The sequence below is a fragment of the Calidris pugnax genome, unplaced genomic scaffold, assembly GCF_001431845.1.
Source record: "Calidris pugnax isolate Ruff unplaced genomic scaffold, ASM143184v1 scaffold341, whole genome shotgun sequence".
Classification (NCBI taxonomy): domain Eukaryota; kingdom Metazoa; phylum Chordata; class Aves; order Charadriiformes; family Scolopacidae; genus Calidris; species Calidris pugnax.
In genome coordinates, this window is record NW_015091149.1 from 1104041 (window position 1) to 1173274 (window position 69234).

Consider the following 69234-nt stretch of genomic DNA (forward strand, 5'->3'; position numbering starts at 1 on the left):
AAAGGAAGCTACTTCTGTGATACTTCCCACCTTTCCCAGCCCACCATAACCCTGAAAAATAGCAGCAGTGAAGTTAAGCAAGTACAAAAATCCCTGCAGGAAAATCCCATATTTCTGTTAAGTTGCCTGTAGCACACAACATTTTGGAAGGGTAATCTCAACAAACTTTGGAATTTCTTCAAATACTTTCACACCAGGACAGGCATTAGGGGGCCAACGCTCTCTGATGGTTGATACAGTGAAGATGCAAACAGCAGTGAAGTTAAGCAAGTACTAAAATCCCTGTAGGAAAATCCTTTCTTTCTGCACTCCAGGCAACATATTTCTGTTAAGTTCCCTGTAGCACATAACATTTTGGAGGGGTAATCCCAACAAACTTTGGAATTTCTTCAAATACTTTCCCACCAGGACAGGCATTAGGGGCACACTCTCTCTGATGGTTGATACAGTGAAGATGCAATTTCAGGAGCACCAGAGTTGACTTTCGTAACTCTTTTAGTACTGCCTGGAGAGAAGGTTATGTGTGCTGCAATTACTCCTAATAACCCACTACTTAGGAGCCCACGCTCGGCGAGGCCGTGCAAAGGCTGGCTGGAGGGAGCACTTTCCCTGGGCTCCTGCACCAACTCGCCCCAGCAGCTGGAGCTCTGTGCCATCAGAGGCTCCCACAGCCTCAGCCACCAACATTTTCTTACAACACCTCTAATCTGAGCTCAATTCTCTCCCGCAACCCCATGTCAGTCTGTCAAAAATTAATGGCGGTACCAAAAAGTTCAGAGCAATTTCACACACGCAAAGATTTTAAACAAACGCTGACGACTCCTTTCTGTTGAAAATGCTGCTCATCTTGTCACCAGAATCTTACAGTTTTTATCAGTTATTAAGGGCGGATCCATTAGAAAAGAGTGAAAAGGCACTCGGCAGTGTTTTCAGTTCAGCTTGATGTGGGGGTTGTGCGCTGCCCAAAATAGCTAAACAGTCAGCACAGACCTTAGTGTTTCATTGAAAGAAGATTTAAAGCTGAATACAAGTGTCAGAGGCTGGTGGAAAACCATGGTTCTCAGCTACAGTCAACAGCCAGGACTGCTCAGGAAGGTAACCTACCTGATACACACAAACACTGTGAAATTTGCCAATAAACCACTATTTTGAAAATGGAGCAAACTGTTAGAGAAATTAGAAATGAAATACCCTTTTCCTTTCCTAAAGGTACACAGTGATCCTGGGCAGCCAGAGCCAGGGCTGCAGAAGGTGTTTCCTGGAGCTGATAGTTGCCATGAGAACACGCTGTTCTCAAAACACCCCACACCAGTGCCCACAGGGCTGTCCCTCCGAGAGCAACAGCTTCATTTTCTCCCTGAGTCTGACAGAGATCTGGAGACTCTCAGAATTTATCTCAAGCAAAAAACAATATGAAACCCAACCGTCGGACCAGGAAAGCCCAAACCCAGTTGACAGGATCCATCAGCAGGGTACAAAGAGAGCTCTTTGTTTTCTAATTTGATAAAGAACACGAGATTAATGCTTGCACAGTAAAACCTCTACCCTTACTGGAAGCCATGGCTTGTCACTACGATCAGAATATATTCTTGTAAAACTAGCAAAAGAAATAATAACATGTAAGTATGTAAATATAAATATATAAACATATGCATGTAAATATATGAGTGTATAAATAGCACAAATGCAAATAAGGTCTCCAAATGTTTTACAGACGTGAACAGAATAAAGTAGCCCATCTCTCTGTGCTTTGAAACCCATCTCCTCTGTTCCTACCGGGAATGGGGGGGGATTGAGTAGGAATTTTCCATGTGGCCTATGGGAAAATGCCCTCTGAAGGGCCCTGGGGCCTCCTCCTGCAGATGAATCACTGCAGCCCACAGTGACCTGGCAAACCTTCCCCGCGCACCCTCTCCCTCCGGAGCCTGGCACAGGATAAGGCTCTTGGCTTTTGGCAGTGCCTCAAAGTTGCTTATTGCTGCTGCCTGCAGCAACCTGACTTTTGGAAGGCATCCTGTCGGCAGTTAGACGTTTGATTCTTAATAATAGTTTCCAGCCCCATCATACCTTGCTGAGATTTACCAGCCAGATAACAGGTTAAAGGAAGTGTAAAAATATCTCCAGTGACTTGTCTTTCACTCATCAGGGCTTGGTGTCTGAACTGATCCGTTCTTCCCACACAATTTTTAACCATGCTACAAGAAAATCTATTTTATTTTCCAATCTTGGGTACTTTACTCCCTGACGAGCCTTATCATTATAGTTCTGGACTGATAGAGAAGTCAAGAGTTCTAGGGAAACAGAGTCAATAACGAGGTACTTCCAAAAGTACCCTCCACATCCAGTTTCAAGTATTTGCTGAGTGTTTACACTGCTGCCAGTTATTTAAGTGCTTGAGTTTATGATCTTTCATCTATTTTCCTCATACTAGCCTATTCAAATATCACACAATGACGAACTTTGAGAAATTAAATTCTATGTCCCGACATCACTGAAGAAGCCTGTAGCTGGACAGGAATCCGTGTCTTTCAAGTTCATCTCAAATCATTGAATCATCGTTTCTTTTCTGCCATGAAAGAACTAGACCCCTGGATAAAAATGAGTTGTTCTGCATCTACTCCCGTAATTTCTTTTAAAACTGAACCCTTACATGAGCTTATTTCTCATCTCCTTCAATGCAGAAATGGGGGCAGCCACGTCCATTTGTTGCCACCAAATCCCATTCCTTCTACGTTGGAAAAGCAGTAATTTTGTGAAAGTGAGGGGGGAGCAGCGCTGTGCTGGGATCTCCCCCTCGCAGTGGGACCAGCTGGGAGTGCATGTGCTGGGACCTGCCTCTCCTGCACGGAAACATTCTTGTCTCTCAATCTGCTGGCACATTCAGTAAGTATGTGTCAATGCAAGGTTTGTGAGAATAAAAAAAGAAAGATTAATGATGGGATATAGAGGCAAGAAAGCTAAGAATTGTCTCTTGGGCAGCTATTCAACAGGCATTTCAGAACCAGATCGGCTCCTGTTGTCATTGGTTCCTCCCACAAGGAAGTTTAAAGAAAAAATAGAAAATTTTGTGCTTGACTTAAAGAGCTTCTAATGTTTCACGCCTGTGACCTTCAATTGGAGAGGAAAACACACCAAGTTGTGATTTCAAAGGGCATATGTGATTTTCAAAGGGCATATGTCATGATCAGTAGAGTGGGGTGGCCAAGGTTTTAATGAGCAAGAGAAGAAGTGAAGACCGAAAATTGTGGTGCAAAAGAGTCAAGAAGCACATTTTCACTGCTTGAGGTGAAGACTGAAAATGTGGTACAAAAGAGTCAAGAAGCACATTTTCACTGCTGGAAGCAGAAGTAGGAAGGAAGACTTATCAAAAGGGACAAACCCTCAAAGGTTTGCAAGGTAAATTCAGAAAAATAACCTGACGTTCCTCATTTGTCCATAGAAGCATCTGTGGAATTGCAGACACCAATGATGTAAGTTAAAATGTTCACAGAGTTCACTTAATTGCAACTGCATTAACAATCCCTGGAGCAAACACAGCAGGGTGTGAAAAGAGTGAGGTACGTGTCGGTGGCACTCAGGGGCAGAAAACAATGGTTTACAGGACCATTAATAAAAATACTATGAAACAATCTGAACAATTTTACAAAGCAGCAGTGACCAGTAAAGCAGAGCAGGTACAGGTGAAGCAGAACAAGGTCCCAGGCAGGAGCTCGGGCGCTTTTCCACGTCTCCTGGACGACTTCACTTTAACAAACGTGTCTCCCTCACCCTCAGATAAGCTGCAGATAAAGGAAATTCCCTTTGCTGACCATTCCTTGCATTTGCTTTAGGGAAAAGCTGACCCTACAATAAATGAAGTTTATTGTGGTGGGAGTAGAAAAGAGCTATGCAGAGTGATAAAAGCACATTCTTTCTTGAGCAAATACCTGGGCACACTAAAGGCTTTTCCGAGCATTTAAGTACATGTTATCACCTGAGGGGAGTCCCAACAAAACCAAACTCATGCAGCCATTGAGGTAAAAGAGAGATGCAAAGGTAAAAGCAAATCCAAACCTTTCTGGAAACTTAGAATGCAGTTTTAATAGAAATGCTGCAGGAGGGACTGGTTTGCTACTAGAAGCTTATGATATATTCAGTGGTATAAATCAGAGTAAATAGTTACTTCATTTGACAGTGTTTCCCAAGCTTTTCCTCTCCTGACACTTTCAGACATGCTCCCGAGCTGCCACGAGGAGCTGCAGCTCGTTCTTGGGGCAAACCCAACCTGCTGCCACTGCATTATCAATATTCTTACAGTGTAACAGATGACGTTTGCTGCTTTTACTCCAGGGGGTTCAGAGGGAATGCAGAGGCTTTCCAGACCCCAATTTTCATGAACTGCATCATAAAATATTATGCAGCATCATAAATGTGTGCTTTATTTTGCAAAACCCCAAAATACACTGCTTTTGAGGACGTGACATGGGAGTCCAGGGGATGACAAAGGGGTACCCAGAGGGAAGGATGTTCCTTGCAGCCAGAGAGCTTTTGAGGACCTGACATGGGACTCCAGGGGATGACAAAGGGGTACTCAGAGGGAAGGATGTTCCTTGCAGCCAGAGACAAATCAGAATACGCTGGTATTTGCTCTCCTTTAAGCTTCTTGCATTTCTGATCTTGCATTTCTTGCTTCTTGCATTTCTGATCAGTGAAGAAAAGCACATTGATTTGTTCTTTATGCTCAAACTATGGACTTTAAGAACTGTTCTTCTGTAGCTTTCTTTTTCTCTGCTGGCAGCCTGTCACTCCCTGTGCTCGGTTCCCCTATTGATAGGGCCTGGAGCAGTAACCGGCCAGGCAGGTTTCTCCTGCCCAGACCTGAATGGGACATTTCAGGTGTGGGGAAGGAATGACCAGCGTCCCTGGCAGCCAGCAGTGTCCTCCCTGTCTCTGAAGGGCTGTGCAGTTTTACTGGGCCAACTGGGGAGCTGTGTGTGCGCAGCATAGAATCAGAGAATCATAGAATCATTGAGGTTGGAAGAGACCCTTGGGATCATCGAGTCCAACCATCTCCCCTACTCTACAAAGTCCTCCCCTACACCATGTCCCTCAGCACTGCATCTAAACGGCCCTTAAACACAGCCAGGGATGGGGACTCCACCCCCTCCCTGGGCAGCCTGTTCCAATGCCCGACCACTCTTTGGGTGAAAAATTCCTTCCTAATGTTCAATCTAAACCTCCCCTGTTGGAGCTTGAAGCCGTTCCCTCTCGTTCTGTCACTAATTACCTGTGAGAAGAGACCAGCACCAACCTCTCTACAGTGTCCTTTCAAGTAGTTGTAGAGAATGATGAGGTCTCCCCTCAGCCTCCTCTTCCTCACACTAAACAGTCCCAGCTCCTTCAGCCGCTCTTCATATGATTTGTCTTCCAGGCCCTTCACCAGTTTCGTTGCCCTCCTCTGCACTCGCTCCAGCACCTCGAGATCTCTCTTGGATTGAGGTGCCCAAAACTGGACACAACACTCGAGGTGTGGCCTCCCCAGTGCTGAGTACAGGGGCACAATCACCTCCCTACTTCTGCTGGTCACACTATTTCTAATACAAGCCAGGATGCCGTCTACAGACAGCAAAGAACTCAGCGGTGCTGCCCCTGGGCTACAGCATCCCGGGCAGGGAGGGCACGTACCCACCTGGTGTGTATGAAGTGATACCTTCTGTGCCTGACTCACTGCAGAATCCCTCTTTCTGATCCAGTCCCATCCCCAGACACGGCCCAACGGGGCTGGTAATGCGGGTGTCCTGGCCAGCTCCCAGCTTGTGTGTTTGTTCTTTCACCCTCCCCGTATTTGCCCTGCAGTTTGACATTTCCTTCTGCTCACAGCAAGTACAGCACTAATCCGTGGTCTAAATTACCCAACGCATTTTTATGGGTATAGAAAGACTAGACAGGCCCTCACACAGAGCACACGGTTCATTTAGCTTATCTGAAATTGTTGATGTTGGTTTTAGAGAAATTTCTGATTGAAACATCCCAGAGTGCATCTTGTGCTCCGCAGGTTCAGCTCAGTGGAAGCCCTTGTGGGTGGCAGAACTTCTGCCCAGGCCTGGTTGCCCCCAAAGGCTGCCAAGGTTGGGAGGGCAGCTTCATCCCCCCCCGTCTTTGAAACAGCTCTGCTGGGGAGTCCCGGGGTTTGGAGGGAGCGAGGGGCAAGGGGAAGGAAGAGAATGGAGAAATAAGATGTGAGTACCCATGGGTATGTGAGGGATGCTCACGGAGGAGCTTGAGGCAACATTGCTTTTGAAAATGCATCTTGGATAACAGAGGACTTAACAGAAATAACATTTTCATGAATCTCAGAGCCCAGAAGAGTGAGTGACTGTTTCCAGTGTTTACTCCCCTCCTTCAGAAGCACCAAAAGGACTAAATGTACAACCAGGCACTTGGTCCTGTTGTTGCTTCACTCCCCAGGTGCTCAGGGCAGTTTCATGCTTCTCTGTGCTACAAATGCAGCTACTGTTCCTTGAAAAGGTTTCTCGTTTCTTTAGAAAACCAGACTCTTTCAGACAAGGCACGTTTGGTCATACCCTCTCTTCTGCTGTCAGTCCCAAAGGAACTGGGAGCAAAGAAAGAAGCGGTGAAAGTGATACTTCTGAAAGAAGAATTTTTTTTCATGGGAAATAAGGAAAACAGAGGGGTGGGAACCTGTTGTGTCCAGCTCCACACACACCGTTCACCATTTGGGCTCCTTTCAAGCTCTGCTATCAGTCTACCAGTTACTACCTTAGTGACTATTATTAAAATTCTCTCCCGAGATGACATGAAGAAAGTCATCGTGTGACTTGGCTGCAGCAGGGCCGTGTGCTCCCAGCCCTTTGTTTCCACACAGGGAACTATAACTGGGATTGTGAGGGCTCCCCTTGGCAGGGTGAAACCTCCTCTGAATCCCACCTTTTGCTTCAGGAGACAGCGGTCGGGGGGGAGGGAAGGAGGGAAGGAAGAATACTTTCTCCTGTGCGTGAAGGTGTTTGGGGCAGAAACACAGCCCGTTTCACAGCAACTGACCAATAAGAGGAATCGCTGTGTTGGCAGAAGGCTTAGGGCTGATAAATTCCATGGGTCTCAGATAACACATTCTGGAGACAACTCCCATTGTCAGAGGCATAAAAGAGCTGGGCTGGGGGAATGAAACACACTCTCACCCGGGGAGCACACACCGTGGGAGCTGGGCTAAGGTTCTTGGCACTCCTTACCATGGCCACTTACAGCTTCAGGCAAACGGCCTCCTCAGTGGTGGGGGGACCCGGGGGCTCCTCCCTCCATTTCGGTGGGGGCTACCTGAGGGCTCCGAGCATCCACGGGGGCTCTGGTGGCAGGGGGGTGTCAGTCTCTTCTGCCAGATTCGTCTCTTCTGGCCTGGGCTGCGGCCTGGGGGGGGGATATGGAGGCAGCTTCAGCAGCAGCTTCAGTGGTGGTTATGGAGGTGGTTTGGGGAGCGGCGACGGCCTCCTCTCGGGCAATGAGAAGGCAACGATGCAAAGCCTGAACGAACGCCTCGCCTCCTACCTGGAGAAAGTGCGCGCGCTGGAAGAGGCAAACTCTGACCTTGAAACCAAAATCCGAGACTGGTATCAAAAACAAGGGCCAAGCCCAGCTCGGGACTACAGTCCTTACTACAAGACTATTGAAGACCTTCGAGAAAAGGTAAGTGTTCATATTTAATTAAAAATCATCTCAAATGGGCACTTAAGAAGGAAGCTTGAACACCCAGAGACGCTTCCCTAGGAAAGCACCCAGAAGGCATCGCGGGTTGTGGAAAGGAGGGGAGGATGAGATGAATATCTAAGGATAGGGCAGGCTAGATACATAACTTATCAGTATGGAATTATCTACTTTTTCAAATGTTAGCGAAGAGACTGTACAAAACAATACGTCTGAGATGCCTTAGAACTTAATTCACTGATAATGTTTGCTTTAATTGGTTAAGTACAACTTTCTAAATGGGAAGATAGCAGCTCGAGATTTCATCACCAGACAGTGATTCCTCTTTCACATTTCTCTTACTTAAGTTGGAACTGATAGCAGAGTGCTGAGGCATTTGGCTTATGGAAAAAGGAAGTAGCAGACATGAAGTAATCAATCCCATCTATAAATGCAGGATTTGCCCCAATAGCCCATGGGTACCTGATAACAGATTACTCTGGGATGATACACACCCCGGATAACAGAGGTAGCAGCTGATTAAACTATGTAAATAAATGAAAGAAAACTTGAGGTTTCATTTTCACGGTTCAGCTTGGAGTTCATGACCGCTCCCACACAGTTCACTTTCCCCTTGCTCCAACCCATTCACATTCTCTATTCATTTCAAACACTGAGCTCCAGTAAAGGCCATTTGATATTCTCCTTTTAGGATTCTCTTCCCTCCTGTCTTTTACTCCCCTTAGGGGAGAGATAACGTTGCTCCAACTGTTTTTGTGGATGACCTTTTGAGTTTTAAAAGTGGCAGGCAAGAGACATGCTTTCTAGGTAAAAATTAACAGGCATTACTTCTAAATAAACAAAATTTCCTTTAGGGGTTTTCATGACGCATGAAAAGAATCAATAAACACTATCCTGGATATTCTAGGAAGGTCTGTACAAATGCAGTAGGTTATGTTTACAAAAAACAAACACATCATTTATTTTAAAATCATCCAGCCCTTGTACCCCCTTCCCCCTAAGAACAAATTCTGGCAGGAGGGCTCTGCAGATTTAGGAAATACAAATGTGTCAAGATCTGTACAAATGCAGTATGTTATGTTTACGAAACACAAACACATGATTTATTTTAAAATCATTCAGCCCTTGTACCCACTTCCCCCCGAGAACAAATTCTGGCAGGAGGGCTCTGCAGACTTTGCTTCCTTTGCATCTCCAGGAAACAGGTTTCTTGCCTCAGTCCTAAAACACCACCTCCCCCCAGCTCACCAAAGCCCTCCCCTCCGAGACAGCACTGAGTTTCCTCTCACTGTGGGTCTCCCCCCTAAAAGCCTCTCCACATGCCAGGCAAGAGGAGAAGGACCTGTCCATAACGGGCAGTCACGGCAAAAGCACGGTGACATATTTGCTATAGATCACTGGTACTTTCCTACTGAGACCAAATAAAATACACTTTTATTTGGTGTAGCTACAGATGAAATAGAATCTGAACTCTTTTAATCTTCAGATCAGGAAAGAAGATAACTTTTGTTTCAGCCTCAGCCATGAACTCTCATTGTTTGTAGATCCTCGAGGCCACTATCGACAACTCGAAGATCGTCTTGCAGATCGACAATGCCAGGCTGGCTGCTGATGACTTCAAAACCAAGTGAGTAATTCCTGAAAGGAGAAAGGTCTCTGGAGCAGGCAAAAACCCTTGTTGAGCCAAAGGGCAGTGGCTGTGAATGAAGAAGGGAATGGCTATAAATCTCTGCCTGAACACGAGTTTGATCCTGTCACTGCAGTTGAGCCCCTTATGTATTTGCTGAAAGCCCCTTCTGCGCCACTGAAAACTTTATAGCATGTAAACAGGTGGAGAAAAGTTTAATGCTGGACATTTGCTATGTCATAATTCCTATAAAACCATATACTTTCATAGCACATGATGTGTTTGACGGTGGGCTGGCTTGATCAGCTACACTGAATAGTTTTGGGTTGGTTTTTTAAGGTTTGAGACGGAGCAGGCTCTGCGCATGAGCGTGGAGGCCGACACCACCGGCCTGCGCAGGGTCCTGGACGAGCTCACCCTGGCCAGGACCGACCTGGAGCTGCAGATCGAAGGCTTGAAGGAGGAGCTGGCTTATCTGAAGAAAAACCATGAAGAGGTAAAAAATCATGTTCGAAAGTGGCATTGGAAAAACTGTGTGGGAACATGGAGTCTCTCAGCATCGCCCTGAGCTCTCCAACAGGGAAGAAAGATTTCTGTAGACTGGGAAACTAAAGACACCCCCTGCAAGTATTTAAGGGGCGTTGGTCAGACCTTAGCCCTGGGAGAAAGAACAGAAGGTTCATAATGTTTTCAGTTTATGACTGTACCCTCTTTTGTCTTCCTCTGCCACAGGAAATGAGTGCCCTGGGAGGGCAAGTAGCCGGCCAAGTCAGTGTTGAGCTGGACTCTGCTCCAGGCATTGACCTCACCAAGATCCTGGCTGAAATGAGAGACCAATACGAACACATGGCTGAGAAGAACAGGAAGGATGCTGAGGCCTGGTTCCACAGCAAGGTGGGAAAAACTCCACACTATATAAATACTAACCAAACAAAAAAAAAATCCATGAAAGAAACAAAATTATTAAACCACAGAGAAAAGTGCTGTGAAAGCCGTATGAGCTCTACTTAGAGGTCCCACATTTCTCACGTAGTTTTCCCTGTTTCAGACTGAAGAGCTGAACCGTGAAGTAGCCGTCAATTCTGAGCAACTGCAGAGCAGCAAGTCCGAAGTCACTGACCTGAGACGCACCTTACAAGGGCTGGAGATAGAACTTCAGTCCCAGCTCAGCATGGTACGGTGAAATTTGCCCTGAAATGGGTAGATATTCCCCTCCCTGCAAGGTGTTCTGCATCCAGCAGTGACCTGTCTGTGGTTCCCCCCTCTGCTCGCAGAGAGCCGCGCTGGAGGGCACCCTGGCAGACACGGAGGCACGTTTCAGTGCCCAACTGGCCCAGATGCAGGGCCTGATCAGCAGCCTCGAGGCACAGCTGGCTGAGCTCCGAGCCGACATGGAGCGCCAGAACAGCGAATACAAGACCCTCATGGATATCAAGAGTCGACTGGAGCAAGAGATCTCCACTTACCGACAGCTCCTGGAGGGCCAGGAGTCCCAGTGAGTAACTGCTCCCTCCAGAAAACCTTGTTGCTGAGCCTCAGAGAGTCTGACCGTGCCATTTCCCACAGCATCACAGCAAACACAACTTCTGATGCTCCATGGGTTCTAAGATTTTTAACAAATCTAGAAAGCTAGAAATGTTACAAATCCCACGTACGTTATGTGAGCACCTCAAAGAGTTTCTAAACAAAAAGGCAAACTCAGCAGCAGTACAAGAGATGAAATGCAACCAGCAGTCAGCGATAACTAATCTTTAGCTGGTTGGCATTAAGAAACCCAGTGCAGTTAGTAAGGTTTTATAGCATAAAAGGATTAACACCAAATTCCCATAAACTTCCTGTTACCAGCTAAATAGCTCTCACCTGGTAGGACTCAGTGTAGAAGAGAATACCCAGAAGAGAAGGGAAGGCAGACAAGCTGTTTGCAGAGGGGCCATAAGGGGACCTCCCAGATGGGAGTATTTCACAAAATTCAACAATTCCCTCTCCTGAGCTGAGAGGGAGAGGAGGAGGGGACCGTCTCTTCCCTCACCGGACACACAATGCACCTGGTAGAGGATTTGTTCTCATACATCCTCATCTCACACAGCATTTGATGTGATACCTCTCCTTTCAACTGTTATCTCTTTGTTCTACAGGATATTTGGATCCCTCTCTGGAACCACCGGTAAGAATTCTTTCTCTTCAGGAAACCTTTAGGAGTCAAAGAAGTTTTATTTTCTAAAAGGAAATTCACACACATGATGGGAGCTGTGTCTGTTGTAGAGCCTGGGCTGCTGCCCTGGGTTGTGTTGCTAATAAGCAACAAATGGTGACTCTGGCTAGATTTTAACAAATTTCAGTCATTAAAAGATGTTAAAATCAGAAAAAATCCCAGACTACGCTACAGTAAAGGCTAAGTAAAGCACAAAACGCTTAATCATTCCCCCAAATGATACAAGCCATTCAAGGCTGGCCAGCTCAGGGGAACTGTATGTACATGCAAGAAAAACTTGCCTTGAGCTTTTAAAGGTCAGCTGTCTTGTAAAAGTGAGGTATGATTCAAATCAATGCTATGAAGAAGAAAACTTGTGAGAGAAGAGAGCGAGGGACGAGAGATAAGCCCAGCTCAGTGCCCACTGCAGAGTGGTCTCGTGTGTGTTACGCTTCAGTAACTGCTGTTCTTTCTCCCCACACTATTGCAGACAAAAGAGAGAAGCTGACAGATGGAAAATAGCGCTGAGAGTCCTCCGAACATCACCTTCACAGCCAGAAAATGCAGACAACACACAGGAACTGAAAGATGAATCACTCTAAACTGCTGGAAATTACTCTCTTAAAGCACAGAAAATTCTTGGCCATACAAAGTTTAGGTAGATTAATCCTTTTAGGGGTAATTAATTTGCAAATTAGCTTAGTTTTTCAATTATTTCTAGTTCTTTTATGTACTGAATTGCTGTATCTACTCTAATAAAGATGATCTTCTGCTTGCAATCTTGACTTCTTTTCATTTGTTACTGAAGTCTGGCTTTAAGGCAGGGAACAGCCAGCCTCCCCGAGAGGTTAATGCTGGCAGCGTCTGGGGGTGGCTCGAGCTCCATCTCCCACTGCTCCCACCTTCTCTGGCTGCAGGAGCTCTGAATGTGGGGGCAAGAGCATCCTCAGCCCTCAGAGCGGGGAACGCAGGTGACTCAGGTTTCTAACTCCAGCTGAGCACTCTGGAGAGCAGGAGCACTGAGATGTTACGGGATTCTGGGAACGAGTGAGAGCAGGGAGATGTTTTGTGAGGGCACAACATGGAGCTGCTAAAATGGCTTGGAAATACCTCCTGCAGAAACAAAGGGGAGTGAGAAACACTGGTGAGATTGCTTCACTCGCTCTCCCAGACCATACAGAGATAACGAACCTTTAGCACCAATTTCAGCCACCTTCATTCTCATGCCATTGAAACGACGTTATCCTAGCTGAAATCCTAAACGTGATCACTTTTAGTTGGGTACCCCAAAGGTGTGGGACCTCCCGGATCGAGGCTGGGCAATCCTCTTCCATTCAAGAGGCGCTGGTGCTCACCTTGGGCTCGGCAGTGACTCAGGAGAGCTGTCACCAGCAGCCCTCACCTACTGACACACACAATCCCAGCTGAACCTCTGGGAATCCAGCCCGGCAGCGCGCTGGTGCCTGCCTTGGGCTCAGCAGTGACTCAGGAGAGCTGTCACCAGCAGCCCTCACCTACTGACACACACAATCCCAGCTGAACCTCTGGGAATCCAGCCCGGCAGCGTTGGGCAGTGCCTTCACTCTGACGGGGAAAGACTCTGACAGGAAAGACAAACAGTCACGGAAAGTAAGAATCAGCAAAGAGACACAGAGAAGAGCACAGGATGGGAAGAACAGAGGGACTAAGGTGCTCGACAGGATGGATGGGAAGAACAGAGGGACTAAGGTGCTCTGGTGGAAACAAGTTCAGATTGGAAAGGGAGCAGTGGCCTGGAAAGCCCTGGTGTGTGGGAGATGGAAGGGGGTCTTCAGCCCCTGGTCTGTTAGATGCTGTCTGCTTGGGGGAGAAGGAGGAGGAGAAAGCTCTTGTGCATGAAATGCTTCAGCACAGGCTGTTCCCCAGCGCTGACACACTGACGTTCTCATAAAGGCTTTGTACCAGATTTATTCCCTACAACAGTTAGGCTTGGAATCCCTCCAGGCGAAAGAAACAAACAACTCCAGGTCTGGTTTTTAACCTTAACAAATCCCATTCCCTGAGAGCGAGCTCCTGTGACAAAACCAGTCCCAGGGATGGGATTACTGGTGCAGGTTTCTTGTGCTGGGGAGCTGCAAATGGGAGTCTGACAAGAAATACTCGTGCTCCAAGAATGCAAACTAGAAGTTCTAAGAACACTTTGCAAATGTGTATTTTGACCATTTTTTCTTTTCAAAGACTGAATTAAATGCATGTTTACAAAAGAAGTGGTTTAAAAGGAAAACAGTTTAAAAGTCTTTAAGAGGTTAAAAGTTCCAAGAATGGAATGAAACCAGGCTAAAGAAACCAGGGGCATCAGAGACTTCAAATGGCTAGAATTCTTGCTTTTATAGCCTAATTTGAATTTGAGTTTATAACTTACCGATATTTGTAGGGTAATGAAGGATTTCTGGTGAAATGTCAAATATAAAATCACTCAGAGAGTATAATTTTAGAGTTTGGTTCAGAAGTGTTTTCTACAGGTATGTCATGTCTGAGTGATGGTTTTATCAGCAAAGAGTGAGATGAAAAACAAGCTGCTTCTTGAATGGAACTCTCTGTCCTCCCGAGAGGAGAGGCTGAAGTGTGTCAACTGCATTAATCCCGTAACAGAAGTAATAATAGAGTTTGCACAGCACAGACATGTCAGGGAATGTCTTCCAGGAAAGCTCTGGGGAAGTGTGACAAAGCCTGAGGTTCTGCAGCACCAGGACAGTGCTGAGAACCCCCAAACTTCCCAGTGCTTCACTGAGCACCTTCCCTGGGATTCTCCTGCTGACAATTTCTAGTAAAATATTAGGAGCTATTTAGAAGCAGTTGTTTAATATGGAAAAGCAAATAATTAAGATGAAGGCAGGGACAAGCCCCAGGTCAGCAAAGGCTGCACTGGGTGTTCACAAGCTTTTGGTCACGGCAACACACCTTCAGGATCTGAGTTGGCTGGTTTAACAGAAAATGGAAAAAGCCTCAGAATGTCCACCCTTACGGTATTCTGAATTATGTTATAGGACATAATCTGTCTTGGCTGCTTGATTTATTTTTATTTTTCCAATTGGTAAGTATTCTACGGGAAAGGAACAGCTTTGTATCTGCTGCCTGGTCGTTACAAGTGTTGATCTGATAACAGTCTGGAGTAACACACTGAGCACCTGAAAAAACAGCAAAAGTATATTTCACCAACGAGCTCCCAGAGATGTTAGAAACACAGAGTGAAAGGAGACTGAATGAAAAATCCCCAAACTTTCCTGCTAAAGTTTATGGTGTTTTCTACAAGTGTTTTTTTTTGTTTTAAATGGAATTTGATCTTGCTTTTTGTGGGCTCACTCGGAGTTAAACAGACGCTGGCAGCACACACACCTCAGCAGATTGACATTACAGGGGTCTTTAAGAAAGTTCTTTATCTTTAGGAGAGTTTGTTTAAACTTGTTTCCTGAGATACTAACTCTGGGAGACACGCAGGTTTGGCAAGCAGTGCACAGCATTAATCTGCCTGAAGCAGAACCACGGCACAGGGCCAGGGTCAGCTCCAAACAAGTTTCCAGAGCTGGAAAACGCCGTCTGTGACAATCCCCTGGAGAGTGAGGGGACATTCTCCAAACAGGCTGCTCAGCCGTGTATCACAACTAGAGTATTGGTGGTTTTTTCATCCCAAGTACCCAGCTGAGTAAAAAGGCTGCCCATTTCCCTGAGGCTGCATTGAAGTTTCAGTTGTAAATGTCAGAAAACCCCTCAGTTTATTCCAACAACTGCTCGGAGCCTCGGTCTGTCTGCAGTCACCCAGCCTGAATTCTAAGGTCATTTTCTGTCAATAGCAACTGCCAAAAACTGTGCTAAAAACACCACTCTCTTTATCATGTTGTTAGCAAACATAGCATTTTTCTTCTTTGATAGCAACTGTCAAAACCAACACTCTCCTTATCACGTTGTTAGCAAACATAGCATTTTTCTTCTTTATTTCAAAGTGTTATTTCGAAATAATTCCGGTGGTTCTGAACTAGAGACCCAAGAAAGTTCCTCCCAAGTTCACTGTGTCCCTGCTTTTCTCCCTGCTCTCAGCCCCCAGTTCCTAAGCCAGGACGTGCCCCCGTGCCCCGTTATTGCTGTCCCATTCCCCTTTGTCAGGGGCACCTCGGGGCTCTCCCCTGCAGAACGTCCCCCCAGTGTGCAGGGAACGGGGGTCTCCCTTCAAACGCCCCACTCTCCACACCCCCCTTATCCCAGCGACACACCCCAGCAGAGTAAACAAGCAGTTAATACTCCCTTAGAAATCTCCCAAATCTGGTTTCCCATCATTACGCTGTATTGGAGAGAGCTGTGTTACTGAATTACTGCCTTTTGAAATTCACTTACAAATCATTAGATTTGAAAGACAGTGGTGTTTCAGCCTCCCACTTTAAATGAGAGATTGAGATGACTCTTCTTAGTGCTTCTCAGGTCTTATTTTCAATAATTACTTCATTTCATAGTGCATATTGGCATTAAACACATCAGTTGCTATCTGAACTGTTTCATCTTAAAAATGGAACTTAAAAGTTACATTTTCCAAAAGAAACAGGAACTTAGTCCTCCCACATTTCTTCTTTTAATTGAATTATTCCAATCTTGTATTATCTTTCTTTACTATTTCACAAGCACCAGTAAATTAGCTGTGCCCGCTCCTCCTTGTACATTGATGGTTGCTACGTGCTCCTCATGCAATGCCATGATGATACACTTTTTGTACTGAAAATTCAGACCCTAAAATCTATATATTAGTTCCAAGCAAAGAATGGGAATAAGGACATATCAAATTCAATTACGAATTTTAAATGGGAAAAAATATGGATAGAAAAGAAGAAATAATGGTGAGATGATTGCACATTTTTCAATGAAAGGAGAATTTTACTTAAACTTCATTTGTAGAAAAAGTTGATATTCTTAAAATCCCCTGGTGATTGCTGCAAATGGGTAAGTGGGTGCGGTTGAACTCACTTTGTTTTTCCATTCTTAAATGTCAGAGAAGTAAACTCCAAGTTTCAGAACTATAGCCTGAAGAAAAAACACTCATCTGAATCATCCCTTTTGTTTAATTAGAAAAGAAAACCCCAGCCCTAGCCCCTGAGATGCAGAGCCAGCTCCCTTTGTGAGGAATGTCATCATGATTGGCCTCACCTCTAGGGAGGAGGATTTTTGGAGGGAGGGCTGCAGGTTGGGTTTGTCTCCTGCCACCCTGTCTTGAGGATATAAAAGAAGCACCAGGGCAGTGAAGGCACACGCTTTCCTCTTCCACACCGAGCTGAGTAACTGACCTTGGCACCTTCTTGTGCTGCAACTATGACTACTTCCTTCATGCGCACCTCTTCTTCTACCTACGGTGGTGGCTTTGGGGGTGGTGGAAGCAGCAGCTCTCGCCTCTCTTCAATCCGCACAGGAGGAGCCTGCCGAGCTCCAAGCATCCATGGAGGCTCTGGTGGCAGGGGTGTCTCCATCTCTTCAGCCAGGTTTGGCTCCTCTGTAGGAGGTGGGTATGGTGGTGGCTTGTGTTCTGGATTTGGTAGCGGTTATGGAGGAGGCTACGGTGGCTTTGGTGGTGGTGCAGCCTGTGGCATTGGTGGAGGAGCTGGCTTTGGTGGAGGAGCTGGCTTTGGTGGTGGTGCTGCCTGTGGCTTCGGTGGAGGCTCTGGTTTTGGTGGAGGTTTTGAAGTTGGTGGTGGCTTTGGTGGCGGCGATGGCCTCCTCTCTGGAAATGAAAAGATAACTATGCAGAATCTGAACGACCGTCTGGCTTCGTACCTGGACAAGGTGCGAGCCCTGGAAGAGGCAAATTCCGATTTAGAAGTTAAAATCCGAGACTGGTATCAGAAACAAGCTCCCACCAGCCCAGCCCGGGACTACAGTAATTACTACAAGATAATTGAAGATCTCCGAGACAAGGTATGACATTCCTACATAAAGGAGTTGCAAGAATGCATTAGAACTGTGGAAATGCATGTTCCACTTTAAAATAAGCTAAAATGATTATAAAATAAATATGATATGCCATAACCCCAAAGATATTGTGGTTATGAGCATTGTAGCAGAAGAGTAGCTTTTTCTCAATTTAAAAACCAAAAATGTTATTCTGAAAATGTGATGTTTGTTGAAATTAAAATGATTGCACTCAAAGTTACCAAAACCTGGCAAAACGTGTTTAGAATTATCAATATATTTAGTCAGTAATCCAATGGTAAAGAATGTGACAGGTAGGCCTCAAAGGCTGAAAAATGGTTCTCCCAGCTAGAGATAAGATCAGGTGTTGTACAAACGTATTTTTTCACTGTTTCTAATTTGGGTTACACAAAGGCATCTCAGCTCTCTGGTTTGTGTATGGCATGTGGGAAAAAACTTAGTGTTTTTGGATTTTCTCTATAAAAGCTGTAAGAACTACAGTGTGACCAAAGAGCAACTTAATACATGGAACTGGCTATTGCCATCCAAAGGCAGGTTTCACCAGGGACATCACAACTGAGGTCCATTTCTTTCTACCTTCTTTGCTGGTTTACAGCCTCAGTCACTGCCTGCTGTGAATTGAGGACCCTGATATTTCACCCTGAGTCACAGGAGCCTTTTTCTGTGTCTTTTCATTGCCAGATCCTCGCAGCGACTATTGACAACTCCCGAGTCATCCTGGAGATCGACAACGCCCGCCTGGCTGCTGATGACTTCAGGATGAAGTGAGTTTACCCAGAGTCCATTTGTCTTCTCTCTCCTTGTCTCTCCTTCTCAAAACAGTTTTCTGAAGTTTAGTGGTACTTTTTATCTAGAAAATAAAGTTCTTCAGTCACTGAAGGACACATTTCAAAAACATGGATAGGTATTTTCCGTGATAACTTCTGATGAAAACCCCCTGGCAAACGGAATCCGTGTGATGAAGGATCAGTTTGGAACATACCCCTGACAGAACACAGTCTCCAGATCACTGAACTGTTTGCATAAAAAGCTATAGTTCGTGTCTTAGTTTTTTAGGGAAGCTTTTAACTATTTTTACTAGCCTAAAATCACAGGGGGAAAGAAGACAGGAATAGGTTGAGATTTCCACTGAAATGGAACAGAGAGGCGGGAAGTCACATGGGAAAAGAAGACAGGAATAGGTTGGGATTTCCACTGAAATGGAACAGAGAGGCGGGAAGAGATGGCTGTTGGGTCGCAGCAGTTCTCCCTCAAAGAGTCTGACATTTGGAAAGGAAAGACAAAGAGTAATTTGGGGCTTATCCAGCAGCAGAACTGCTGAAAAGATGATAAAGACACTTGCGCAACCGATTTATCTTGCAGTGATGTACCCACAGGTTTATAGTGTCCTGGGCAGAACCGGGCGATCTCTGCTTTCCTTCACACCTGATCTGAGAGGTCACTGCAAACTGTCTGTCCTTTTCGGTCAACAGCTTTTCTATTCATGCTGATAATCATTATTAGGTTCTGCAAAGTGAAATGTCACATGCTCCTCAAGAATAAAATCAGATGGCAATGCATGTACTCCATATGCCATAGTTGGATGTGGGAAAAAAACCATCTTTACTCCTTTACGCTTCTTTTCAATGTATATGTTTGCATTTATAGCCCGAAGTTCCTCCTCCATTCAATATAAAATGTCATCGTTTTATAGCTCTACTGAATACAAACTTGTACATCAGATTCCAGTGCTTCTTTCATTTTTTAAACTGCAGGTATGAGAACGAGTTGTTCCTGCGCCAGAGCGTGGAGTCTGACATCAACGGCCTGCGCCGGGTCCTGGACGAGCTGACCCTGGCCAGAGCCGACCTGGAGATGCAGATCGAGAACCTGAAGGAGGAGCTGGCTTATCTGAAGAAGAACCACGAGGAGGTGAGAGCCCATAACCATGCAGGGAGGAAAGCACCTTCCTTTGGAATTTATGCCTCTCAGGTGGGGAGGGAGAAATCCAAACAGAAAGAACAGAATGGCAACATTACAGCTTAATAAGAAGGAAACTGTAATATTAAAAGAAACCTAAGTGTGTCCTGAGAAGCATTTCTCTGATTCCAAACAGTTCTGATGTGTTAGTTTCAGTTTGACATCCATAAGCACGTGACAAGTCACTGTGAGTTAAAGAGATGAGTAAGAGAAACACACAATATGTTACATGTGAATATGTGCACTGTGTGAGAGCAGAAAAGCATGTTTTTATGTATGTTCCACCTCTGATACCTGATAACAAAAGCTCTGGGTACTGCTGCATGGGTTGTTGATGGCAAAACGTAGATGAGAAGAGAGAGAGTCTAATCTTTTTTGTGTCCTCTGCCTCTGCCCACGCAGGAAATGAAGGAGTATTCCAGCCAGCTCAGTGGAACAGTCAACGTGGAAATGGATGCAGCTCCTGGCATTGACCTGACCAGAATCCTCTCCGAGATGAGGGAGCAGTACGAAGCTCTGGCTGAGAAGAACAGGAAGGATGCTGAGGCCTGGTTCTTCACTCAGGTACAGTCACACCAACAGACACCAAACTGACACACTGCCCTCCACTCCCCAGCAGAGGGGATGGGCCCTCCCTTTCCCAAAATAATTTTAAAAAATTTTATGCAATGTGTGCCTGATTTTACAGTTGTTTTTTTCTTTCAGACTGACGAGCTGAACCGCGAAGTTGCCAGCCACACACAAGAGATACAGACCAGCAAATCGGAGATCACAGAACTGAGACGCACCGTCCAGGGGCTGGAGATCGAGCTCCAGTCGCAGCTCAGCATGGTACGGAGCTGCCCTTCACACCCTGCCCTTCCTCCCTCCCCATCCTGCCTCTCCTCCAGCTCCCCCAGTTGGGACATTGCTGGGTTCTAACCTCTTCTGATGTTACTCCCTTTAGAAAGCAGGACTGGAAGCCAACCTGCGGGACACGGAAGGCCGGTACTGCGCGCAGCTGTCCCAGATTCAGGTCCTCATCACCAGCGTTGAGGAGCAACTGAGTGAGCTCCGATGCGACATGGAGCGTCAGAACCAGGAGTACAAAATGCTCATGGACATCAAGAGTCGCCTGGAGCAGGAAATCGCCACGTACCGGCAGCTGCTGGAGGGCCAGGACTCTCAGTACGTTACTATTTACAATCCTATGATGATTAGATAAGGTTAATAACGTGACACATTGCAAAGCAGTAATTGAGGTTGTTAATGCTGACTCCAGGTTACTAATGAGAGTCGCTGCGCACGCAGCCTTTTGAGCAATGGCAAAGCAGACACCTGGCAAAATCCCAGGCGTTGCTATAACTCAAGCTAAATCCCCAAATCAATTGTGCTGATGATTTGAAAATATAAATGCATTTTGACTACAATGAACTATAGAAGGCACCAGGCACCATATAATCCTCTTGCTGCACTGGAACAAGCCTTCAGCCTGAAATAACCTATAAAAACCTGTTCTCAGTATTTCTTTAGCTCTTGGTTTTCTACGCTTGTGCAGAGAGGTAAAAATATCCATCATCATACACCAGTACTCCCAGCTAGAACAGAACTTGGTGCTTCCTTTAGTAAAATCTACATTTTAGTGCCCATTTCTCATAGCTGATCTACACAGGGAATTAATTCTGATTTCTGATGAGGAATCTGCTCCTTATATGGTTCCTAGATTGTGACATTTTGAGGAGAAGTGTATAGAGACATATCAAGACCATGAACTAGTCCAACTGCTGTTCCTATTTCCTATTGAGGACGCAGGAGCAGCTTTCACAGCAGAAAGCCCTTTACCACCCCCGCTGGTACCAGCCCAGCTGAGGAACCCACAGCTGGGAAATCACAGCTGGTCACACGCAGTGGTTCCCAAACAGATCAATGGTCTCAGTGGACAGGGTCAGTGATGGTCATTAACCAAATCTTTCTTCTTTTCCACAGGATGCCAGTAGTGAAACCTAAAGACGGTAAGAAAATTTTTTATTTAAAGAGGGGCTTAAATGAATTAACAAAATAGGATTAGATAAACCTTTTTTTTTCCGCTTAGGATTTCTTACTAACACAGATTACATTCTCTCTGCAATGACCTCATTCTTTATTAAGAGACTTTATTCTACTTTATGTGCACTTTTGAAACCAGTAGCTTGCCAAAATGATTGCATGAACTCCTCTTGTGATGCTAAAATACCAAAATCTCCCAAAGATTCCTAAATTCTTCTGCTGATTCACACACCGTATAAGATACATCCCAATCTGAGACGTGATGTGCACCCCTAAGATTTACTGAAAGAGGAACCCGGAGGGAGAGAAGATGTAAAGGCAGTTCCCCCTTTGATATGTGAAAAAGATCTTGTGAGGAAACAAACAAAAAGCCCCATCATGGGGCTCTTCAGCATGTTAGCAGTGTGTTTTTTTCCCCCTTGTTGAATTCACTTTTTTCCCCTACAACAGCAACTTCAGGTGTTGGAAGACCGCGCCCGGGTGCGGAAGATGATGGAAGAGCTCCTCCTGGTCGTGACAGGAGATACCAGTAGAGAAATACCAAATCCCCTCTTGCACATGGCACGGTAGAAAACCAGCGCAGCCTCCCCGTTGGCTAATGCCAGAAGAAATACCCTTTTACTTTCACCACATCACAAGAATGTAATCCAAGAATGTGCAACCGCCTGATGTCTTTCCTCAAACTTGCTCTCCCTTTTTACATGGTCATTGGTCAGAGATGACGAGCTTGGTTTCTGTCAGTAGCTGTTATAGTTCCCTTATGAAAGAACCTACATAATAAAGTTTCTGTTCTGCTTGTGCAAATACATCCCGTCTAATGTCGTTTATTTGAAGCTGTCGTGGCCATTGCCATACACCCTCCTAACACAGGGTAACCCCAACAGGAGATGCTCAGTGGATAAAAACTACAATAACAATAATAACTTTAATAATAACAATAAAGGTGATGCTGAATGGACAAAGTACCATCAGATTGTCCCAGGAATCTGAAGCTCCTATCAGATAACTACTATAACTACTATATTAGCTTATAGTAGTTAACTTAGAAGATAATGCAAAAATCCTTAATCGCTTTGTTGTGAATTCAAAGTGCACAACGTGACTCCAATTCATGCACAAATAAAATGCACCTCTGAAAAAAAAAATATTATTTGTCCATATACATATATTTATGTTCCTGCACTTCCTTCAGCAAAAAGGCAAATTCCCTTCACTCTTGGGCAAGCACTGGGCAAGGCCCAGGTGGAATGAATGGCTCCAGCAGGGCTTGCTGGGACTCTTCTGGTTTCTGCATAAAGAAGAGCCTCAACAGCCTTGTGCTATCCCCTTGGATTAGCAACAGGCCTTCCTCTGCAGGGGCTGCTCTGCCAACGTCCAGCAGTGTCATCAAGGGAGACACATAAAGATGGAAGAGGCCAGCAAATCCCGACTGCAGAAGCATATAGAACATGTACATAAATGCTGTATTTCTCTAACACAACCTGTTTGGAAAATTTTTTGTTAGCTTCATTGCTGGGTATTTCAATCCACATAATAATATCCACAAAAATGGTATCATTTCTAGAATTATGTATTTTATATTCCTTTCAACCTCCTTAGAGCCACTCATTTTTGTCTTCTATTTTGTGACATTTAAAATAAAATACCTACGCTGCAAGCACCAGCCCCACAGTTTTGGCACGAGAAAGCACAGGATCATTGGTGTTACCGTGGGTAAGGATCACCTGAACTGCTGTATTCCCACTGGAAAGAACTGAGAATTGGTTCTTGCAAATTTTGGCAACGCACCATCACAGTCTGCCAGAAAAGTAACACCAAACAGTACAGATATTTTTCCTGCCCCAGAAATGAGGTGACTGTTAGATACATCGCTGAGACAGCAAGAGAGGGCCATTCTACAGCCACAGGCACCTCCGTTCGTATTTCTGATGGAGGAGTTGAACCAACAAGTGATGCTCACGGGGTATTCACCTGTAGAACGGAGGTGTCAAAATACTCTGCCTGTACTGAAACCGCAGCCTAGAAATTCATTTAATTTTCTTTTTTGAGTTGCAACTCAGTAAAACCTACAAGTTTGCCTACAAGTATCTCAAGGGTGGGGTGAAGGAGGAGGGAGCCAGACTCTTTTCAGTGGCTCCCAGTGAGAGGACGAGGGGCAACGGGCACAAGTTGGAACAGAAGAGGTTCCACTCAAATATGAGGAGAAACTTCTTCCCAGTGAGGGTGGCAGAGCCCTGGAACAGGCTGCCCAGGGAGGGTGTGGAGTCCCCTTCCTTGGAGATTTTCAAGACCCGCCTGGATGCTCCTGAGTAACATGCTCTGACAAGCTCTGGGCAATCCTGCTTCAGCAGGGGAGTTGGACTAGATGATCTCTATGGTCCCTTCCAACTCTAAAATTCAGTGAAATTCAGTGAAATTCAGTGAAAACAAGTACGATCCCAGAGAAAGCATCCTGGGACCAAGTGCTCCTCCGTCCCTTGGGCACGCCCAGGAGCTCCAGGAGGTCCATGGACCATTCATCTCCAGCTCCTGGTGCCACCTGCTGACAGTGGCTGGTTTTCCTGCCGGAGCATCGCTTTCCTGCTGCACCCCGGGGATTCAGTGACTCACCAGAACCATGTCCCATAGTGCCAGCCCGCTCCTGAAGGAAGTTTTTTGGTCTTTTCCATGGATCCTTACCATGTGGTGATGAAAACTGTGTGCCATCTTTTCCAGCTTCAAAAAGGCTGAGCTTCAGAATGGGCCAGATCACCTTTGTTCTATATTACTTGCCAGAAAAAAAGGCAATTCTCTTTTTCACGATGACCCGATATTCCGTGAATCTCTCAGGGTACAAGACAGAAGTGATTCTGTCTCACAAACTGTCAGTCTTGGTGCCAGACAAGGTGTGAATCTCACTGAGTAATTGCACGTGAAACAAAGAATTCATTTTATTTCACGTAATACTATGTGCATACGTCTGTATTTCTATTTCAGTGTAATACTTCATACAACATTAGTTGCTGAACTGCCAGGGTAGAAAATTCAGTCTGAAATTAAACTCTGGAGGGATGACCTGACAGCAGGGTATCATGGGTTCTATTGTTATTTGGGGTTTTTTTCAAGTTAGGCCTTCTTTTTTTGTCTGGTATTTCAGGTTCCTACCTCTCAAGCAGCAGGGCTGACGCCGAACGGCATCTCTTAATAGTAGCCTTTATGAGAACATTTTGTGATAGCAAATACCTTGTACTTATTGGAAAACCATCTCTTCAGTGATGAATTTCCCCAAACAATTAAAAATGTTAGCATCTCTATACAACGAAGTGTGTGAGGAATAAGAAGGAATATGCACTGGGTGGAAATTGGCTGGTAGAAAATCTGCAGGCGCTGGCAGAGCTGACGCTGAGCCGCAAGGAGGAGCTCCCATCCTGCCCAACTCCCAGGGGAGCGCTGGAGACAGCCCGGCGAGGGGTGAGGAGCTGAGATTTCAAATGAGACAAGAGAAAAAAAAAAAAAAAAAAAGATTCCTTCAGGCTCCATCCAAGAGAGTGCAGTTCTGGTCTGTAGCGTCTCCGAGCCCCCCATTCCGATGAGTAACGGTGCTAAGAAAGATCTTGTTCAAGAGCCAAGCCCTCGGCTCCTCTCAGGAAAACCAGCCCGTGCCCACCCTGTTTCCAACCTCTTCCCAAAGCCTCCCCCAGCCCAGCCCTCAGCTGCAGCCCCAAACCACTCGGAAGGAGAAGGGGAACCCAGTAACCCCACTGGTGCCACGGGAACACAATTCACTCCCTGCTCATCAGCACGAGGAATAAGAAAATCTCTGCAGCAGCCAGGCTCGCCCCTTCTAAATGTGATGGAAGAAGTTCGACAGAAGGTTACTGAAACTCCTGAGAAAGACTCTTTTTGCATAATTGCCAGGTCAGTTTTTAGGGCTGGTAGCTTTAAATCATCACTTGAATTTTTCGAGTGTTGTTACAAATTCATACTCTAAATAATTTTCTATAATTAATCACAAAAATTTCTCAGTATAATTAATTCTAGTTACAGGAAGTAATTCCTGCACTACTATCTATTTCAGCAAGACTATTGAAACGCGACTGAACCTCGAATGACTAGAAAATAGTGTTAAGTACCTAATTCTCAGGTATTTCAATGGGCAGCTGAAGGGAACAGCAGGGCCCTGCTCTGGACCAGAGTTTCAGTGCGATGACAGAGGCTGGATAACTTCATTAAAGCCTCTTGTCTCCCTCAGGCTGAAGCTGTTGGGTACCTTAGTGACAGCTTGACAGGACACGCTGCGTTTCGGGATTCACAAACTGCTGTAATTCCAAAGCCTGAGCATTACAGCAGAAAGAAAGGATCTCGAGAGCCACCCCTGCCCCAGCTCTCTGTTTATTCCGTAATGGATGATACTCTTCCCTCATAAGCAGGAAAATATAACATATGAACCACAGGGCGAGAAAAAGTCTGAGGCAGAGCTGATCCTGTTCCACACCTCCTGATTTTAGCCACACCTCACTATTACAATATGAAAAGAAAAAGAAAAAAAAAAAAAAAACCAAACAAAACAAGCAAAAGGCAAGCGATCTGGTATGCGGCTGCAATTCCAAATAACAACAACAGTGTGTGCAGGCTCATAAATGCTTCGGAATTGACCAAGAGGAAGCACGTTTCACGATGACACAATCTTGTTGCTGTAGTCATTCATCGAAGGGAAACTCCCACAGGAAAAGGCATAAAGCTGCTCAGGGAAGGCTAAGGAGCCGCTCAGTGCTCCTCAGTCAAACATTGGGTTGGATTCACAACATGGGTACCAGCCAAGGCCCGTTCCAGCTTTTCTCTGGGTCCCTCCGGGGTAGTGCAGGGTGTGGTTTGGCCCAGCAAGGAACTTCTTACAGACCTTCAAGTGCAGATGGTGGTGCCAGCAGCTCCCAAACCTCCTTCTCCTCTGCCAGACCCCTCTGGCTGGCTGCCGGAGGAGGGGCAGCCTGGGGAGGCTTCGGCGAGCACTATGGGGAGAGCATCTTCCTGGGGGGCAATGAGAAACAGACTATGCAAAACCTGAATGACCGTTTGGCTGCCTACCTGGAGAAGGTCCGCTCCTTAGAAGCAGCCAACGCTCAGCTGGAGAGCTGCATCCGAGAGTGGCACAAGACAAAATCTCACAGCAAGAGGCATGACTTCAACCAGTACGAGCAGAACGTCACTGACATGCAAAGACAGGTAAGTCAGAGCTGACACTCTGTCATTCTACACTCCTTTAAGGAATCTGGGGACTCATTTATGCTGATGGCGTTCCTTTACAGAAAGTTAAATCAAGCCTTTTAAATGTTAGAAATATTAATGCAAGTGGTCACAGGACCTGGGCAGAACCGAGGAGGAGAATGGTTTACCAGAAAGAAAGGCTGGAAGGAGCCAAGGGGGATCCTGCAAAGCCTGAGAGCACGAAGAGGTCTGTGTGCTGCCGAGCGCTGGTTTCTCTACCTGAAACTGTGGTTTGGGTAACGATGTCTGGCAGAATTTGCTCTTTTTGACTGCACATGCATTCAAGCAAATTAGAAAGCAGGCGAAGCGAAGAGACTGCCTTGTCTCACGCCGCTCTCTGCAGACATACTCCTGCCTTTCAGTCCTTTGATTCCTGTGGCAGCAGACAATGAAACTGCAGGAGCTTTGGGTCCAATGAGCTTATGTAATCAGATGGAAAAATACTTCATTGTAATTAAGAAAATAGCAGTGACAAATTCCTTGTGGATGTTTTCACTATAATTAAAAGGAGAATTTCTGGTTCCTGCCAGTAGTTAATATTAACGTTCAACAATAACTCTTTCAATCTCCCAAACTCACGTGTCTTCAAATTTAAGCATAGTATTAATCTGTATTCATAATGAACATACCTAGCGCTGTAACCATCTGTGTGACTAATCAGTGTAATTAACTTTATACAGCCATATGAGGCAAAAACCAAAGCTGTTCCAAACGCAGTGCTGTAGTTTTCCCTCCACTTTTTATAATACGGCCACTTGGCATTCTCAAGACCCTGAAAGGCTTTTTTTTCCAAAAGGGCTGGAAATGGAATTATCCCACATCTTTGCTGATTGAGGCTGGGACTTAATCAAACTCCCTGCTCGCTGGTAAATGTGTTGCCTCCAGGCAGAAGATGAGTTGCTCCGACCACAGACAATGTGTACAGAGAGCCAGAATTGTCATCACCTATTTCTCTTTTAAGGATACAGAAAGGTCATCCGGCTCCAGAACTAGCACTCAAGCACTTTTTTTTTTTTTTACCTGATCCCGAGATAAAAACTTGCTCATCAGGAATATAAACATGCTCACATTGATTTGGAACTAATAAATCAGAGATACTTAGGAAGGCGTTAAGACTAAAAGCATGATGCTGACTGGGATAAAACCCTCAGTTTTGAATAGGTTGTACCCAAAACACTTATTTTTACCACTCCCCATGTAACCAGCGATCACTGGCCACAGGCACCTCTGAGACTGGGACAGGCAGCGGGGGCTGAGCATGGCAGGAGGGGCCATTAAAGTATCATTTACAGGCAATGATGCAGTGATTTAACCCAGAATTTTTACTTTCTCTATAATTTTTGCAATTAGCGCCACGACGGCCAGTAAAATGAGTGAAAAATATAGCCTCTAATTATTAACCATAATTAAATTAATTAACCATGAATTTAAAAGGTGAAACTAATTTAGCACCTAAAATGAAATGTAGGAAAAATTTAGCATCCTGTATCAAGTAAGTCTGTCTGACCTCAGAGGTGTATAAACATGTGAAAAAATTTAGGATCCTGTATCAAGTAAGTCTGTGAGGTACTGGCTGTCTGACCTCAGAGGTGTATAAACATGTGGGTCCCACCTTGGGTCCACACCCCATCCTGGACACCTGGATTCTGGATGACCATGGCAGAGGGAGCTGCAGTTCCCTTGCTCCACCCTGGCTCCATTCTGACCCAGGGACACAGCAAAATAGCACCAGTTCTTCAGGTAAATGGCTCATTCAAGCATCTGGTACCACTAAATAAGCAAACTGAGCAGTTTGCTGTCCAGCAGCATTGATGTTGGACAAAGGACACAAGACGTGCTGAAGAAGAAATCAGTGCAGGAACCCTTATTGAAAAACATCTGTTTTGAGAAGGAATTGGGGTGTATTTTGTATAGAATAACATGTGAGTTCTTAAATAAATTATCTGTAAGTTTGCAGAGTATTATTAGTGATGCAGCCATACTCATGAGGGATGTAATGAAGAAATTTGTATAACTGGACAGATAGATGTCCACACTGGGAACACACTGCTCACCAGCACCGCAGTCAGTATCCCACGACAGCTGGCACAACTCCCAAAATCCTAACTCCTTTCTTGGCTTCTTTATTCCTTCCGATCGCTCAGAAAGAGCCACAAAGCGTTTACAGAAATGTATCCCTGTGTGGTTATCAAGCTGAAGAACTCACATGCTGCTTTCTCATTGACTTCTTTCCTTCCGTAGTAAAATTTACCATTCTCTAAGGATGGATTCAAGAATTGCCTCTTCTCTGACACCCCGTTCCAGGCAGCACCACGTTTAGGGTATGGTTACACCTCTTCAGCCGGCCTTCATCCTGGCCCAGGGCAGTAGCCGAGGGTGCTGCTAATTGCCCACGAGCGTACGGTCTGTTAACAGATTAGTTAAAACATTCCACAAGCACCTTCTTTTTTACTACGAGAGGTAAACTTTTGACACTTCGGGACAATTTTGTCATTTCCTTGTTTCTCTGTGATTCATTTCGGTGTGGGAAGTTTTACTTCAAGGTGCTGAGAGCTCTGTGAAAGGCTAATGATTTCTGTGCAGCCGTAACGCCCCTTGTTTTGCTGTGGAAGTGCTGAGTGAGGGCAGCCGCTGGAACAGCAATCGTCCTCTTTCCTCTCTGCCAGAAAAGGACATGACACCCCACAATTATTAGTTCCTCCTAATTTTGTATGAGTTCCCACTAGAATTGTTTCAAAGATTTTGAATGGAATACTGAGCTTTTCAATCTATATATTCAATCTATAGTTCACAGCTATCTCCTATTAACAGGGACTTGCAAGTCTTTTCAGCACATGCTGAGTACATGAAACAAATGATGAGCTGCACTTTCACCTGCGCCTTTTAGGGCAATTTTCAACATCCCGAAGCAAAATCAGAAACATGAATTAATCACTCTGTGCTGCTGGACGATTCACGACAGTTAGAGGTGAATAACTGAATGGACTGTGACAATTAGATCCCAGTGTTCTTGTCCAAATGGCAATCAGTGTGACTCCAGACTGAAGCACGGGGTGGACTTGAGGGATCCTGCTCATGAGTTGCTCCCACCCCCATCGTTGTGTCTCTGCAGCACAACACTGGCTCAGGGAGCTGTTTCTGCACATACTTGCTTCTCAGCTTATCATTGTCAGTGTTTGACTGTACTCAGACATAGCTAAATGGTTCTTAATGAAACTTGCCCTAATGATGACCAAGGCTGCTTTCCCAGCACCACTAAACAGAATCAAACCCAGTTCACAAAAAGAGAGGAGGACAGGGATGGTTGTTGTGTAATATGCCATGACGTTTGTGCAATATTATTCATATCCTCTACCTGGCCAGGAATAAGATAACTCTTCCTGCTTTGGGTCCAGAAAAGAAAGACAAAGAGAAAAGTAAGATTATGGACAAAAACTGCAATAACATCTAATGGAATTGGGAAACTAAACGTTTTTCATTCATGTACTCTCTTTACCATGGGACTATTTAGACACTGCCTACAAGCAGCAGGGAGTCTAAGCCAGGACGGGTTATTCACCATCACATACGGCAACGCTGAGTCTCCTCTTGGATTCTCTGTTTTCCAGATTGAGGATAGCAAGATCACCAATGCCAGCATCCTTTTACAAATTGATAACGCCAACATGGCATCTGAAGACTTCAGGCTCAAGTAAGCTCTTCTTTGGTTTCCTGATTAAGTTTGAAAGAGGATTAATGGAAATACTGCATTTTCTTGATAATCCAATATGTAACTGATTTTGCTGAGGTTTTCTGGTGATACTTGATAAATAAAACCAATGTAGAGCAGAAAAAAAAAAAAAAAAAAAAAAAAGGATGTAAAAACCACAAATGATTGCTGAACAATCTTGAGTCACCCTGTTTGTGATACTTAGTTGAGGTCCTGAAGAGCAGGTTTTACAGCAGACACTTGACACTTGTGACAAAAGGCATTCAAAACTGTCATTGGGGAATCCCAATTAAGCCCTCTCTGCACCGTGCTTCCCCCGTCCAGCCCAAATCTATTTCCTGTACTTATCCCCCCGCTGTCCAGCTCCGCAGGAAATACCCGTCCTTCAGTATCTTCTGCTTTGGAGTCCCACAGGTTCTGTCCCAGTGACTGGCCCAGGGCTCCCAGCTCAGGGTCTGGCCTTTCCACACGCTGTGGAGAGAGAGTTCTCGGACCAACTAAAAAGCCAAAATGCTTGGACAGAAAACGTCCAGGCAGATCTTTGCAAAGGAAAGAAATTGACATTTCTGTAAGTTAGACTTCTTAGGAATCATGAAGACTTGTCCTATTTTCAACAGATGATGATCAGCTATTAAAAAAATATCTCAGGTTTTGGGAATATTATGAGAATCTCAGACTCTGAAGGCCTCCCCTAACCCTGCCCTCCTTCCTTTAGCACCAACAGTGTCAGAAAGGGAACGGTGGAACTACCTTGAGAGACTGGAATTACAGAGTGAGTCTGAGGATTGAAAGTGGGAACATTAATAGTGCCCACAAAAAATGAAGTAAAGGCAGAGATTCTGAGAAGCAAAAGTGCTTCATGTGCCCCAGGGAAGACATGGCCACATCCTTCTGCCTTTGGCTCCTACAGAGGGCAAACTGCAGGGGTCAGAGGGGAACGGTAGTAACTGCCTTCCATGACATTCTCCCTGTTTTCTGAAGGTCTGAAAAGTTATCATTTTGGGAAACCACACGTCCTTCTGCCTTTGGCCCCTACAGAAGGCAAACTGCAGGGGTCAGAGGGGAATGGTAATAACTGCCTACCACGACATTGTCTCTGTTTTCTGAAGGTCTGAAAAGTTATCATTTTGGGAAACCACAGAAAGTATTGATTGTTGATACTGTGTTTGCACCTTTATTGGCAATTTTTTGAGAATATCCTCAAAGCTTTCACAACCTGGTGAATATTAAAATGGAAAAAGGAAAAGGAAAGAAAGAACAATTATTTCATACCATACAGGAAGAGTTGTGAGGAAGAAAGAAAAACAATAATGAAACCTATCTTATTTTTAAGACTTTCAAGAGTATTCAAATAACATATTTTAGAAATAGAATTTTTTGTTCTTTCTAGTTCCCTACATAGAGGGCTCCAGCAAGTCTACTTCTCTCTGATACCCCTTATGGGAGAGGGTAGAAGCCACTTGCTCTCAGCAAACACACTTTATCCTCTTCTTCCTGACCCAGGTATGAAGCAGAGAAGTCTCGCAGGCAGGGAGTGCAGCTTGATGTTGAGAACCTGCGTAAGGAGCTCGATGGCCTGACTATTATTACAACAGACCTGGAAATGGAAATTGAAGGCTTGAGAGAAGAGCACATCCTCAGGAGGAAAGACCATGAGGAGGTAGGAAAAGCTCCACTTGGTAAAATCCTATCACACAAATCTTCGCTACCGTGTAATTAGCTTTGAGTAAGATCCACAGTCTATAAATGGGATTGATGATTCAGAACCTAACCATATTTCTAAAGCAGCCAACGAGAGTCAGATGAGGCACAAAGTTTGTGTGCTACTTTGCCAATGTAATTGGGATTTCAGAAAGGATAACAAATTGCTGAATTTTCTCCCAGATCCCTCTGTCACATATACATATCCAACAGAAATGTTCTCAGAAATACTTGCAAAGGAGAACAGAAATACAAGGGTCACACAGCAGCAGGTGAAGTTGCCTTTGTCGATCCCCCTGTAGCCCAGGACACTGCTGAACGGCTCCAGTAGCCCAGGGCAACCAGCAGAGACATCAGCATGTCCAGTCCATTGGCATTTCAGAGGCCGTGATGTCATACCCTGAAACGCCGCTTTGCCTGGGCGCTTCTGAAAATGGTACCTAGCACACAGGATTGTGCTACACCGAAAGGAATGTTACCAGACCTGCTTGACTTGTCCTGTAATTATGTTGTTTACACAGTAATTATACGCTTTAATCCAATTATTCCTTTAACAATTACATAGAACTTTTACATTACTCTCCTGTAAACTTACTTAGAGTTCCATAAATATTAACATGGAGGGTAAGAAAGATGAAATTACTGTTAGATTTTCATCAAAGGTTTTGGGTTCCAAATAGATAAATAAATAAAAAAAGTCAGTGCTTCTCCATTGTGTATGTATCTTCCAGAAATATTCTATGAAAGACCTTCTCCCGTGTTTTTTAGTGAGTTCTCTGGCACAGTTCTGCCACAGAAACAGCTACAAGTCTCTGGTTTAAGCCACGGCAGAGTATTACCCATGTATAAATTTTGCCAATAGTGTTAACTGAATATCTATAACAATTAGCCTACCGTAATGAAAATAATATTTTGGATTATGTGAGAGGATGGAACTGAAGAAGTCAAAGCAGGAATGAAAACCTTCCACTTTCATAAACAAGTTTGCTTGTTTCCTCTGCCAATATGTGATTAGGATATGGAAGCAAATCGCTCATCACAAGACTTCAAAGTCAATGTAAAAGTAAATGCGGCACCTCCTGAAGACTTAGCCAAGATCCTCGCACAAATAAGAGAAGATTATGAAGCCATAATTGAAAAGAATCGTCAAAGCCTGGACAGTTGGTACAAAGAACAGGTAACGGCTATTTTCTGGATCTATTTCAAGGATCCCTGTTGCTGTTCATGAATGACCAGACTCAGCAGCTTTTACCTTGCCTTTTTTTGGTCCCTAGAGCACAGCTCTGTCTCTGGCAGCAGCCCCCAACCCCGAGCAGATGCAGCGCAGTGAGAACGAGATCAAGGATCTCACACGGACTCTGCAGTCCCTGGACATCGAGCTGCAGGCACAGATGAGTAAGGTACCTACTGCAGACCTCGCTGGCATCTCACTGCTACTTCCAATAGCTCAGAAATTGTCACAGACCAATTCCTCACTTAAATCCATAGCCTAGCAGAGCTTTATTGTAATTACTAAAGTATCAGTGAAATTGGAGTTGGGACCACGCTTGACTTTGCCAGAATATGCAAAAAGGTTCAGCAACCATCACCAAAATGTGAAAAGTGTATGTGTCTCCTCAGAATAAAATATGGGGAGAAGAAAGAGCAGAGATAGGATAGCTGTCTCCATGACCTAAAGAGAAAAAATGCCCAAGAAGACAGATAGTGACACAAAGTTCATATTCACAACTGCTATTACAATGCATGAAGTATTTCAACTGTGAAAAATGTTGGTGGGAAATCTTCAAAACTATTACTCAGCTCTTGTATAGATTAAAGCTCACACATCCATGACTCAGAGACCTTGGAGCTTCTGGACAGTAAATGCAGAACCGACAGAAGAGTCAGAGCTCCAAGAGCACAGCTTCTGAGCAGAGAGAACATGGCAGGGACTAATTACCCAGAGTTTGCCTCTCGTTATGCACACACGCCACAGCTCCATGACTCTGCTGTCTGCACGGGAATAGTCATGCAAATGCATAAGTGTTTCAATTACCACAGTCTTAATTTTGTGATCTTCTAGCCAGAGACCAAATTTGCTGGCATTTCTGCATTGTATCTACCACATAAATAACAACCACAGAAATAATAACCCCAGTGTTGGTATGATCTGCTCTGTCAGAAGCGCATGCTGGAGGACACCTTGGTGGACACTCGGAATTACTACGCTGCTGCGCTGCAAAACATGCAGCAGATCATCTCCAAATGTGAGGAAGAGCTGAGCCAGGTCCGGCATGACATTAAGCAGCAAAATAACCAATACAAGGTTCTTCTTGGGATCAAAACCCGCCTGGAGAAGGAAATTTCCACCTATCGCCTGCTGCTGGAAGGGAATGTTGACGGGTAAGGCAAAGCCGCCCCGACTGGAATAGATGAGAGGAGAGTTCTCATATTGGGGTTATTTGTTGTTTGTTTGTTTATGCTTAATCAAAGCCTGCGAGTTCCATACTACATCAAGGGTTGGTATTTTAATATGATGGATCATAATAAAAAGCTTGAGCCACTTTGTATACAGAGAAACTTGTACCCATGTAATTTGGATTATCTAAATTAATATAACTTTTTATTAAAAAAGAAACAAAACTCCGTTCCCACAGCATGCCTATCTCAGCATAGGAAAAAATGCTAATTTCAGTAAAATTCATAGTCATTTCCTACCTTCAAAAGAAGTCCTAGATCAAAAAGAAGCCCAGAGACAAGTTTAGATGTTCCAAATGCCAGCACACAACATGAGGTCGGAGAGCCCTGAGTGAGCCCCTCTGCTGACGGGTTCTGGGGTTCCCCCACCTCTGCCTCATCTGAAATTTCTGACCTCACAAACCTTTGAGCCTCTATTTTTCATTCTTTCATCTCACATACAGGGAATGGCTTATTTATACAAGATCAGAAAAAGGACAATTAGAAGCCTTTATAAGTGAAAATCTCGGGGGGCAGGCCAGGAGGGCACCAGGCTCATGGTATCTGTTGTCAGCCCAAATAAGATCAGGTTGGGAACTCAGAAGAATGAGAAACTGCAGCAGCCCCCAGCGCAGGCACGAGTGAGCGGGGACAGGAACAGCTCCAGCTGAGCACAGCTGTGCCTAGGACTGCTGAAGGGGAAAAGTTCTCATTCTTTTATTTATTTTTTTATTCTATCTCTCACAGTGCTATGAGGTCTCCTTAGAATCAGTGAGAAGGAGGGAATGAATAACTTCTTGACATTAGTATAATCATTATTTTTTCTCTCTTTTATTGTCTTTACAGGATAGCAAGAAAATCCGAATCAAAAGCTAAAGGTAAAAGTCCCTTTTTTTTTTCTCTGTAGTGACTCTCAATTACTGTCATTTTCAATCAAATTTTACTCAGAGTTAGAAGCCTTTATAAGTGAAAATCTCGGGGGGCAGGCCAGGAGGGCACCAGGCTCATGGTATCTGTTGTCAGCCCAAATAAGATCAGGTTGGGAACTCAGAAGAATGAGAAACTGCAGCAGCCCCCAGTGAGCAGGGGGGACAGGAACAGCTCCAGCTGAGCACAGCTGTGCCTAGGACTGCTGAAGGGGAAAAGTTCTCATTCTTTTATTTATTTTTTTATTCTATCTCTCACAGTGCTATGAGGTCTCCTTAGAATCAGTGAGAAGGAGGGAATGAATAACTTCTTGACATTAGTATAATCATTATTTTTTCCCTCTTTGATTGTCTTTACAGGATAGCAAGAAAATCCGAATCAAAAGCTAAAGGTAAAAGTCCCTTTTTTTTTTCCGCAGGCACGAGTGAGCGGGGACAGGAACAGCTCCAGCTGAGCACAGCTGTGCCTAGGACTGCTGAAGGGGAAAAGTTCTCATTCTTTTATTTATTTTTTTATTCTATCTCTCACAGTGCTATGAGGTCTCCTTAGAATCAGTGAGAAGGAGGGAATGAATAACTTCTTGACATTAGTATAATCATTATTTTTTCTCTCTTTTATTGTCTTTACAGGATAGCAAGAAAATCCGAATCAAAAGCTAAAGGTAAAAGTCCCTTTTTTTTTTCTCTATAGTGACTCTCAATTACTGTCATTTTCAATCAAATTTTACTCAGAGTAATTTTAACCTTACATGAATGACCTCTGAGTTAATTCTCATGTAGGCCATATTTGAGAATAATGTCAGTGATTCATCGGTCTCGTGAAGGGCTGCACTTCAGAGCACCTTCTGCTGTGTCTGCACTCTCCTGGACTGTCTCTGTCAGTCAAACCCGTGTCCAAAACTCAAGCTCAAGACAGGAGCTCTCCTGGCGCCTGAGGAGGCCCAGAGACTCCATTGGGTGACTAAACCAGTGCCAGGGCTTGAGAGCCAACAGCAAATCTGCATGTCTGGAAACTCCCATTCCGGCAGGAGCGTGTCCTGCAGACATTCCGGCTGCTCTGCTCGGAGCTGCCATTTGCATTGGCTGGGCTGATGCTGTGTGTGTGGCTCATGGGCCCTGACCTGGCTGAGACTGGGGTGACTCTGGAGTACAAAGAGCAATCATAAATATTGACTTAAAGGGAAACATGTAAAGATAAATCAGCTGAGGAGTAGCTGGTGAATTACTGCAGCTTTCTCTGCGTCGTGTTGTCTCAGCACTGCTTCTTGGCTAATTAACCTTCCCTTTTCTGGCAGAACACGCTGGGCTGAGCAATCGGAAGATCAAAGCAATTGTCCACGACAGTGTGAACGGGCAGGTGGTCTCCTCCACCGTCAACGAGATCCACCAGCAAGTATGAAATCAGGGTTCTGCCCACTCCTGCTGTGCCCCTTCTCTGCAACTACGTGCTGCACGTTGGTCTCCCAGGGTGTAGGACAGGGATATTACACTGAACTCCCTCCTGCAATGATCTGCAGCCTAATCATGACGAGTGCCACACAGAGCTAGGTAGAGCTGACATTGTCAGGTTAAAGAGGTTTCAGTCATCAAAATGCTGAAGAAAAGCTATGAAAACGACTGGCTGAGCTGGTTAACATATATATATATATATTATGCACATCTCACCGGGGCAGGAATCTCCATCTGTGATTCATTTATTGCTCTGCAAATTAACTATAATTTAAAGTGAATAATCTCTCAACTTCTCTTCTGGTCTTATGTCTCTCATCATATACCTCACTGCAGTCAATAAACTCTTTTCCACCACTTGTTCCAGTTTTCATTTTTCCTGCATATGCACCAGCCCAAGGCAGCAGTGTCACTGACAGGGGCCAAGGCTGCAAAAGCCTCCTTCTTTCAGGAGGGACAAAACTGGGGGGGCCCAAAAAAGAAGGACAGAGGTGACACAAGTTACAGGTGACACACAAGCAAAACTATTAGACTTCCCTATATACAATTTTTTGATGTCACCATTTAAAACAGCATCAGTGGTAGGACTGTTATAAAGTACACCTTACTGAAATAGTTGCCCTGGAAACATTTCTTTATTCTTCAGCATTAGAGACATTTTCTTTAACTGTCTTTACGCACTTTCCTTCGAAGATTAGAAGCACTTTTCCAGATACTCTCATCTTTCTCAGTGACCCATTTAATTCAAAGTACCATTTGAGTTATTTGCTTTCACGTTAATGCTCATGGGTTTTGTTGGGGGGTTCCGCAGTCAGGATGAGCTGCAGATACAACACGTACGAAGGGAAGGGGAGAGGCCCCAGCTCTTCAGCCAAATCCAAGCTCCTTCCCCTTCCTCACGTCAGCCCAAGCACTGACCCGCAGGGGACCCAGCAATGAGAACATTTCCAGTGGTGTGCAAAGCTAAAAACTGAGCAAGAAAAAGAGAAATACTGTTAGGGGTGTTTAGAGGAGGCAGACTGTAAAGCAGGCTGAAGAGAGCCGAAAGGGAGCATAATGACTGTCTGTAGGGATTTGCATTCCAAAGTCAACGTCTGCATATAAACCAGTGTGTTCAGGGCAGGCTCCTATTCCTGAGGGGAATTGTCACTGTGCTCTTTCTACCTGCTCAGAAGGGACTTTCATAAAGGCTTCCTGTTACCTGCTTTGCTTTGAAACAAGGCTCACAAAAGAAAGTGAAAATTTCAAAGAAAATGCAGATTTAAAATAAACAAAGTCCATCTCTGTGATACAATGTTTTCTTACTGGCATGTCAGGACCAGTTCACGGTTCCCCTTCGCCCCCCCCTCAACTCTCCACCCTTGTTGCACAAAGAGATCCCAAAAGCATTGAATGGATTACCTAATGGTTTCTTTAAATTGGGTAAAACTTGTAGTACAGGATTAGTAACTCTTGGCTAATTAATGATGTCCTTCCTTATGGCTTACCAGATCCAACAAGCCAGACCTGGCATTTGTAGCATCTGGACAAAATGAGCCTAGATTTTCTTCAACAATTTTCTGTGTTCTTTAAAGTTAGATTAATTTATCCCGTTTACAGAGCACTACCACACTGCTGTCGTACAAAGAATTACAAAAACTTCTAAGTAGCCCCTTATTTCTAAATCAAAGGAAAGTATCTATGCTTCGTGCTAGGTTTTGATTGTGCTAAACTACAAGGAAAGGAAAAACAAATAATTGAAGTGCTTTAAAGAACACGCCTGTCCTTATTTCACATTCTTGAGCAATGCACTGGTTTTACTGGTATCCTGATGTCCCCTCCTGCAGAGGTGAGAGATGCTCTCCCTGTGTCCCTGTGTCACACTCCATTATAGTCCAAAGGGTCCTGGCTGAGAGGCAGCAGAATTCCCACCCACTCCACTCCTCGCCTGATTTTCACCCTCTCCTTCACCCGTGTCACTGCCTCCTGTGACGGTCACACCAGTACAGTCACCACGCTGGCCACATCCTTCACCCTGTGACTGATGCCACCACACACCGATGGCTCTAACACAGCCATTCCAGCTGCCACCTCTTAATAAGCAAAGTAAACCAATTAGTCCTTAATCATATAAATATTAGTTACTCTACATTCTGTTTTCTAAATGAAAGCAAGTATTCTGTGGCAAACATTGCTTATTTCTGGAGAATTTTTCATGGCTTTAGAATGCCACGTGTGGCTGCAGAGCTCCTTTTTGTCAAACAGCTTATGTGTCACCAGCCATGCTGTGCCCTATATCTAGTGCTTGTCCATTACTTCTGCATTTGTTTTCTGGTAGATAAGTAAGTTACACATTTCTAAATGTATTTAGGGTAGGTCTGCACCTTACATAATAAATAATGATACCAAAATTTACCACTTGCATGCCCTGTTAACATTATATTCTCACAACACGCCGCGAGATGAAGCGAGGGAGATAACGAATGGGGGTATATTATCATTCCCATTTTATTGCTTGAGAAATTGGAAAAAGAGATGACACAACTTGCTCAAGGCTGCAGAGAAAGTCCCTGATAGCGGCTAAACGAGAATTCATCACTTCACAGCTTCTACTTAGCCCAGCTATTAGATAATACAGCTTCCTCCAGAGCCCTCCTCCAGTCACAGCAATCCCAGCTGGCTCTGACGGCAACAAAGAGAGAACATGATTGATTTATTTCAAGTGTGCACCGTCGGTCAAGACCCTGCACAACTTTGATGATGTTTTTCAATTCACACGTGCCAATAGTCCCACTAAAATGAGTGCCTGGGCGTGTTGGGGATTCTGCAGCATTTGGGGAAGTTGAAACCAGAGACGGCCCACGTGCTGGAAGGAAGGGAAAGCTTCTGGAGTGTGATACTGTACTGCTGGAAAAATGATTTTATTAATTCCTTGTATTAAAAGGGATTGAACTCTGCTAACTGGTATTTATTCTACTTTCTGTATTAAATATACACAGAAGTGCTGTTTCAACATCAAAGAAGTGATCGACCCAGGTCCACAGAAACTAAAATTTTCAAAATGTGAAGTATCATAAAAAATAACACACTCAAAGTTAACATATTCCATTTCCCACAAACAGAACAGGATAGCAAAAAAAATATCAGTAGGAGATACTGTCATTTCTAAGCCTAAGTGAATGAGGTAAGAACACCTTTGCAAACGAACAAGCCACAGGAGCTCTCAGTCTATAAAAGGAGGCTGAAACCATCAGCATCCACAAATCACTTCGCGCAGTTTCACCTGCCATTTAAGGAAGTCCTGCACTAAATAATCCTCCAACGTGATTTAAACAGACTTGAATGCACTCCAGAATGTGTATGAGTCATAGCTCATTTCACTTGTAGAAATGTTAAAACTTATTAAGGTGTATTACAATAGGCAGCTTTGGTAAGTGACTTGTTGATCCCCTGGAAGAAGTTAGCAATGAGGTAATGCAGCACTGGTTTGTGCTATTAATCACACATTCTTTCTGGCAATGTGCTCACACATTGGCAGGTTTCTTTCTTATTTATGAACTAGACATTTCTGTAGAATGCAAAATTTTTGCTTTCTGCCTGCCTTCTTATTACATAAGCAAAATGAATGAAACCATTTCAAAAAGACAAGAAAAGAAAATCTAGCATTTATAACACCGCTGGAAACACTGCACACTGTTATTGAAGCAGAGAGAACAGGTAGAAGAGCCGGTAAAACATTTCACAATGTCCACACCCTGACCTATAAAGGTTTCTGAAGTTTTGCTGGGAGATGCCTGTTCCTGTGTATGAATCACTTAGAGAAGGGAAGGATCTATAAACAGGGGAGCAAGGAAAGAGTAACGCTTGAGAGGCTGCACCCCCCATCCTCCCCATGTCCCCAATTATACAGCAAAAGCATCTTAATTATTAACTCTAGATGTACATTTGGCTTTGTGAAATCACAAATAATTCTTTAGTATGCACTTCTTCCTAATTCCTTCCTCAGCAAAATTTTTCATTTCAAGTTGTATTTTATGATTTTTTTAATTGTATGGCTACACTGAAACCACCCACTTGAGCCACACATCCAGGCCTGCTTCCTCCTAATTCCTTCCTCAGCAAAATTTTTCATTTCAAGTTGTATTTTATGAATTTTTTAATTGTATGACTATACTGAAACCACTCGAGCCACACATCCAGGGGCTGGCATAAAAGAACGGTTTGAGAAAATATCCCACTAAACACAAGCACCAGTGTATCCCAGTTTGGACTGGCTGTATGATAGACCTCACAGCCCTAGACATGACCTAATGGGGAAACAGGTGCACGGCGGCTTCTTCTGCACAGATTCATTTGCCTTTTGAAAGTCTGAATATGCATCAGATTTTTTTAATTGTATGGCTACACTGAAACCACCCACTTGAGCCACACATCCAGGGGCTGGCATAAAAGAACGGTTTGAGAAAATATCCCACTAAACACAAGCACCAGTGTATCCCAGTTTGGACTGGCTGTATGATAGACCTCACAGCCCTAGACATGACCTAATGGGGAAACAGGTGCACGGCGGCTTCTTCTGCACAGATTCATTTGCCTTTTGAAAGTCTGAATATGCATCAGAAGCTTAAAGGCATAAAATCATACCATCAGCTGTGGTAAAGCCACTTGCAATAACTGTCTAGACTTCAGGGGTAAATTTTTTGCTTTCCAAGGTCCTAAGGACACGTGGAGTTCATTTGATAGGCTGTTATTAGGCTCTATGGAAAACAACCAAGAGGAGGAATACAATTTGAGAAAAACGTATTTCAATTTAGAGGAATAATTACTCGGGGCAGGCAGGGAAAAGGAGAAAGGAAGAAGCTGCAGTAGCTGACAAACTGTACACAGCTTCTTAGAACAGAAGTTAATAATCTCCTACTTTTGGAGAAAAAGCACCAGCTTTGGCTGAGCCCTGCACCCCTGAATCACGCAGGCAAGAAATTAAAGCATAAACTGCATAAACCAAGTGCATGGGAAGCAACTCCTGCCAAGGCAGTTTCAAAGAAGGAAATATGTGATGTTGCTGCAAGTAACAGAAATCATGATTTTAAAGTTACCACTGCAGGAAAACCCCCACTTTTTCATTCCTTATTAGTAAGACAAACTATCCATTTTTGGGAGCTATTTAGTGCCCGGGGGGTTTCTCAGTGATTCTTAGTGCAGGAAAACCCCCACTTTTTCAACCATCCATTTTTGGAAGCTATTTAGTGCCCGGGGGGTTTCTCAGTGATTCTTACCACAGAACAGTCTCAGGCCAGTTACCCACACATTTTGGGAAAGGCCGTGTTCCTCTGGAAAGAACAATGCGACGCTCCAAGAAAAAACCATGAAAACAAACCCAAAGAAACCTTTGCTTTAATGTCTAGAGTTTATTGCTGCCTAAAAATTAAGATACTCAAGCATCAGTCATAAAGAAAGGGGCATAATTTGAAGGAATCATGAACATTCCTGTCCTCCAAAATTCAGCTTTCAAGATTTAGAAAGACAGATCTTGTTGCCGTTGCTTACAACCCCACTGCCATCCACAGAGCTCAACTCTCCTAATTACAGTTTGTGGCTGTGAAGATAAATATTACTTTAAACATTTGGCCACAAGAGTTATGCAAAAAATTTTTTCTTCTGGATATAGGACCAGAAAAGTAGGTAATAGCTTACATTTTGTTTTGTAATATGCGAATTTCATTAACCACGTTTAGGCTCCAGCGTTGGCAGCAAACAAGATGTAGATTTGTGGAGGCGACTCGTTAGGAAGGCATGTGGTGGCCTCTAGTGACAAACAGGAAAATAGACATCGTGCTTCTGTTCCAAATGGCAGGGAAATGGGGTTCCGTGAGCCAGCCCTGCCCGGGAACTGCTCCCCCCGGGACCTGGGACACCCAGGGCTGTGGAAATTTCTGTCGAAGAATTTCTGTAACGGCCATTCCTCAGAACTTTTCCAGGCAGAGTACTCAGCTGTATTTTTGGCCTGACTTCATTCTTTTTTTACTTTTTTTTTGTCATCCCCGGTTGCCTGACCCAGACCCTGAAGCTGGGAGAATATTTAAGGTTCCTCCTCCTCACAAAGCCACCACCCCATAGTTTGCTTCTGGTTACAGAGGCTCTGGGAGCAGGGGAGCCACGTGGGCACTCGAATGCACTGGCAGGAGGATTGATCAGATTGATTGGAGTGACCCCAAAATAACTGCCCAGACCCTCCCGACAGCCAAGTGCAATTACATCCTTGACAAAAATTTATATTTTTCTCTTGATTCGGGGCTCCGAGGGTGACACAAGTCAGGTCCCTCAAACCACAAGGATTTTTTAGCAGAAAAAAAATCTACAGAGATGTGAGTACCTGCAATGCAGCGTGCTTGTGTGTATGTTTTATGGCGTGTTACCAGTCTGGGCATATATTTGCACAGGGGCAAGCAAATTGTATTTGCTTACTGAATCACATGCAATATTTTCTCATGGATACTGAACGATTCCAGCATTATGGAACTGAGAAAACCAGGAAGCTGAAATACTCTCCAGTTTACTGGTTTTCTCATTCACTGACACCTCAGTTGCACACAATTTTTACAAGGGAAAAGGATCTGCCTGGTTGTCGTTGAGATCATATTAGAGCTGATATCAAGGGCTCTTTTAGGGAAGAAAAAAGAGCAGGTTCATTTGTCTGGCCTGGAGCTGTTGTTGTTGGCGCCGAGGTGAGACTCTCCTGGAGCAGCTGAGATGGGAAAGGGAGCTCCTGACTTTCATTTCCAGCCTGGGGTTGGGGAAGGACGGAACCACCACATCGTCTTATGCAGCACCCCGAGACCTGGAACACGGCTTCAAGTATCACACTGTTTGAAGTCATGTTTTAAATTTACCTCTCTAGTTAAAGCTCAAAGCAGAAAGAAAAAAGGCGCAGTGATTTGACGATTAAGGTATTTTCCTTGGACAGAAGATAAGAAGAAGGAAATGAGGAAAAAATCTGCATGTGAGGAAGACAGTGTAAGATCTTGTGCTGCAAACGGTCAGCGCTCAAGTGAATCCAGTCGAGTCAGTGACATTATTTGGACCTTTCTCTTGTCCAATCACATTCAGCAAAACCCAATACATCTTCCTTTACTCATTGGAGAGAGCAGTCTCCAAGGGTGTGGAATTTGCACTAACAAATGGTGCAAAGATCATTTTCTGGGTGGAGAATGGTCCTAAGTACTTTTTTTCACTCATTCAGAAAAATCTTAATTTAGAATCTGCCAATAGCTCACATCTACTTTAAAACTGACGTTGATTTTCCCCTGGAAGCTCACCTCTATTGCTCCCTTGGTTGTAAACTGTACAACATAAATCTGGAATTAAATTCTTCTCACAAGTAGCTTAAGAAGAGAAGGAGGGGAATTTTTCAGACACAGACATACTGACTACTGGAATATGGCTGGAACATTGAACAAGGAATTCCACGTCATGTTTTAAATTTACCTCTCTAGTCAAAAGCTCAAAGCAGAAAGAAAAAAGGTGCAGTGATTTGACGATTAAGGTATTTTCCTTGGACAAAAGATAAGAAGAAGGAAATGAGGAAAAAATCTGCATGTGAGGAAGACAGTGTAAGATCTTGTGCTGCAAACGGTCAGCGCTCAAGTGAATCCAGTCGAGTCAGTGACATTATTTGGACCTTTCTCTTGTCCAATCACATTCAGCAAAACCCAATACATCTTCCTTTACTCATTGGAGAGAGCAGTCTCCAAGGGTGTGGAATTTGCACTAACAAATGGTGCAAAGATCATTTTCTGGGTGGAGAATGGTCCTAAGTACTTTTTTTCACTCATTCAGAAAAATCTTCATTTAGAATCTGCCAATAGCTCACATCTACTTTAAAACTGACGCCGATTTTCCCCTGGAAGCTCACCTCAATTGCTCCCTTGGTTGTAAAGCAGTTATACGACATAAATCCAGAATTAAATTCTTCTCACAAGTAGCTTAAGATTGATTTTCCCCTGGAAGCTCACCTCTATTGCTCCCTTGGTTGTAAACTGTACAACATAAATCTGGAATTAAATTCTTCTCACAAGTAGCTTAAGAAGAGAAGGAGGGGAATTTCTCAGACACAGACATACTGACTACTGGAATATGGCTGGAACATTGAACAAGGAATTCCACTCCCCTGAATGCACTTGGGACAGTGGAAGTCCTTTCAGGACTTTATTGTAAGAGATCTTTCAGATTCAAATTCTTACGACACAAAATCCAAATGGAGATCACAACACGGTTACCAGCACTAATAAACAGGCATTGGATTTCAATCCTAGAATGGATCGTCACTAAAGACTGAACTAGAAGACTCTTTATTTAAACCTTCAGGTCAGCCAAAAGAAAAGTGTGTGTTCCACCTAAATGCAGAACCAGAGATGGGTGTGCCTTTTTCCCCTGAATTCTGGAGACTGGTTAGTAAAGGTGAGTAACACCAAATGGCAGGCACACGTTATCACCCCCCTGCCCAGCTTATCTTCATTGTTCTTAAACACATTAAACTTCTGTCACACAGGCGGGATTTCTTCATAAAAAAAAATTATTAGTGTTGCAATGAATGTTTTATTATGATTACACCCAGCCCATCCCACCGAGCACGTCAGGGAAGGGAAGTGTTACGCACAGATCCCCAGACTGTCCTTGAGAGAGGGCTCCCATCGGGGCCCTGAGCTGGGAACAGCACGGCTGAACTGACACAGCAGCAAAGCCTTAACAGCACTTCTTTAGCTCTAAATCAAAACCACAGATAGCAAAGAATACTTTTTTAGGTTGCTCAACATCTATTTAGATAATTTACTGTTGCAACCAATAAAATATAAAAATAATATAGAAAAAAAAAGGCAGCCCATATTCTTCCAGATAATAGCTGGGCATAGTGCGGGGGGTCGAGGACAACGATGGGTGCTCCCAGCTGAGAGCTGAACAGCACTGGAGGCCACAGCCAGGACCTGGTGCTCTCCCTTTGCCCGCTCTCTGGGCCAGGCTTTTGTTTCATTTTCTAGTACAGACATGGTCTTTGGTGTTCACTCTTGCAGTTTGCAGTGATTTATACAGCCATTCAAAATATAGTCCATGAAAAAAACTGCATTGAAACAAAAAGGAGAAGCAAACCCCACCTCTGGTATGAACGGTACCAGATTTTTACTCAGATCCTGATCTTAGTAAATATTCTTGCAAATGTCCCAGCTTGTTTTTTGGAATAGAAACCCGTATAAAATGATAAGACCAAAGAAATTGTCAGTGAACAATTTGGAGAAGAAAAGGAACACTTAAGAAAATTCAGCCCAATGTCTTTTCACACGAGGTCTGCAGGATGCTATTGCTCTGCCCTTCTCATTGCACAGCCCTGAACACCTTTGCTTAACAATCAAGAAGATTCTGGAAGAAAAATAATTATTGAAGGTTCAGCTTGACCTAAAGGAGCAGAGCCTGAGCACAAGGCAAATGCCTGACCTGCCTCTGATGTCCACGTTAATTGAGATCACTGCATAAGAAGTTAGAGAAAAGCTTAGAAAGGTTTGTGTATCAGTGAATTTTATTTCTGTATAAATCTGAAGTGTATTTTTATATTATTCTTACCTTTCTAAATAGTATCCAGCTTCGTAAGTTTCAAACACCTGACATGAGTTTAACAACACACAGAATTAGCTTTTGGTATTTAAACTTATGGAGCTGCTGCTTCATAGGGAGGGGGGATAGTTGGGGATGCAAAGATTAGGAATTTGACCCACAAAAGCCAATCCAGACCTTCAATGACATCGTTTTCCATTTATAGGCAAACATGAAATGTAACAAATAACATTTGCTCAATAAAAGGAAAAAATGGAATCTTTGAGTGATGTTTACAAAAAATACCATCAAGGTAACATGGAAAATAATTTTAATAATACTAAGAACAGAAAGCAGAATGTTTACTTTTAAATAGACTATCATAAGATACCCTCAGAGATCTAGGTGGTTAAACATAAAACCAGAGATGTAACTGCAGCAGGATCTCTTGCTGTATTCCCCTTACAGCTTTAAAGGTCCAGGCTCTGCCCTACCACCATGACCAATTCCTACTCAGTCTGAATTCTTTTAATGAATAAAAGATGACCCACCTTGATTACTTGTGTACTTTGGTTTCAACTCTCATAAATATTTTTCATTATTGGTTACACCCAAAGAAGTTCAAGGTCCAAAGACAACTCATGGCATCCTTCTGCAAAAACGTCCTGCCCTGAACGCTGATCACTTTGGTTTGAAAGATGCATATTTTCACAATAGCTAATGATGACAGTTTAACTCTCTGCCTGATCCAATACTGTTTAGACTAATCTGGAGCACATTAATTTAAAAAACCTAGAGTACTGATTCCCCAAGACCCTGGTACAGTTACTGCCTCCAGAGCGTGGTGCCTCACCAGCCTCTTTGCCCCGAGGTCGAAGATCAGTACGTACACCAGCTGCTTTTGATAATACAAGCAATATCTGTTAATTGTTCTACCCCACAAGCTGTACATGAATAATACACTGAAGTGCTGTCAGTGCAACGCCCCAAGGAACACACCTTCATACTGTCCCAGTGCTCACCAGCCACATGCTTCCCTGCTGCACTAGCCCCCCAGAAACCAGTTTCTGCCCTCACTTTCCACTTTATCTCTATATTTTCTCTATCAAAACTACACACCACAGTCTGTTTAGGAACCTCAGGAGGATTAGAAGTAGGATTGTTGGGTTTCTTCATGTGCTGAAAAAAGGCAGCTGATTTCCTGTTAATGAATGTAATGCCCAGGTTTGATGCCTCCTTTCTAATAATTTATACACTGTCCTGAGGCCCAGAGCATTGCTTACTCAACAGGAACATGTATGATTGCAAATATAAATATTTTAAGTCTCTTGTCACATATTGTCAACTCTCAATATCATTTCACACCCTGCACATCATGGTAAGAATCTACTTGTTCTTTCAAAGGGACTATAGAGATTATGGCTGCAGATACACTGTGATAAATGATTCAATAGTTTATTTGTGTTTTATCTTCTATTCAAAATTGTAACAAAGCGAGCCAAGCTACCTGGGGGGGGTTTCAGAAACACAGACAAACAGATGCGAACCCCTGTAGACTGCACGGAGCCAGGGGGGGCAATAAGCCCTGAGCCAAGCTACCTGGGGGGGGGGAGGTTCTCAAACACAGACAAACAGATGCGAACCCCTATAGACTGCACGGAGCCAGGGGGGGCAATAAGCGAGCCAAGCTACCTGGGGGGGGTTTCAGAAACACAGACAAACAGATGCGAACCCCTGTAGACTGCACGGAGCCAGGGGGGGCAATAAGCCCTGTGCTGTTTGTGCTGACACCGGTCACACTGTGTGTCAACAGAGGTGGGGTTTGTAACTCCTGAGCTTCCTCTTTGCACCCCATATAAAGGTGTCCAGAGCACAGGCTGCTCCTCACCTCAGCCTCTCTCTCTGCCCATTTAGCTGCTTCGTTCCAGAAGAGGAAGAAGAGAAATGGCCTTCTCCACCCGCAGCGTTCAGTGGAGCGCAAGCTCCCGCGTCCATCCCACCACACCCAGCGTCAGTGGATTGAGCTTCAGGAAAACAGCTGTCCAAAAAAGCCAGGCCCCCAGTGTCTATGGGGGTGCTGGGGGCTACGGCACCCGCATATCCACCAGCTCTGGCTTCGGGCAAGGTGGCAGGGGCAACTTCCAGCTTAACATCACCGGTAACGACGTGCTGCTCGCCGGCACTGAAAAATCCACTATGCAAAACCTGAACGACCGTTTGGCCTCGTACCTGGAGAGGGTGAGATCTCTGGAAAAGGCAAACTCCCTGCTTGAAAAGCAGATCAAGGAGTGGTACGAGAGCAACAGCGTGGGCGTACGGCAAGACTACAGCTCCTACTTCAAAACAATTAAAGATCTGCAAAGTAAGGTAAGGTATCACACAGCCCTCTACACACACATGAATCGCAATTATCGAGGAGATAGATAATAATCTACTGTAGAAAAGGTACTTTTCCAAATTGCAATTGTCTTAGCTACGAAAAAAAGATGCTTTATTTTGATCAGATACAAATTAGTGACAGATTTTATGTAATTTGTAATAGTAGGTATATGTCTGCAGTTGTGTGTAATCTCTCACATGAGAAATCTTTTGAATCAAAATTAATTAATTCTATTCTACTTGCCTTAGGTAATTATAATTAGTGAAAATACTGATGTTAAGTTACATATTTAAATATAGCTCAGCATCTGTGCATTTCAAAGTGGTTTTTTTTTAGAAAAGACTGCCAAATGCTCAGAAAAAAAAATCGATCATTACTTGAAATAGTAAATCACCACTATAACCAACAGACTATTCCCACAGCAATCAGCTGAGAGATTTGTCAAATAATGTTTCCAGTGGACTTCGCAAACCTTGCCCCTCTGAGTTGTCACCAGTTCTATTTCCCATCCCAGCAGATCTCTCCCAGAGAGCAGTTAGATACCTGCTTTATGACAGGATAATTTGCCTTTTGGAAAACCCTAATTCTTTCTCTGCACTTGAAAGGGAACTTGACCCTAGATGCCCAATAGACAGCTAACGTTAAGGAAGGTGAAGCCCACAGGCAGTATTAATGTTCAGAAATGGAAGAAGCGTGCATTTCTGTGCAAAGGTTCATCACTTTTCCATCCTTCCTGTTTAGGTTGCTGCTGCACAGCTGGAAAACGCAAGGCTTGTCCTGGCGATTGACAACGCCAAACTGGCTGCGGATGATTTTAGACTGAAGTAAGTTCCAGGATAGTTTCAGAAATTCTCTTCCATGCTCCTCTTATTCACAAAAGCTTCTAGTTATTAGTATCAAAGCTGAGAAGTAAACATTTTCTAACGTAAAGTTTAATAAAAAGAAAACTTTTACGACTAAGGCTGTAGTAGTTACTGATTTAACATCTATATCAAGCAGTTGCACTTTCATGATGACAAAACAAGCCTTTATTCTCCAGGTTTGAGAACGAATACCTGCTCAGGCAAAGTGTGGACAGTGACACTAACGGACTGCTCCGAGTTCGTGATGACTTGACTTTGACAACAGCTGATTTGGAGTCGCAGATTGAAAGTATGAATGAAGAACTGGCTTTCCTGAAGAAGAACCATGAGGAGGTGAGAGCAGCCAAACACTGCCAGGGAGGGATTTACGTAGCACACACACTCAGCCTCATTAGGAACAATGAAAGCTTCATGGTGAACCTGAAAGAATATTACACTTGAGTGGGATTCAGCTCCATATTCAAGGCCAGGTTGGATGGGGCTCTGAGCAACCTGGTCTGGTGGGAGGTGTCCCTGCCCATGGCAGGAGGGTGGACTTGATGATCTTCAAGGTCCCTTCCAACCCAGTTCTGTGACACTAATACAACTCTTATCACCATAGGAGGTGAACCGACTGCGCACGGAGGTGAAAGGCTCAGTTCAAGTAGAGGTGGATGCTGCCCCCAGTATTGATCTTGGGACCATCATGGAAAACATGAGGAAGCAATACGAAGAGATGGCAGAAAAGAACCGTCAAGAAGCCAAAGAGCAATTTGAAAAGCAGGTAAGGTCAATCACTTCAACACCAGGAAGAGACTCAGTCGTGTCTCGCTGCAGCTGACAGCCCCTCCGTTTGTGCCCTGCAGACAGCAGAACTGAACCAGGAAGTCGCCCTCAACGTTGAGCAGCTGGAGGCCCAGAGGAGGGAGATCACCGACCGCAGACAGATCTTGCAGGGCCTGGAGCTGGAATTACAGTCCCACCTTAACATGGTAAATAACAGAGTACTTGAAATAAGGACCGTGCTTAGGAGACAGTTACATGGATAAAGAAAGAAAACAAGAGGCTTAGCAGTCAAAATGTTATTTTAACACAGAAATGAATCCTCTTGAATAATACATGTCTGTTCTTTTCATCGGCTACAGAGAAAGTCTCTAGAAGACAGTCTGGCTGAAACTGAAGCACGTTACAGTTATCAGATAGCCCAAATCCAGGAAAGAATTGCCAGTTTAGAAGCTCAACTGAGGCAACTCCGGGCTGACATGGAGGGTCAGAACCAAGAGTACAGTCTGTTGCTCGACATCAAGACTCGCTTGGAAATGGAGATCGCCACGTACCGGCGGCTGCTGGAGGGAGAGGAGAGCGGGTGAGGAAATACACACACCTTGGTTGTTGGTTTAGTTTGGTGTGACAGCAAACAGCATTGCAAATTGTCTGTATTCAGGGAAGGTGAGCATGTAAACTCTGCCAGTTTCAAACTGGTTGGGAGGAGTCTGTTGCCCAGTTCTCAATGGTAGACCCAGAGCAGGCTGCAGTTCCTGCTGGGTTCAGAGGCTGCTGTGGAAGGATTTTTCTTCAATGTTATGTGCCATATATTTACATTTTTTTAATTTATTATTTGAACAGACATTTCGAAGTGGAGACATCTGCAGCAGAGCTTGAAAAAGGTATGCACACTAACTTCCTTATTTTTTGATGGCTGTCGAAATGCTGTAGAACTAAGTAGCCTGACATAGAAAGACACAGTTTCAGAGCAAATAATCAACCAGTAGAATCTTACATCAAGAAAGCAATTGACTGTATGAACAGATAACCTACAGGGATCATCCAGTGCCTGGCTTTATGTGTATAATTCAGGTATAATTCAGGTATAATTCAAGTAAAACCACAGACTCCTCAAAGAGCCAAGAGAACGATAGAGAATTACTGAATTACCCTCTGGAGGACTTGAGAAACAGCTGCTTCTCCCCACTGACTCTGCAGGGAGACCAGGCTGCTAAATAAACTAGCTACTTTACTTTAACTGCAAAAATATCCAGTTTGCTGTAAGACTATTCCTAGGTTTTAGGTCTACAAGTTTGTAAAGGAAAATATGAGGAGGGATAAAGACGTATTCAACATAATGTCCACGATAGTATTATGGGCAACTCACAGGATGTTCAAAGGAAGGGAACCCACATCCTGTACAGCCAGTAGCTGCGCGTTGCAAAGACACCTTTAGCTGCTTTCTCATCTGTGGAGCTGCTGCTAGCACTACAGTCAGCTTATCCTGTCAATATACATTGCATTTCATTAATTTACTGCTCAATTTCATCACCAGAATCCAGTAAAATTAAGAAGATCAAGACAATTGTTGAAGAGGTGGTCGACGGCAAGGTTGTCTCCTCCGAGGTGAAGGAGATTGAAGAGGTGATGTGAATGGCAGGAGCAGAGAGGAGGCGGCTCTGAGCTTCCTGCACCCCAGGCCAGAAATAAAGATGAAACTCTCTAAAGAATCCAGTCGTCTCCCTAAACCCCACCAGGGCTGAAAAATGCCAAACTATCAATTTGCAATCGATCTTTCTTTTCTTGGGGGGGTAATTAAAAAAAATCACTGTTACAAAGTACAAGATTTTGGGTTTACTTAAATAGTGACTAAATACCTTGGTGAAAAAAACCCAAGGCAGCCTGAAATAAAGGTATTATTGTTTCCAAGACAGATAAAAATGGAAGTTTTAGCTTTTATTTACATCAGTCTTTACATTACATTAAAAAACTTTTTCAGTACAAATTGAAAGTCAAATGACTGATTTTGAATTTTATGAATTTTATGAATTTACTATAGCTTTAAAAATAATTTAAATTAAATTTAGTGCTTTTTCAAAGCACTAAACTGGTGAAAGACACAGGACACAACTCGCTCATGCGCTTGACAAGCTCTCGATGGCACTGGGCTCTTCTGAAACCATGAGGAGAATTTTTATTTCATTTCTTTAGACAGTTCACAACAACATCTGGTGCCTTAAGTTTTCTCACACTTCAACATATTAATAAAAAGAGAAGTTTTTAGAAGAGAGTTGCTATTTCTGAAACCCTGATGGACACCTTATCAAAACCTTACAAGAAAGAATTTACCACACACAGCTGATACACTCTCTATCAGATGTGTTAATGTAATTGGGATTCAAAGTTCAGCAATCTACTTTTTCTCTTACATACTGGCATATTTAGAGTAGATTTGTTCTTCAAAACACATTAAACTGTTGTCTCAGTGCACCCTTTCTGAACTTGAACTACCATTCAAATATAATGCAGCTTCACTTCAGTAAGATATTATTTTCAAATAAATAAGAAGTGTCAATTCTCATTTAATAATAAATTTAAACGCAAAATTGAGGAAGCCTGTTATTTTTTTTTTTTTCACTCTGTGAATGCTTATATCACCAAGGACTACAGCAAGCAAAGATACTTTATCAATGAGACTATATTTTGCCTTTCTGTTCAGAAACAAAGCCCACTGTTTCTCTTCAGCCTCCCTGTACCGATACCTGCCCGGAGCCTTTCCCACACGGCGGCTCCTCAGCCGCACCCTCAGCCCCCGTCCAAGGACTCTACACGTTCCTCTTGACAACATAAACACAAAAACCTCTTCCTTTTGAAATCTCCCCTGTCCAATGGGTTATTTACTGTACATAAACAGCTGCCAAAGAAAGTAATCCTTTGCTTTCACCACCATGAGTCACTGATACCAGGCTATCAATTCATTTCTACATAAATGCTTTACTGAAACCTTTGATCTACTGCTCATAATACATTTCTGCCCAAAAAAGCACCCCTGCTCCTGGATGTAGATAAATCAAAAATTAATACATTTCAGTTGACAAATCCAATGATATAATTAAGCCAGGACAAAGAAAAAACGATTTTCTGTTTACTGAAATAACTTCAAAAGAAAAGTGTATTGGTTTTGAAGGGTTTCCATGCCTGAACCTGTCACCTAGAAGAGCTATATTTGATCTTTAGATTTATATTATGAAAAGCAAAAAATGCAGAAATAATTTTCCTTATTTTGAGATAGTAGCAAACTACATAGAAGAAAAAATGGTTAGTTTTCAGCTCGAAAGTATAAACAATTGGTATAAGCTATACATATCACACAGAGATATTTCAATGATGAAAGGTTTAGGGCAGAAAACACAATTACAACTTATATTCAGTATAATCAAGTATACTTATGTTTTCAAATTAATGATTAACCTGCAGATCACTGAACGTCCATGTGCCTCTTCATGCACTTTTGTTGATCTCTTTCCTTACTTCTTATTAAACACACAGAGAGCACTAACCTGGCAGAGGTTCACGCCAGAAAAGTATTATGAAAAGAAACACATTTTTGACGTGCGCACTGGGGAGCCTGGTGTGAAAGGGCTCATTACACCGACTTAAGCATACTTTTATAATAATAGCCCCAAAGCAAGAAAGAAATTAATACGTAATGACAAAAAGATTATTTAGTACAGATTTAAATGCGAAAAGACTTTTTTGTGCCCCACTGCACATGGTGAAACATCATCACGGTGTCTTAGCTCTACTCCACCCATTTCCCCTCACGCAGCAAACACCTGGAGGGCAACAGATTTCCACTCCCCTTGGCAATTTGGATGGGCACATATCACTGAGTCGGGTCAGGGCACACTAAACTGACTGCCCTGCAAACGAGGGAGAGGGAGAAAGAATGAAAGATCTTCCTAGGAGGTGGGACTCCAACTAAAACACCCAACGGCCTTCCCTATATAAGGGTGGTCCTTCTCTCCGTGCTGCCCTGCTCTGTGCTCCCTGCTCGGCAAACGGCCGCGGCACCGGCACCGCCATGGCCCTGTCTGTGCGCACAAGCGCTGGGTCCCGGCAGCTCTCGTCTCGCAGCGGGCTCGGCGGGGGATCCCTGAGGATGTCTGGTTCCAGCGCTGGAGGAGGCTTTGGGGGCAGCGGCCTTGGGTTTGGTGGTGGATCTAGCGGAGGGTTTGGTGGTGGATCTGGCGGAGGGTTTGGTGCTGCTTCTGTGCTTGGTTCAGGCTCCGGCTTCAGTGGGGGCTTTGGGGGCAGCTTAAGTAGTGGCGTCGGCGGAGGCTTTGGTGGTGGTTTAGGTGGTAGCTATGGAAGTGGCTTAGGCGGTGGGTTTGGTGGAGGTTTTGGAAGTGGTTTTGGCAGCAGCTCAGGCACTGGCTTTGGAGGTGGCTTTGGAAGCGGCTCAGGATCTGGTTTCGGAGGTGGCTTTGGCACTGGTGGTGCTGGGGATGGTGGCCTTCTTTCTGGCTCAAAAAAAGAAACTATGCAGAACCTCAATGACCGACTGGCTGCTTATCTGGACAAAGTACGATCTCTGGAGGATGCCAATACTGAGCTGGAGCGCAAAATCCGCGAGTGGTACGAGAAAAACGGCCCCGGAGCTGGTGTCCCTGGCACTGGCAATGACTATAGTAAATATTATCCTATCATCGAAGATCTTCGAAACAAGGTAGCAAAGCAATGTACTTAATGTTGTGATTCACCTAATAATATTTTGGATAACAGTAACAAATTCCTTTCAGAAATCAATAGCTATATTGAGCTGCAAAGCTACTTGGCCGTAACATCATTCTCTGAATGTTGTTTGTGTTTCAGATCATTAATGCAACTATCGACAACGCAAGAATCATTTTGCAGATTGATAATGCCAGACTGGCTGCTGATGATTTCAGACTGAAGTAAGATACCTTAATGTTACAAAGCCTCTTATTAATATTTTAAGGGGAAAAAATTTGCACTTAAAAATCTCTTTCATTTATCATAATTATTAGACAATAGTATAACAGTTAATGCGTATTAAGATTTCATAGTAAAAGCTATACAAGTGCATAGTAATAGGTTGCATTTGACCTCATTAACCACATAAAAACCCCTATTTAATGACTTTCTTTACAGATATGAGAACGAGGTGGCTCTTCGCCAGAGCGTGGAAGCCGACATCAACGGCCTGCGCAGGGTTCTCGATGAGCTGACCTTGACCAGAGCCGACCTGGAGATGCAGATCGAAAGCCTGAATGAAGAGCTGGCCTACCTCAAAAAGAATCATGAAGAGGTACTTTTTTTTTTCTTTGTGAATTCATAGTAAGGCAGATGGAAATGTGAAATATCAAATTATGCCCTTACTTATGCCTGTGGGAGTTCCTTGGTTTCATTATTCGTTTTGTTTGCTGTTCTTTTTTTGAGTTTACTAAGTGGAAGAGTGAAAGAAATATGCACATAAGCTATGAAGTCTTGTTGGAACAGAATTTATATCACGTATATTTCTTCATATATGTTTGTGGTAGAAGTATTTTGCTTTTTATTAACAGAAACTTTTCCTTATTTTACGTCTCCAGGAGCTCCAGGGAATCCAAAGCACCACTCTTGGCCAAGTCAGTGTTGAAATGGATGCTGCCCCTGGAACTGACCTGACCAAGCTCCTGAATGACATGAGGGGACAGTATGAAGTCATTGCTGAGCAGAACCGTAAAGAGGCTGAAGCATGGTTCAATGAAAAGGTAACAACCAGAGAGAGCAAATACAGCAAAATGGATATAAAAATGAGTTAAATATTTGTAACGGTAAAATTACACTCAATTCTTCCTTGTCATTCCAGAGTGGGGAGCTGAAGAGGGAAATCTCCACCAATACTGAGCAGCTTCAGTCAGGAAAGAGTGAGATCACAGACTTGAAACGGACCCTCCAGAGCCTGGAAATTGAGCTACAATCTCAGCTCGCCATGGTAGGCTCCAGGGAAGCTGCTACCTGGTATGGGGACATTTGCCAACTTCAAAAAATGTTGTTAGATGCATTTATTTCCTATTTCCTATTGAATTCTGCACTCTTTAGTACCTAAATAGCAGTAATATATATAATTGGATTGCAAGTAGGATGCTATAAAGCAGATGGACTTTTATGTTCATATGCAGTGAAGCAGCAAAGGCCAGTTCTCAAACTGGTATTTCAAGAAAAAAAATAGAAATCTCTAAGTAACGAGGCAACACTTACTCCCATTAAACTACTTCAGTTGGGTTTGTCTTTGTAAAGAACTTTTTTATTTCCTCAATCAGAGATTATTTAATATCCTTCTTACACAGAAAAAATCCCTTGAGGACACTTTGGCAGAAACGGAAGGAGGTTACTGTGCTCAGCTTTCACAAATGCAGCTTCAGATCGGGAACCTGGAGTCGCAGCTGTTCCAGGTGAGGGCTGACATGGAGCGCCAGAACGCGGAGTATCAACAGCTGCTGGACATCAAGAGTCGTCTGGAAATGGAGATTGAAACCTACCGTCGCCTGCTGGACGGCGAGTTTGTGTAAGTCACTAATTCACACTAAATACCTCCTCTGTTTTATTTTCTGTAGCAATATCCTCTCTATGAAAAAAGAGGTAAAACCAGTGGTACATTCAACAAGAGACCGTAAGGCTCATACCGTGGTTCTGAAATAATACAGCCAAGCTCTGCATGAGGAGAATGAGCCATTCTGCTCACTATTTTAAATAATATGATTTCTCCTGATCCTGACAAGCCTCTGCAACACTGCGTGTCTCTGATTCACTTTTAGGAGCGCAGGACAGGGAGTTACATTTGAAAGCTCATCCTTGACAGGGTCCAAATCACAAACACAATCACTGGATTCTTCTCAGGGTAAGTAGAACTTGGCTGAATAAAATTTTGTGGCTGAAGTTATTCTTATAAATAAAATAATACATGCTCTTCTGTTTAACTACATCATCGAGCTCATCATAAGAAACTACCAATTTGAAAGGAAAGATGTAACTGTTCATGTACACGTGCTGCCTTGGTTTATAATTTTTAACACTTTGATAAATATTTTTTTGGTTTGTGTATGATGTTTAGATCCTACCAAAACCAGAAAGATCAAGACAATTGTCGAAGAAGTGGTAGATGGGAAAGTTGTTGCGTCGCACGTTAAGGAAGTTGAAGAGAAGATATAAGGCACAATCCCATACTGCAAAGGATCTGTTCACTCCAGGTTTCGTTCAAAGCCAAAAGGGATAAATAATTTTGCTCTTTTGTATGAAGTGATAAAAATAGATTGGCTTCTTACTAAGATTCTTTTAAATGAATCAAACCCTGCATTTCTGTTCTTACCCGTCACACAATATATTTTCTGCTTCAGTCTATTGCTATTACATGTATTATTTTCATGGTGTTCTTTAACTATATCATCAATTCTTTGTTCAGTAGCTAGAAGCACAGTGCTGACAGTGGGCATTTAATTAGAGAAGCTTTTTCCATAATTTTTAGTAATTAATATATAAAATAATTTTGCCATTCTAACCTCATTTCCCTGTTTGCTTGATTAATAAAAAGGACTCAGCAAGCTTTAAGATATTAGCCTCCATTTATTCTGCTGTTGCTAATCCATATTTGCCATTTTGTGGGGTATTTTGCTTTCCTGTGCTTTTTGCTGTGTGTGTGGTATCAGATTCCCCGCTCATTGGAAGAAATGAATCCGATGCCAGAAAATGTACATGTTAAAAAAACTGTTTAAATGTAGGATCAATTTAAAGGAGAGCTTTTGCAAACAGAACAACACACTGTAGTTGCTGCAAGTGTGGTGGCAGAGGAGGGACAGACAGACAGACAGTTTGGCCCCACAGCAGCGGTGTCCCATGGCCCGAGTGCCACCTGCTGGGAGCACACCAGGGGCTCGCGGGTCCGGAATTTGGCTTCCTGGTCACCAACTCAAATGAACTATTAATTCATCCAGAACAAAATTGTGAACCAAAGTACAATCCCCTTACAGTTCACACCTCAGCCTCTATTCTTGAGCCAAGATGTTGATGATTTTTGTGTGATTCTCAGATAGGACAAGGAAGTCACTGCGACCTCCTACGTGGATATTGCTGTGTCTCTAGAACACAAATGTTCTGCGCATCGTGTCACCTGACCCAAACTCAAATTTTAATGGGAGCACAGATTTCACACCGTCCTTCCATTGTGTAAAACCCACTACTAGCATTTTTTTCTGCTTTCTGCTTGGAACCAATAAAATCCAGGGTAAATAAAACAATAATCAAAGAACTAAATCAGCACAGTAGCATCGCAACATCTGAACTCCAGTCAGGTAAAGAAAAAGAAAGAAATGAAACAGAAGAACCTTCTATATATGCCAGTACAAAGAGGGAAGAACTTGAAAAACTCTTGAGTAAATGCACGTCTTCAACAAACTGTCAGGTAAAGAAAAAAAAAGACATGAAACAGAAGAACCTTCTATATATGCCAGTACAAAGAGGGAAGAACTTGAAAAACTCTTGAGTAAATGCACGTCTTCAACAGTTTAAGGTGGAGAAATCCACCTTGCAAGCAACAACGGGAAACCAGAGCAGTTTGCAACCACTAAGAGCATTGGCACACTGTACCTCAGAACCCAAACAACTGACACACACATCTGAACTCTGAAGTTAACTAAAATCTAACATCTGTATTAAAATATGAACATTGAAAGTAGCTAGAATTCAAAAACACAGAAATGCTAGTAAAGACATAATTGCTTACACCTACCTGACTTCAGCCTTCAGAGATGTCACAGCCAGATGTTCCCTTTACACCTGAAAAAAAAGGGGGGAAAAAAGCATTAGTTCTAATTTCTATTTAAAAGCTTTTAAAAATCGTATCAACCGGCAAATGTTCAGCTCCTGGTAATACAAAGATTCATCCACAGATGCTCATTGATGCATTAAGTTTGGTTTGTGGGACCAAATCCAATCTCCCTGCAGACCTCTATATTGTATTTCAAACTGTCACATCTCTAGATTCATTCTGGGCACTAGACAGCCTTGACTTTGCCTGATGTAAACAGAAAACATTCAGAGTCCCAGGGAACTGAAGGCAGACTGTAAACAATCAGTATTGCAATGTGAAGAAAAAGGAAGCTTTTAAATTACATTTCAAGTTCTTATTTGCTTAAATACACAGGCTCTTCCTATTGATGCTTATACTGTCCTAAGGTGTATCATCTAATACTTGTTGGATGGATTCCCAATGTTCCCACTGTGTGACTGCTCTCATACCATCAACGAAAAACATGGTCAATAGTGTGGTTTCAGAATTACATAGAATGAGAATAATTAAGACACTTATAGAAAAGATAGCGGACAGCAAAACATTCTCATCTCAGTCCAGGTCAGCTGAAAAACAGCCAGCAAAGAAAAAGAAACTCAGAACACAGGATCCTTTGACATGTGCCAGGGGACAGAGCCGAGAACAAGGAAGCCTTATGCACACAAGGAGACTTTTAAGTGGTATAATACTTTGACTTCTAAAAAGATGAGTGTCTTGGAAAAGTTTACCACCTTTTTTTCTTGTTTTACTGATGTATATTCTTATTTGGAGCCTAAAAATGCATTCTGCTTATGGAATTTTTATTTTTTAAGGAAATGTAACTTTTTTTCACTAAATATCTGGTATTGTCCATGACTGTAAAAACTTTGAAGAGCAGGCAAGAGCTGCTTAGAGGATGAGATCATTGGGACCATACAGTAGCTACAGTGAGCCAGGAAATGAAGAATTATTTGCAGAAAGTGCAGCACAGCAGAGAACATACACTTTCTACCTCCCTGACAGCTGTCAGGAAAGGTGTAAGACTCTCACATATGTGATATTGTGTGAAGGGCACACGCTGACACACAGCAGAGGTACTGTGAACACCTTCAGAGCCAAACCAGACACTTTTTCTGACAGCAGTTTGCTGTGTTTGAAGTATGAATTCACCAGAACTTTGCACTCTGCAGACGGGGAGCGGATCCCCCCACCACAGGGCGCACAAATGTCTCACCCCCAGCAGCACTGGCTCCTCTCCTGCTTTTTGTGCTCCTGCCCATAGAAACACCCAAATGTCGGGGAGAGGGTGTCCAGGAGCCCAGTTCCTTTTCAAAACGGGACAGTCCTCAACACTCCATCAGCTCAGACACCCGAGACTTTGCCTCGCTGACTCTTAAAAACCTTCAAGGATGGAAAACTCTCTAAGAACCCTCGACTAACCTGCTCCGGGGCTGCCCAGTGCCCGGTGAAGGCGCAGTCTGGCAGCTCTGCCACCAGTACAGGTGTAGCACTGGGAAGCTGTTCCCTTTCCCTTTGGGATTGCACACTCATGCTGTGCACCTGTGACTTCGTCCTTCGCTTTGTATCAATTAACCTCACGGTTTTGAGGTTATAAAAACCCACGGTAACAGAAACATAAAGGCATTGCATACATTCGTTTCAGCACAGAATTTAGGTATCGTTACTTCAATCTCTCCAAAAGCGACAGCCCTTTGCTGGACCGGGAGCCCCGACCTTCCGGCGCCGGCGGGGAATTGGGGCTCTGTAGCTTTAAGGCGCCGCTCGCGCGCACCAGCGCGTCCTATGGGCTGGGCCCGGCCGGGCCGGGGGCGCGGGGGGAGGATGGAGCGGCCCCGGCTCCTCAATGGGAGCGGGGCGCGGGGGGAGCCCCTCGGCACCAGAAATCAGATAGCGACCGCCACCTCAGCGAGGACCCAGGTAATGCCTTCACACAGACACGCTCCTTCCAGAGGCAGGAGACGAGCCCTGTCCGTACAATCCCTCCCTCAGCCTCTCCCGAGGTAGGGTATCTCCTTCTCAATGCAGCAATATTCCTGGGGAAGGGAGGCTGGTTTTACTGCAGTGGGATGCGAAGGAGAAGAGACGGAAATAGATTTCGGTCGGGGTGTGAAATCCACACCGGAGGGAATGCCGTGTAATTCATCCGGATGCTTTTCTGTACCGGCAACAGTGATAGATTGTTGTGCTTTAAAAAATGATGACATATGCTGAAACAGGGTAACCTCTAGCACCAGTCGGTTACCCCAGGGGGAGAGAGAAGCTTGAAAATCAAAGGCAATGTGAAGAATCCATTTATATACAGAAAGCTTTCCCATTTTTAGCACCTATATTAAAGAAAACCGTACCTTTTCAGGCCTGTTTTATATTGTTCACAGTAAAACTATGTCAGACTCTTCAGCAAATGTAATTTGTTCTGTCGTACAGATTACATGTCACCAACACACCGTGCTGTTATTATAGATTTGTACAAAACGTCTCTAAAACCCAACTGGAGTTTGAAATAAAACGACACGACAATTTTCAGCCAGCAAATGTCAAGAAACTCAGGGTGAAAATGAGGTATTAGATCACCTTGTTGTACTTCTCGGGTATTGCAGGAATTCTGGAGGGTTTCTCTCCCCACAGGCCAGGCTGCTGCAACCCGGCCGAGCCGGTGCCTGGTGCCACGCCGCGGTGGGGAACCAGGCAGCTTGGCACAAAGCAGGCAATGTGTCTGGGTATAACCTTGTCTCAGGAATCCTGCAGTAGCCAGGCAGAAAAAAAAAAAAAAAAAGGATAAGCAAAGAATATTTAGTCTTCACTGGTGGGTTAGCCAAATGTAGATTTTTCACCAAAACGATGGCACAGTAAAATGACAGTAGGGCAGTATGTTACGGGGGGAAGGAACTTATTTTACTTGCTTCATAAGACCTGAAATAAAAGAGTTTACTTCCTTCGAGTTGATGGCATCATAAGAAGCTACCTAAAGCAGTAAAATATGCAAAAGAGCATGTATTGTTTCCAGTGCTTGGGGCATCTCCACCACTTGCAGTAAAGCTCAGAGTCAAACAGGAAAAATAACTTTCAAAAGCAAAACAATCAGCTTAGAATGAAAAGGGACTTCAGTTTGGAACTGTCACACTGAACCGGGGTTACCTCTCTCTCCTGTGACAGGGACATCTTAAATACTCTGTTCTTAGAGGCCAAGGAGAAGTTACAGATTTGGATAAAGATGCTATTCACATTTAAATGACTGGAGGTACTTGCTCTCAAATGACAATGTGAAATCTAGTCAGAGACTAGATCAGGCAAAAACGTAATTACAGCAGTTCTCAACTGTGATATATTCATACAGCCTCCCAAAAGTGCCTACTCTCTATAAAGCTGTTCTCAGAAATCAAAAATACATGAAAACCAAAGAACTTTGTTCAAACCTGGAATCTTGAGTTGACTGCTATTCCTCTAAATGCCATGAAGTTAAGCCCATTTATCTGGAGTGAGTAAGGTCTAGAACTGGCTGATTTGCACAGGAATTCCTCTACAACAAAGGACTAAAGCTGCTGAACTACTTCCCATCCAACCCAGCAGGGTAAGGGCTTCCCTCTCCACAGTACATGAAATATTAACTCATCACTGTTAGCTTCAACAGACTCATATGGCTCTAAGAAAATTCCAACTAGGGATTTTTATGTACCTATTTTATTTTCTTTTTTTTGATTATTTTTAATATTGTTGTTGTTTTTATAACCCCTGAAGCTAGAAGAAGCTACGATTAAAAGAATGGACAAAGATGCAGAAGCATTAAAGGCAGCCAGAGCAGAACTCTGTGAAGCGAGGCGGCAGTGGCACCATATGCAGATGGAAATTGAATCTCTCCACGCTGTGGTAAGCACCAGAGAATGAGACTTGAAGTCTCCTGGAAAAAATAAATCTCTTTCTTGATGTAAACTATTCCACAATTCAGTTTTTGTAACAATCACATCCCCTGTACAGTGGCAGTATATCACACACAGAAATGCACAGCTCCGTGGCGGGTTTCCAGCTCGTCACATAGCACTAACCAGGCACTAACCAGGCACTAACCAGGCACTAACCCAGTTGTTTGCTCACGTTTACGAGTATCGTATATTTCAATTCTGCCATTCAATATACGTGTGTTTTCATGTTCTCACACCTGCCAAACATACACATGCATGATACTCCCTCATCAAGTTCCTGGCTATTCTGCCTGACCAATTCACATCACATTTATAACTTCTTTTGAATGTGTGGACAAAATTTATCAATTCATTTGTGATAAAATCTGTCAGTGATTTACTGAATTCAGTGATATCGATAAGTTACAAGAGCACCCAGACTGCAGTTCCCATACAGTACTGAGCTGGGTATGGGTTTAACTGTACAGGGAAAATCAGAGATCTGTAAACTCGATGGCAGTGGATTGCTGGCACAACAGAAGGCTACTTTTTTAATCCTATCTTAAATTATTACAGATTTTAATGGAGAATTTCTCAGCAAAAGCATTATCTTGGAAGCTTTACTCCTGCTCCTAAAGAATACTCTTAAAAGAACTGATGTAAAAATACAGAGATTGTTAGTAAACAGTACGTATTATACTTTCCAACCCTTAAAATACGAGTTAAATTTCACAGGAGAAGGGTTTGGAACGTTCCTTGCGCGCCACCGAGCAGCAGTACCACATGCAACTACAGAATCTCGAATCGGAGATCGAATGCTTAGAGAAAGAGCTCCTGGATGTGAGAAGAGGTATCGAGAAACAGCTGCAAGAGCACGAAATTCTCCTGAACACAAGGATGAAGCTGGAGGAGGAGATAGCAACATACCGCAGTCTGCTTGAGCAAGAAGAGAACAGGTACTTGTTTAGAGGAAAATTTATCTTCCATTGCAGAACCTCACATGTTTATGTAAAAAGATTCCAGACAAAGGAGTCAGTTTCAGATTTAATGCTTCTAAATCTGTGAAAACACACACAATTCAGTATTAATAAAATGAAATTAACTCCTCCTGGCACACAACAAACTGACTAAAAACTGTCCAAAATTGCACAACTTTCTTCAATTCTATACTCAGAATGAGAAATCCTAACAAGTAGTTACTACAATCAAACAGAACTTCACATGATTCTTATATTTTTAAATTATTCATAGCTGCTAATAAGGTTTGGATTAAGGTAAATCAATAGCATTAGATGACCATAATATTTATTTTTTTCAGGTTCCGTTGCACTGTAGCTGCCCAGAAGGATGACAAAAAGCCTACCACAAGCAAGATCACCTTTACACTGCCCTCAGGTGAGCTCTGAGACACTTCCCCATGAGGGGATTATGGCCCTGAAGGAGGTTCCTAATTACTGACACATTACTGGGTATTACAGAAGGATCTTCTTCCAATACAGGAGGAGGAAAAATACCTCTAGGTCCTGTGTCCTGACCTTACTCTTCTGCACACCTCATATATCTGCATTTTCTTTAACAGATGGTGTAAAGAAGCACGAAACTGAGAAGGTGGAACTGATGACAAAACAAGCCATCCTAGACGGAAATATTATGAAGGAAAGCGCTGAAGCCCATGGCACTGTACAGTAAGATAAACATGAATTTAACAAAATAATAGTTGAAAGTAAATGGTGGGCATTACATTTCAGGAGCTCTGAGTTTTCCTCTATTTAGTGTCTGCTATATCATTCCCATAGAGCCAAGAAGCTCCAAGAATAACAATGATAGTTCTTTAAGTTATATTGAATGGCATGTTTTAACAACAAATTAAATTTTAAAGTTCTTTTTATTAGCATTTACTTCATAAGCTATCAGTATCATGATGATGCTTCTGATTTGTAATTTCTATTTCTGTCAAGAATGAAACTATGAATAATTCATTCAGTTAAGGCTGAAAGCAAAAGAGCCCATACTGTGTTAGTGAAGTCCCTCTGGGGCATTATTTATGCACACAAATTCAGGCTTGGCTGCTCCAACTTGTGTTTGGAAACTCCTACATTTCACCAGTTACTACAGAGGGAACGGAGAGCTTGGCTTCTAAGTGGGCATGGGAAAGTCTGTTAGTGTGTATTATTCCCCTTAAATTACTTTCATAGTATTGGATTGCCTCGTTCTTTTTTTTTCTGCTGCTGCTCAAGCTCTTTTGTAGACTGGGATTTAACATTGCATTGAAAACAAACCGTAGTGTGCCATGTCACTAACACTGAACTGTCACCAGCTGTTGAAAACATGTCGAAATCTGGATTAAAAATTAATGCCATCATATGGTCTGCCATACACATCCCATACGTGAAGCTGATTTTCATAGGGGAGCTTTGTCCATTTTACACACTCTGGCAGACCCGCATGGGGCTGTGTACAAGCTTCCCCTACCTGAGCAAGGCCCCCTTAGTTGGGCTTTTCAGACCTGGATCTTGACACATTCTCAGAGGATTAAATCAGTAGGATTTGGGTGCCTAAATATTACAGAATCAGCTGGGGTTTCAATGCTCCGTATTTTACTTCTGCCCTTTCTTTTTTTTTTTTAATTTACTGTAGCTCAACATTCTGAGGTTTGGATCTGAACTTGATTTTTCTCCTCCCCGTTTTGAAGGTTTTCAGGTGCAGGAATTCCGTCCTGCCCACTACAGTACGGAGCTTTCTCACAGAGTCTTTGAGCTTGAATTCCAAACTTTCTCCTTGGAAACAAACTGCCTGCTGTGTTTGGAGCAGTGGTTTTGTATCCATGCCTACTTAAAAGTACAAAAACAAGAATATAATGAACCCTCATTCTGTATTTAGCCTTTCTGAAGAAAGAACCTGTGAACAAAAAGAAAATTCTAGTATCTCAGTGCCCACCTAAAATAACTTGACACTTTACTATGCAATTTCTCTCTACATTTGAAAAGCAGTCTTGAAGATAGGTATTTCATATGGCCTGAAGGATCATAAATACATTTGCTTTATTGTTTCAGGACAGAAAAAGTGGATGAAGTTATTAAAGAATGGGAAGGTTCTTTCTTTAAGGATAACCCTCGCCTAAGGAAAAAATCTGTTTCGTTGCGCTTCGATCTCCACCTGGCAGCAACGGACGAAGGATGTTTACACACGAAAAAGAAAACTCTTCCTGACATTGAAGTCAGGCTGGTAATGAGGAGATCTTGCAGTATTCCTTCTATCAAACCTTAACCTACAGCAAATTAACCCAAAATTCATCTCCAACAGGCTCTGGAAATAAACTGCAGATGGACCCACATGGCCTGCTATCTTGCTACAACTATGAAATCTTACTGAGTACTTTGATTAATACAATAAAAACACACAAGTCTTTTAGAAGAAAGGGAGAAGAGCAAGGGAGTTAAGATTCCAAGAAACCCAACTTCTACTAGTTTTATACTCTGGGTGCGGCCCTTTAATTTTCTCATTATTGTTGTTGTTTTGTAGAATTTCGCCGAATATTTAAAAAATTAAACTATAACTTTATACTTTGACATATTCTGCCTTTGAAAAAAGGGAACTTGTTTTCTCTTTCTGGAAATGAGAACTGCATATTTCATTCTCTTAATTATTCAGTGTTGCATACGCATAATGACTGATGAATCCTTGTAATAATTTATATCACAACTGTCATTCTTGAAATGTACTTTAAAGTAATACTTTCTAACAAAAAAAAATTACATACAAAGATGCTCTTAAAACACATAAACTATCAAGAAAGAATTTTCTTTTTAAAGCGGCTGGTATTTTTAAATTTTTTTTTAGGCAACAACTGAGCAAAAATGTCTTCCCTTTACATAATTATACACACATTTTTTAAAAGTGCTGTTACAAATGAATAATATTTTAGCCATATTGTTCCACTAACTTTGAAGCAGGAATTTCCACTGAAAATCAAACATTCTCTTACTTGTCCACACATACCTGTACTACAACTTTAGTAGCCATCAAGTAAAATTATACCCTTTCATCGCTCAAATGTAAGGAGTCAACCAATCATTTTAATGCTGCATTATAACAACGTGAATTAAAATATCTTCAGTAAATCCCTCTTCTGATAAATCCTATAGGTTGAGTCATGCTCTTGATCTAGTACACATAACAAGTCACTATTAGGCCAGGGTACAACTATTCTAGCTTCAAATTAAATGGACAAATAAGGGCTAAATATTCAAAGTAAAATTCTACCATCCCCATTACGCATCCCCTGCTACAGCAGACCTTGCACCTGTACACAGTGAAAAACAGAAATACGAACCCGGATATACTTGTTCATAACAGTATGAGACAAATTTCAAACAAAAATTCAAGCAAAACTGTATTAAAGTAAGAATGATTGTTTATGAGGATTTTTAAGAGGCATGGATGTCACAAATTCTCAGCGAAATCGTCGGGATTGCAGGGGCTCAGAACCTAGAGAAAACACGTACAGTATTTGCTGGATTCCCAGCAGCATGTAAAAGACTGTCAGTATTTGCCTTACTACTTACGGCATGTTATAAAAACTGATACTACAGATTCTTTCAGTGTTAAGTTATGCTTCTATCTTTTGTTAATGGTTAAGAACAATGCAGTTATATTGCCACAGTTCTGTATCTACTGTATGAGGCTGGTTAATTATCATTAACCTTAATACTGATCTGGTGGTGGCAATACTTGAGTATTTGGCATCCTGAATGTATTAGCCTGCTCTAGCATTTTCACTATGCAGCTTTTTTGTGCTTATACTCTGTACATTTTACAATACTTGAATTTAAACTAAGTTTTAATTGCTTTAAGGCACTTTAAACAGGGATACAAATTTACCAAAGTAAATGATAGTACTATAATAAAAGAAGTATTAAAATTGAGTTTGCCCATGTGTATTTTGTGACTTTTAATGTGTATACCTTAAAAGGAAAGAAGTAAGAGAGACATATAGAATAAAAGTTGTAGATAAGAAAATCTGTAGCGCTGCAACCACGTGTTTTCTAAGCTATCTTCTACAATCAGAAAGACACAAATTCCCTAAGATTCTTTATCCTCCTGCTACAGAAATTACTCTTTTTCTCGTAAAACCATTAACCCTTATCAGATCTTTTGTTCTAAGTACTGCACAAGAAAGAACAGCAGACAGCATCTGGCATACACAGTTCCCAATCTAACAGCTAAGCTGACAGGATAAATAGCAGGCAAAAAGCACAGTGAAAAAAAAAAAACAAAAAACAAATCATAAAACAGAGTAAGCAATGCATCCCTGGCTTTGAAAACAATGTAAAGATTCAGAATTAGTAGCACGCCAAGTGAGTATCGGTAAATGTACTTGAACATCATAATAAATATTTCAATAAGCTGTGCAAATTTAGAATTTATTTTAACATTATCAACATTAAATGCATTTTAACACTACCAACAAAACCATGTTATTAATAAACCAGAGATGAATGCATGAAGCAGTCAAAATCAGGGTAAAAAACAGGGTTTTTTCCACCTCTTAGCAAGGATTTTCTCACCTTCTCATTACAAATGTTCCGCCCAAATGAAACTGGTCAACTGAACAGAGGCGTGGCTGGCTGGCTGACTGAGGAATCATTTCAATTCTTAATTTCTTTTACTTATGAAATTGGAGTCACAGATTATTCTGCTGCACGTCAATAAATTTCCACTGTGGCCACCGATAGCAGACTGTGAGCATAAGAGGGCAGAGCTCTTGTCTCATGACTTCTTCATAATAATATGCTTAAGAACAAAAGCAAACTGGGCCAGACAAACTGTAGGCATCAAGAAGAAATGGGCCTGACTTGCAGCAACCTGGCATCATATTGTTAGTTTTCCTTCTTTTCATCTTCTACTATCCTTGTGGATTAAGGAGGTATCACCCATTTGGCCTTCCTTCAGCTGCCACATTCACCAGATCCACCAAAACCTCCTTTATGGATGTCTAGGAATGTATCTTACTAGCTGTACGACATCA

At 43.2% G+C, this 69234-nt stretch overlaps 6 protein-coding genes across 8 annotated transcripts; all 6 read left to right on the forward strand.

The window, feature by feature from the left end:
* Positions 1-7100: 7100 nt before the first annotated feature.
* On the forward strand, positions 7101-12295 carry LOC106898063 (keratin, type I cytoskeletal 19). The gene is made up of 8 exons (XM_014959133.1): positions 7101-7680; positions 9243-9325; positions 9665-9821; positions 10058-10219; positions 10374-10499; positions 10600-10820; positions 11461-11489; positions 12007-12295. The coding sequence occupies exons 1-8, from the start codon at positions 7162-7164 to the stop codon at positions 12036-12038; spliced, it is 1329 nt and encodes a 442-aa protein (XP_014814619.1). The 5' UTR covers positions 7101-7161; the 3' UTR covers positions 12039-12295.
* Positions 12296-16797: 4502 nt separating this feature from the next.
* Positions 16798-22252, forward strand: LOC106898059 (keratin, type I cytoskeletal 15-like). The gene is made up of 8 exons (XM_014959129.1): positions 16798-17447; positions 18144-18226; positions 19217-19373; positions 19824-19985; positions 20127-20252; positions 20368-20588; positions 21387-21412; positions 21897-22252. The coding sequence occupies exons 1-8, from the start codon at positions 16848-16850 to the stop codon at positions 21977-21979; spliced, it is 1458 nt and encodes a 485-aa protein (XP_014814615.1). The 5' UTR covers positions 16798-16847; the 3' UTR covers positions 21980-22252.
* Positions 22253-26102: 3850 nt separating this feature from the next.
* On the forward strand, positions 26103-37268 carry KRT23 (keratin 23, type I). Of its 2 annotated transcripts, none has more exons than XM_014959131.1 (8): positions 26103-26648; positions 30299-30381; positions 31903-32059; positions 33116-33277; positions 33375-33500; positions 34262-34482; positions 35383-35414; positions 36758-37268. In XM_014959131.1, exons 1-8 carry the CDS (start codon positions 26103-26105, stop codon positions 36859-36861), a joined length of 1431 nt encoding a protein of 476 aa, XP_014814617.1. In that variant the 3' UTR covers positions 36862-37268. The 2 variants fall into 2 exon arrangements, with proteins under 2 accessions (XP_014814617.1, XP_014814618.1); XM_014959132.1 differs by lacking the exon at positions 35383-35414 and adding an exon at positions 36093-36124 and having other exon boundaries at positions 26205-26648.
* Positions 37269-48345: 11077 nt separating this feature from the next.
* Positions 48346-52919, forward strand: LOC106898064 (keratin, type I cytoskeletal 20-like). The gene is made up of 8 exons (XM_014959134.1): positions 48346-48839; positions 49594-49676; positions 49892-50048; positions 50317-50478; positions 50561-50686; positions 50840-51060; positions 51321-51361; positions 52015-52919. The coding sequence occupies exons 1-8, from the start codon at positions 48417-48419 to the stop codon at positions 52110-52112; spliced, it is 1311 nt and encodes a 436-aa protein (XP_014814620.1). The 5' UTR covers positions 48346-48416; the 3' UTR covers positions 52113-52919.
* A 1624-nt stretch (positions 52920-54543) lies between these two features.
* LOC106898060 (keratin, type I cytoskeletal 12-like) lies at positions 54544-57677 on the forward strand. Its single transcript, XM_014959130.1, has 8 exons — positions 54544-55188; positions 55335-55417; positions 55635-55791; positions 56075-56236; positions 56335-56460; positions 56816-57033; positions 57284-57366; positions 57580-57677. The coding sequence occupies exons 1-8, from the start codon at positions 54544-54546 to the stop codon at positions 57675-57677; spliced, it is 1572 nt and encodes a 523-aa protein (XP_014814616.1).
* Positions 57678-61096: 3419 nt separating this feature from the next.
* On the forward strand, positions 61097-67017 carry KRT222 (keratin 222, type II). Of its 2 annotated transcripts, none has more exons than XM_014959136.1 (6): positions 61097-61227; positions 63046-63174; positions 63942-64162; positions 64525-64601; positions 64786-64891; positions 66260-67017. In XM_014959136.1, the coding sequence occupies exons 1-6, from the start codon at positions 61132-61134 to the stop codon at positions 66471-66473; spliced, it is 843 nt and encodes a 280-aa protein (XP_014814622.1). In that variant the 5' UTR covers positions 61097-61131; the 3' UTR covers positions 66474-67017. The 2 variants fall into 2 exon arrangements, with proteins under 2 accessions (XP_014814622.1, XP_014814623.1); XM_014959137.1 differs by having other exon boundaries at positions 61185-61310.
* The last annotated feature ends 2217 nt before the right edge of the window (positions 67018-69234 follow it).

Coding starts and splice junctions, on each gene's coding strand:
- LOC106898064 (XM_014959134.1), top strand. CDS start 48,417: ATGGCCTTCTCCACCCGCAGCGTTCAGTGGAGCGCAAGCTCCCGCGTC. Junction 50,479..50,560: donor AAGAGCAATTTGAAAAGCAG/GTAAGGTCAATC, acceptor TGTGCCCTGCAG/ACAGCAGAACTGAACCAGGA. Junction 50,687..50,839: donor TACAGTCCCACCTTAACATG/GTAAATAACAGA, acceptor CATCGGCTACAG/AGAAAGTCTCTAGAAGACAG.
- LOC106898060 (XM_014959130.1), top strand. CDS start 54,544: ATGGCCCTGTCTGTGCGCACAAGCGCTGGGTCCCGGCAGCTCTCGTCT. Junction 55,189..55,334: donor TCGAAGATCTTCGAAACAAG/GTAGCAAAGCAA, acceptor TTTGTGTTTCAG/ATCATTAATGCAACTATCGA. Junction 56,461..56,815: donor TACAATCTCAGCTCGCCATG/GTAGGCTCCAGG, acceptor CTTCTTACACAG/AAAAAATCCCTTGAGGACAC.
- KRT23 (XM_014959131.1), top strand. CDS start 26,103: ATGACACAATCTTGTTGCTGTAGTCATTCATCGAAGGGAAACTCCCAC. Junction 30,382..31,902: donor TCTGAAGACTTCAGGCTCAA/GTAAGCTCTTCT, acceptor TTCCTGACCCAG/GTATGAAGCAGAGAAGTCTC. Junction 33,501..34,261: donor TGCAGGCACAGATGAGTAAG/GTACCTACTGCA, acceptor CTGCTCTGTCAG/AAGCGCATGCTGGAGGACAC.
- LOC106898063 (XM_014959133.1), top strand. CDS start 7,162: ATGAAACACACTCTCACCCGGGGAGCACACACCGTGGGAGCTGGGCTA. Junction 7,681..9,242: donor TTGAAGACCTTCGAGAAAAG/GTAAGTGTTCAT, acceptor CATTGTTTGTAG/ATCCTCGAGGCCACTATCGA. Junction 10,821..11,460: donor CTGGAGGGCCAGGAGTCCCA/GTGAGTAACTGC, acceptor TTTGTTCTACAG/GATATTTGGATCCCTCTCTG.
- KRT222 (XM_014959136.1), top strand. CDS start 61,132: ATGGAGCGGCCCCGGCTCCTCAATGGGAGCGGGGCGCGGGGGGAGCCC. Junction 63,175..63,941: donor TTGAATCTCTCCACGCTGTG/GTAAGCACCAGA, acceptor TAAATTTCACAG/GAGAAGGGTTTGGAACGTTC. Junction 64,602..64,785: donor CACCTTTACACTGCCCTCAG/GTGAGCTCTGAG, acceptor TTTCTTTAACAG/ATGGTGTAAAGAAGCACGAA.
- LOC106898059 (XM_014959129.1), top strand. CDS start 16,848: ATGACTACTTCCTTCATGCGCACCTCTTCTTCTACCTACGGTGGTGGC. Junction 19,986..20,126: donor AGGCCTGGTTCTTCACTCAG/GTACAGTCACAC, acceptor TTTTTCTTTCAG/ACTGACGAGCTGAACCGCGA. Junction 20,253..20,367: donor TCCAGTCGCAGCTCAGCATG/GTACGGAGCTGC, acceptor TACTCCCTTTAG/AAAGCAGGACTGGAAGCCAA.